The 67,462-nt window shown below is 43.1% G+C and overlaps 1 protein-coding gene across 1 annotated transcript; it reads right to left on the bottom strand.

Moving 5' to 3' along the window:
* Nucleotides 1-9,364: 9,364 nt before the first annotated feature.
* On the bottom strand, nt 9,365-33,019 carry LOC147432958 (kinesin-like protein KIN-7L). The gene is made up of 20 exons (XM_086492704.1): nt 32,572-33,019; nt 31,713-31,802; nt 31,467-31,585; nt 31,207-31,320; nt 31,027-31,108; nt 30,877-30,944; nt 30,566-30,640; nt 30,236-30,381; nt 30,039-30,141; nt 29,870-29,950; nt 14,003-14,071; nt 13,753-13,812; nt 13,514-13,666; nt 12,413-12,727; nt 12,213-12,302; nt 11,498-11,656; nt 11,097-11,384; nt 10,888-10,978; nt 10,429-10,508; nt 9,365-10,339 (listed from the first exon to the last, which is right to left on the bottom strand). The coding sequence occupies exons 1-20, from the start codon at nt 32,717-32,719 to the stop codon at nt 9,902-9,904; spliced, it is 2,769 nt and encodes a 922-aa protein (XP_086348830.1). The 5' UTR covers nt 32,720-33,019; the 3' UTR covers nt 9,365-9,901.
* Between the last annotated feature and the right edge of the window lie 34,443 nt (nt 33,020-67,462).

Raw genomic sequence — 67,462 nt, 5'->3', positions numbered from 1 at the left:
TACGTAAATGTGGGTGCCGACCTCCTGACCCATTGTGGTGTGGTGTTGAACACCATAACCTTGGTTTTTCCCAGGCTGACAGACTATCCACTGTCACGAGCAAATGTATGTAGAGCATGCAAATGACACTGCATCCCCTCTGGAGAGTCTAAAATCAGCACAATATCATCAGCATATGGTAACAACGGAATCCATTGCCCGGCTAGCTAACCCCCCCTGTCTTCCTGACGCTCTACATAGTCTGAAAACTCATCCACATACATCCCAAAAAGAGTCGGGGATAGGAGGCATCCTTGCTTTACTCCAATAGTGGAGTGGACCATGTCAGACATTCCCTCAGTGGTGCATAGCCGCCCCATCATTGTCCTGTATAGAGCCAGCATACCCCATAGCAGCTCTGTAGGCACACCCATGTCTTGTAGTGTGCGTATAAGTCTAGCTCTCGGCACTGTCAAAAGCTTTGTGGAAATACACAAAGCTACAATAGATACTTTTTCCATGGTGTCTACCCTCCTCAATAATAGCTCTGAGTGTCAAAATTTGGTCGAGAGTGGAGAAACCTCTCCTGAAACCTGCTTGCCCTGGTGCTCTTACGCCCTCTCGCTCTACCCATCTGCTCAGCTCATGTCTCAGTGGAGGTGACTGTTGGTGGTGGTGAATGCTCGTGAATAACCTCCATGCTTCGCCAGAGTCCTAACTTATAAATATCTGATACAAATCCCGCTCTAGGATAGATGAGCCCTTTTCTTTCGTTGCACTAGGCAGCAAAAGATCATTTGTGATTGTCTATGTGTGGTAATTCCCATGAGCACTTCCCTCTGTAATTTGATCCTCGTCTCTCTTCACTCCTCATCATACCAGCTGTTTTGGGGCATGCTCCCAGATCGTCTCTGTGTAGGCTGGCTGTGGGGGTATGCCTCTAATGCTGCATCATGGAGCATCTCTGTTAGTATCTGAGTGAGTTCATCTGGTGGCCATCTCGGCTCCTGGGTGCATAGCTGCCTGTATACCTCATCCATATACATAGAATCTGTCTCCCTCATGAAGGTATACCGAGTGTGTGTAGGGACCTCTTCTAATGGAGCTGTGTTGAATTGAAACGTTAGGGTGAAAGACAAGATAGCATGATCAATTGCTACTCCAACTGGCCTAGTGCCCACCATGAAATCCTGAAAGAATGGAATGAGACCTGGCTTGGGCCATAACATAGTCCACTGCGCTGGTACCATGTCAGTGTGGAAAGCAAGTAAAACCTCCAGCTGTCGAAAATCTTTGTAGGCCATTCAAAATGGCCAATCTATGTGCGGTTCCCATATCTATTAAGTATCTGTCGTAACCAGTGTATTCCTCATCTTGTGATAGTCTGGATAGACCCATCTCTGTAACGTCCAGCTCCCTAAGCATCTCCTCGGAAGTATCATAAAATATTGTCTAGTGGTAGGCAATAGTAGAAAAGGGGGATTGTCCTCTAGGTGATGCATATACTGACATACTCGGAGGAAAGTAACAAATAGCAATGTAGAGGTATATGCCCGTCTCTGCCCTGAGCCTCACCCACATGTACCTAGCCTATTCATCTTTACGCATTATATGTATCAATGGATGTAGCTCCTCCCAGAATAGAATTGTCACTCCCCCTGAGGCCCATCCTCGAGTTCCGATCTGGTCTCCTATCTGCAAGTTGTCTCCCATCTATATCCGCTCACCTATGGCATGGATTGCCCAAGGGCTTGATGCATCTCAAAGTAGAAAATGATGTCTCTCCCTGTGAAGCTATCCTCAAAGGCCCCTACATCAAGACGGAGTGACCCATTACAATTCCAGGTTGCCATCTTTAGTGTGGTCCCATAGGTCTCGCACCGTCATGCGGGGCATCGCTCCAATATCACCACCTTTCCATCCATGTAAAATGCAATCTTCCCCTTTTCCCTTGCTGCTGTAATTTCCGGCATTACTTCTTGCATATGAGCAATCTGCGAGAGGGTGAGGTCATCTCCAAGAAAGATTCCACTCGGTCTCTTCTTCAAGAAGTCCTTCTTCGCTTCCATGGAGAGGAAGCCGAGAATGAGTGCCCTTTTCTTTAAGATTTCTCCATTGCTCCCACTTTTCTTAATGCCCACTCTCCAAGCCCTCGTATGTGTCTGCTCGTTGACCCCCACCAGAGTCGAGAGTTCTTTCACCTCTTCATCCACATGATCTTGGTCTTTGAGGCCACATATCTTACGTGTAAGGCTCGCACACGTCTCCTTTGCTCATGTCCTAGTGTCAAGTTGATGATGGTTGGTGTGGGGGTGAGGGTTATTTCCTTGCCTTTTCCTTTCTTGACAATGTCGATAGATTTTTCGGCCTTTTCTGCTTTTTGTTGGGTCTTTGTGATGACATCTACCCACGAGGTCGTCATTTCTTTTTGTTGCTCCCCACCTTCTTTAATGGTCCGCACTTGTTCCTTAATCGTGTTAAGCTCTTCAATTACCGAGGGTTGGAGCTCTCCCTCTTCGAGGACATTCTGCGATCGCATCTCTGCAAGCTCTTTCTTGAGTAGTGCGATTTTCTCATCTTGGGCCTTCACGCGATCCTGGAGTGTATGTATCGTGCTTTCCTATGATGCACGCGCGCCTCGAGTACGTTAATAGTATCGAGGAGGTGGCAGTTGATCTTGTTGATGGACTCGCTCAATTCTTCTTTGCATTGTTGGATGGCATTCTCCACCAGGTCACCCTTGCTATTCTGCTTTCTCATGATTGAAGGGCCGCAGCAAGAGAGGGAGAGGGGTAGAGAAGTGAAGGTTCTCTCTCTCTCTCTCTCTCTCTCTCTCTCTCTCTCTCTCTCTCTCTCTCTCTCTCTCTCTCTCTCTCTCTCTCTCTCTCTCTCTCTCTCTCTCTAATTTTCCCTCCCTCTTTCTCTCTCTACGCAGGTTCCCCCCCCCCTCTATCTCTCTCTACATAATTTTTCTCTTTCGCTAAGTTGGGGAGTTGCGAGGAGAGCGTGATGGAGCGAGGGCAGGGGCACAACAACGCGAGCAGCAGAAAGCAGCTGGGAGGCAAGAAGCGCGTGCGGGCGAAGCAGGAGGGGGAGGGGGTGTGAGCGGGAGCAACAGGGGAGCGAGAGAGAGAGAGAGAGAGAGAGAGAGAGAGAGAGAGAGAGAGAGAGAGAGAGAGAGAGAGAGAGAGAGAGAGAGAGAGAGAGAGAGAGAGAGAGAGAGAGAGAGAGAGAGAGAGAGAGAGAGAGAGAAATGAAATGAAATGTTATATTAACGTCTTCAAACGGCCAAAGTGACCTATGAGACCAGAAAGTTACAATGTGGTGGATTTGATACAAAGTCATAATAACAAAAATGAAAAATGACAAATGACAAAGTAAATACTATGGAATCCTAAACTGCTAGGTGTGAGCTAAGCAGCTAGGTGGGATACTGGAGGATCTCATCAATCTCCTCCATGGTCAATAGCCTGACCGAGTGTCGTGCTTGTCGGGCCAAAGTGATCCGAATTCTCTAATGTAGTCTCCGGCGATGTTGTGTAGTCCTCCGCAGTCGTGGGCGTCTGGATCTCCCTAGCTCGGTCGCTCAGTCGATCAGTGTGCCTCTGGTGTGAGGCAACGAGCTCTCCTGTTGTAGTAGCTCCTCCGGGTGCCCAGTGTCTGCTCTGAAGAAGTCTGTGATCCATCTCTGAGACTGGCTAGCCTCTCCCCTCATCAGGCTCTCTTTGTGTCTACGCAACTCAAGCAAAAACAGACCCAAGCATCTCTGATTCTCGTACCGCATGACTCTGGAGAGTGGTCCGAAGCCCTCTCTGAACAAGCAGTGGAAGCGGCCACGTATCTCGTAGTAGACGGGGCAATGGCATGTGTAGTGCAATTCTGTCTCAGGCTTCATGTCACACGGGAGGCATGTCCTGGCCTCTGCCGGTACTCCACTGTATCTCCCATTCTCGATCCGCAGCTGCTGTGAAGATGTGTGTATCTAGCCAATAGCACATCGTATCCCATGAGACAAGTGGGTGTCCATGTATCTAGGCCTCGTCACAAAACCGTCCTCCGTAAGTTGCAGAAGATGCTCTTTGTAGAAAGCCATCTTCGTGCCGAACTCCTATGCTGGCTATATCCATGTCCTCCTAGTGTCTAGCTGAGTCAGGTCCTGGCGGATGAGCCTGGTGATCTCGGACTGTGTAAGAGTCAGAGAGGGTGAGTACTGGAAGTGGGGCAATCTGTTTATGCTCAACCCATGCGCCTGAAACCATGATGTCATCTCCCCATACCAGCATGTTGTACCTCCTTGCATGGCTAACTGTCGAGAGGACTCAAGTGCAAGGCGGGCATATATGTCTCTGGGAAGTTCCCACATGCAGTGTATGAAGGAGACAGATCTGGTGAGCACCTCCACCACTAGCGAGGGATAGCTAGCTCTGCCCGGATAATGGCACGTGGTACTGAAGCCTTGGCTCTAATGAGCCGCGAGATCATAGAGGCTAGTGGCTTCTCCATGTCCCCCCATCTATCAGTGCGATCTGTCCTCCCGTGATAATCTAATGAAGGTCCCCAAATCTCAAATCCATAGAGCAATGCAGAAGCCACCAAAGTGTCAAAGAGCAAGAGCTTCGTTCAGGGCTCCTGAAACTAAACATGTGAACACATCCTCTCCAATCTACCCAATGCTGCGTGGGCTCTGGTCAGTCTATTCTCTGCTGCTCTCTTCAATGAAAATGCTGGTCCACTGAAAACCACTCCAAGGTAAGTGTAAGCATCTGTATACTCCACTGTCTCCTAGCCGTATGTGAATGCGGGAGATGACCTCCTGATCCACTGTGGGGTGGTATTGAATACCATGACCTTGGTTTTACCAAGGTTGACAGACAAACCACTTTCATGGGTGAACATATGCAAAGCATCCAAGTGACGTTGCATCCCCTCCGGTGAGTCAGAGATCAACACAATATCATCAGCATATAACAATAGTGGAATCCATGTCCCTGCCAGTTGTGCACCTCTATCACCATCTCTCTCAATGTAGTCAGAAACCTCATCCACATACATACCAAATAGAGTAGGAGAGAGCAGGTAACCCTGCTTCACCCCAATAGTGGAGTGAATCGTTGTAGATAGGCCCTCTGAGGTGCGTACATGCCCCACTACTGACTTGTATAATGTCATGACTCTCCAAATGGGCTCTGTGGGTACTCCCATCTCCTGTAATATGCGCATCAATCTAGCTCTGGATACTGTGTCAAATGCTTTGCGGAATTCCACAAAGCTACAATAGATCCATCTTCGATGTGATCTGCCCTTCTCAATGATGGCTCTGAGTATCAAGATATGGTCAAGAGTAGAAAAACCTCTCCTGAACCCTGCTTGCCCGACTGCACGTATCCTTTCTCTTTGCCCATTTGCTTAGCTGCTACTCAAGAGAGAGAGCAGGGGGAGCGGGGACAGAGGTGCGAGAGAGAGAGAGAGAGAGAGAGAGAGAGAGAGAGAGAGAGAGAGAGAGAGAGAGAGAGAGAGAGAGAGAGAGAGAAAGAGAGAGAGAGCAACAAGGAGCGGGGACAGGGACGCGAGCGGGAGAGGGCGGGGCAGGGGCAGGGGCAGGCGCAACAGCGCGAGTGAGGGCAATAAGGGGGGTAGGAGGGTAGTGCGAGCGGGAGCGGGAGCAACATGGGAGGGGGGGAGGGAGAGAGAGAGAGAGAGAGAGAGAGAGAGAGAGAGAGAGAGAGAGAGAGAGAGAGAGAGAGAGAAATGAAATGAAATGAAATGTTATATTAACGTCTTCAAAAGGCCATAATGACCTATGAGACCAGAAAGTTACAAGGTGGTGGATCTGATACAAAGTCAGAGTAACAAAATAACCTAACAACAATACAAAACAAAGATATATACTATGGGATCTTAGATTGGTCAATGTGATCTTAAGCAAAAATGGGCGGCTTGTTGGGATAGCTGAATCACAAAAGATCTAGCATCGGTCGTTGGCAAATCTTGTCAATTTCCTCCATGGTTAGTAGTCTAACAGGGCGTCGTGCATGCCTGGCCAGCGTGTTCCGAATCTTTTGTCGTAGCCTCCGTCGATGCTGTGTAGTCTTTCGCAGTCGTGGGCGCCTGGATTTCCCCAGTTCAATCTCTCGGTCGATCAGTGTGCCTCTGGTGTGAGACGAGCGGGAGCTCTGCTATGGGAGTGGCTCTTGCGGCTGTCCCGTGTCTACTCTGAAGAAGTTTGTGATCCGTCTTTGAGACTGGCTAGCCTCGCCATTCAGCAAGCTCTCTCTGTGTCTGCGCAGCTCGAGCAAGAACAAACCCAGGCATCTCTGATCTTCGTATCCCATTATTCTTGAGAGTGGTCCAAAACCCTCTCTGAACAAGCAATGGAAGCGGCCTCGTATCTCATAGTAGACGGGGCAGCGGCATGTATAGTGTTGCTCTGTCTCAGGTTCCAAGTCACACAAGGGGCATGTCTTGGCCTCTACAGGTACTCCGCTGTATCTCCCAGTTTCAATCCGCAGCTGGTGAGACGATGTGCGTAACTGGCCAATAGCACATCGTATCCCATGAGACAAGTGGGTATCCGTGTATCTTGGTCTCGTCACAAAACCATCTTCCGTGAGCTGGAGAAGGTGGTCTCTGTAGAAAGCCATCTTCGTGCCCAATTCTTGTGTTGGTTGTATCCATGTCCACCTAGTGTCTAGTTGGGTCAGGTCTTGGCGGATGAGCTTGGTGATCTCCGACTGTGTAAGATTGAGAGATGGTGCATCCAATGAGTACTGGAATGGTGGCAGCCTGTCTATGCTGAACCCATGCGCCTGAAACCATGATGTCATCTCCCCATACCAGCATGTTGTATCTCCTTGTATGGATAACTGTCGAGAGGACGCAAGTGCTATGCGAGCATATCTGTCTCTGGGAAGTTCCCATGTGCGGTTTATGAAGGAGACTGATCTGGTGAGCGCCTCCACCACCAGTGGAGGGGCCGCTAGCTCTGCTCGGATAATGGCTCGTGGTATTGATGCCTTGGCTATAATGAGCCGCGAGATCATAGAGACCAGAGGTTTCTCCATGTTCCCCCATCCGTCTTTGCGACCCGGCCTCCCGTGGTGATCCAATGAAGGTCCCCATATCTCAGCCCCATAGAGCAATGCTGAAGCCACCAAGGTGTCAAAGAGCCAGAGCTTCGTTCGGGGCTCCTGAAACTGAACCTGCGAACACATCCTCTCCAATCTACCCAATGCTGCGTGGGCTCTAGTCAGTCTGGTCTCTGCTGCTCTTCTGAGTGACAATGTGGGTCCGCTAAAAACCACTCCAAGGTAAGTGTAAGCGTCTGTGTACTCCACAGTCTCCTGGCCGTATGAGAATGTAGGTGTTGATCTCCTGATCCACTATGGGGTGGTATTAAACACCATAACCTTGGTTTTACCAAGGTTGACAGACAAACCACTTTCGTGGGCAAACGTATGCAAAGCATCCAATTGACGTTGCATTCCCTCTGGGGATTCGGAGATCAACACAATATCGTCAGCATATAACAAAAGTGGAATCCATGTCCCTGCCAACTGTGCACCTTTATCCCCATCGCTGTCAATGTAGTCAGAAACCTCATCCACATACATACCGAAAAGAGTAGGAGAGAGCGGGCAGCCCTGCTTCACCCCAATAGTGGAGTGAACCGGTGTAGAAAGTCCCTCCGGGGTGCGTACATGCCGTACTAATGATCTATACAATGCCATGATCCCCCAAATGAGCTCTGTGGGTACTCCTATTTCCTGTAATCTACGCATCAATCTAGCTCTGGGTACTGTGTCAAAAGCTTTGAGGAAGTCGACAAAGCTACAATAGATCTGTCTCCCACGAGATCTGCCTTCCTCGATGATGGCCCTGAGTGTCAAGATATGGTCAAGAGTAGAGAAGCCTCTCCTGAACCCTAACAGCCCAGTTGCACGCATTCCTTCCTTCTCTGCCCATCTACTTAGCTGTTGCTCAAGAATGGACGCATACAACCGTGCCAGTGTGTGCCCAATCATAATAGTGCGATAATTCCCAGGCTCCATGGGGTCTCCTGACTTGAAGATAGGTACGATCGTAGATAGGCTCCAAGTGTCCGATAGGCCCTCACACATGGCACGGTTAAACATAACTGCTAGAAGCTCTGCAAGTAGGTCTTTGGCATGCATGAAATGCTCAACGACTAAACCATCATGATCATATGCTCTCCCAGTCCTCATCCTGTCAATAGCTTTCTTCACCATCTCAACGGTGAAAAAAGCACATGTGTGGGGGCATGGGTCGGGGGGGGGGGGGGGGGGGGGGGGGGGGGGGGGGGGGGGTTGGGGAGGGGCGACTGTCCAGGTACCGTGTACAAAGATTATGCATACTGACCCCAGGTCTCTGTAGAGGAAATAGCAAAGGGGGGGGGACTGCTCATGAAAGAGCCGCCACGCCTCACGCGAGTCCTGACTCAAGAATAGCTGAGAGAGAGAGAGAGAGAGAGAGAGAGAGAGAGAGAGAGAGAGAGAGAGAGGAAACAGGCTGGAGGGATTATGAGGGAGAGAGGGGAGGGGCGAGGGGGTTTGATTATTAAAAAATCCTAAGGTACTAACAAAATCGCTAATGCCTCGGGGGTTTTAGAGAGAGAGAGAGAAAAGAAGAAGAGAATTTTAATAACGTAGGAAACTATCCACAAAGAGAGAGAGAGAGAGAGAGAGAGAGAGAGAGAGGTCCTTGGTTATTTCACTGGAGGGAGGAGTGACAATAGGCGGTGGTGGTAGGAATAGGGGTGGCACACGGTGGTAGTAAGCTAGCACCACTAACCACCAATGGTCGGCTAGGGTGGTGGTGGTAATGGATGCTAAGGGCCGACAATGGGAGGTATGGTGATGGGGGAGGGGAAAAAAGCTCGCTCCGTAACCATCCCCCCTATACTTTGTGCCAACTCTCATTCACCGCATCACTACCAAGGGAGATTTGTTACCATATACATGTGGTAGTGATGTGTGTTAACACACTTAGGACCGTCGGGACATTTTCTCCCTCACTAGGAGAAATTTTCCCTTGTGCATTTTATATACGCCCATCACTCTGGGGCTATCTTATCTTTCCATTGCACACCAAGTAATTCATTCCAAGTTGTGTTTCCCTACAACCCTATCTCCAACATGATTCCACCACATCCTTTAACAAGAAGAGGGTGCTGTCCTATTCTAATTCTAAAGAAATTACATAATCATTAGTGTTCTCTTGTGCTTTAAATGGAAAGAGCACGCACTCCTCATGGTTCCATAGTGATAGAGCATCCAGAGTGGTCCTGATTACTGTTTGTGGTAGTGTTCTCTTGTGCGTCAATATGATGTTGGCAGTATGATAAAGACACTCATCCATACAATAGATGCAATTTCGCCACAGATAACACATTAAGGTAAACTTCAGAACTCATTTATTATTAGCAACCAATGATTATATAATCATTGTCACTTTGAATGAATCACTTTTGAGGTATACTGCTCCACATGGGTACATAAACAAGCCTTCAATCTACTCTACTACCAGCATCCCATTTCTGACCATACTACATGTAGCCACATGGAGGCGAAAGCTTTGCAAGATGCAAAACTTCTATTAATGTGAACTCTAGAACAAGCCTTTTACCAGCAGATATGCCACATTTCCATCAATTGTGTGTGCAAACAAGCTCTCTGACCATCCAGCAAGAACCTTTTAGCCATGAGGATGGAGAGCAATGCGCACATTACTCTAATTACGCCGCTGTGAAAGTAGTGATGAACCATTGCTGTACCTATGAGCACCATAGGTAATAGACTCATGTAGAACCTTTAACTTTTCACCTTCAAGCAGTCTTCTTCTGCAATTGGGCTCCAAGGTTCTACAATGGTATCTGCCGGAGGGCACTTGGGCATTCGAAGTTACTTCACTTGTCAAATCCCTGTATTCCATGGCATATGGAAGTGACAAAGTTATCCTGAAGGGCAATAGTTTCCATTATACTCTTCAGCTCCTCAGCAAATTGCCTTTTCTGGAGCTTCATCGCAACCACACTCTTCTCATGCATGTCCAGCTGCTGCAGCAGAATTGCTTTGGTCCTCTCAGTCTCAAGGTTTGCAAGCAAGACCTGCTTTTCCAATTCTTTGATATGTCCTTTGGACATCAAAAGCATTTGCGTCATGTTTTCAAGATTATCTGAGGCAAAATCGATGCCTGTTGTCAAATCCCTCGAATTGCTGCAAATATTATTAGGCAATACAGCCTTACTCTGTCTTCCTGATATAGTCACATCCTCACTTATACAATCACCCTTGTTTCCCTTTCGCTTGAGCCAACCATCATCTGATACACATATGCTGAGATCCTGTTGCAAATTCATCAGAAGCTACAAATTTTTGACCTTCCATTTTGTCTTAATTCAAGAAGAATGTACATCACACAACCGATCCTTACTTTCTGTACGCTCTGGGTGTCAACACCCAACCTAGGTACTTGGGCGGCCATTCTAGGCCGAGAATGGAGATGCTCCTCATCTGTCAGGACATGCACCACAACAGACAATCAAATCTCCAAAAATAGGTGTATAAAGAGGTCCCATCCTTCTTCCAAATCCTCCTTTTCCGACTTGTGCATGTGAAAGCTTAAGAGTCTACCATAGCAATGCATCTCAAACACGCAAGCATTCTGGCAACAACTCTAACAAAACCAATAACTTGTTCACAATAAAAAAACCATAATCAAAATCCAGATCTACTCTATTTTTCATTGGAAAGTATGTAACCAGGATAGTCTACCTAAGAAAAATCAGGATCTAAACCTACACTAGTGTTCAGAGAAGTGCTTGTCTTGAATGATCTCTCCAATGGCTCTCCAATTAACTATAAAGAGCAAAAGATAGCACTACCATAGTACCGTTAGACACATGCCCATGAGGCAGACAATTCTCCTCACAGTTCATGCCACAATCACGATCAAGTGGGGCCTCACAAGAAATATCAGGCTCCTGCACACCAAATCAAAGCACCCACTTCACATAAGCCAGTAAATAGAAAATGTGTATGAAGCTGTTGTTGAGCTGATGTTTCCCAGGCAGACATAAACATCAATTTCTCATTGAGAACCTGATTATCGTAGTGCAGTTTCGTTGGGGACTGAGAAGTAGCTTTTATACAATTTGCTCCTTCAGGACTTTCTCCTCCATCTTTTGTGATATTTGCTGTAAGGCACTGGAATTGCTCAGCATAAGACCGGCACTGTGTCTGCAGTTCCGCCTTCTCAGCTCTACATGCTGAAAGTTCTGCTTCCAGCTTGACAACAGTGTTGGTCAAGCTCTCTAGCTTCATATTTCTCTCATCACCAGATTTTGTAAATGCTGACCCAAGGTAATCCTTCTCCCTAATCAGAAAATCCTGCAATTCAAATAAAACAATGGGAGAGATCTGAGTGAAAATTTCTGTAACATTAAATGTTCATGATGGTTCAAGACCGTGCACGCAATGAACAAGCTTTATAGAAACCTTACACGAATAGTCACTGAAAATGATGATTTTGTCTCCTTCATAGCATCCCAGAACTCCTCCAATACGTACTTCGTGCTCTTTATCAGAGAAAACTCTTCTTTAAGCTTCACTAACTCACTTTGGAGCTCAGCTTGAAAAGTGCAGTGATCTTGAAGTTGAGCCTGACATTAGAACATTTTCATTTCATGAGCGATAGATTATTGACATCTTGCATATGTGAGTCACGCTGTTAGCGATTGAGTCAAGTGCCCCTGGTCAAATGGAATAGTATAGAAAATTTCTTGCTAGAATTTCATAAACATTTTCAAACGCTGTGATAACTAAAGGTATGAAGGTTAAGCTGGTTCTTCGAGAATGATCCCCATCAATACTTTGGGATTAGAACCAATCAAATCTGTTTTAGAGTGGTTATGTCTTCATTTATTGCAGTCTCACATAGGGGCCAGAAATTTGGAAGTTCCAAGTCAAATATACAAAAAGCAGCAGCTCTGTCTATGAAGGACCTGATGGTGAAGCTTCCTGCTAGACCATTGAAATTCTTGTGCTTTGATACTTGGAGCCTCATGATGTTAACGCAAAGCACTCAACTAAGCATTGAAAGATAGTCGGTTGATAAACTTAATCAGAACTTTCAACCAAGAAAGCAGGAAATTTCCAAAACCTTTGGTCTATAGTCTAGACTAAGACTACTTGAAGTTTGAGCATTAGAAGGCTTACCCTGAGTTCAGAATTTTCTTTCCAGGCCTCTTCCAACTGACATTTATACCGCTCCATTTTGACTTTTGAGCTCATCAATGCCCCAACCACCTGTCATGTATGGATAGTGTTATGCCAATGAAGAAAGCCCATCACTATCTTTCTTTTTTATAAGGAATCTTGGCAAATACAGAGATGCAGCTATAGGGTTAAAAGGTTACTGATGAAGACCCTCCCCCCTTGGTGCTACCAACTGAGGATGTCCATCTGCTAGGGGTTGAAAACAAGAAGTCGGGCTCTGTTGCTGCTTGCCCATCATTCATGGTGGCCCACAGATCTTCATTGGCAACATTCTCAAAAGTTGAAAGTCCTTCAAAATCAAGTTCTCTCCCTGAACGCTTGATATATTTTTCAGCACTTCTGTTAGCAAGCAGTTCAAAATTTAGAGGACTCAATTGCCTCTCTCTTCTGACCGTGATAAGGCCATTTGGGTGACCACTTTGCACCATCCTGTTTTCCAAATGCTTTCCATTCTCCTGTGCGTGGCAAATAGTTCAAATGTGAGAGCTCCATTCATGGAACAGATTAGGTTTGCAGCATGCTTCTGCATTTCACTATTTTAGCCCACCAACTGTCCACAACCAATGCAATTTGGCCGGGCCAATGCTAAGCTTTATGAGTTACCCATAAAGCTGGAGGAGGCTTGAAAAGGCTTATAGGGTAACCCCCGTAAGTCAAAAAGAAGAGGGCACCATGCAATAAGGCATGAGTTAAGTTCTCTGAGAAACTATAAAAGAGCATAGCTACATCAATTTCCCAAAGTTCTTACAGTATGTGTTTTGGGAAGTTCTCAGCATAAGCGTTTTCTTATTCAACTTCTCTATGTGTTTGAAATAAAAACCATGAAAGCATGGGGTCACAGATGGAGAACAGAACAATGTGATTTCTATGTCCATGAAAAAAGCGACAATTGACTGTTCTATTGCTACAATCCAAGGTTGGTACAGGTATTTGTTTGGAAGTAAGATGATGTACTCAGGTCCATCAAAGACATCCAATACCAGCACCAAGACCCACTTATCTCATAATATCTTTAAAGATTTCACCCAGGAATGGCACTGACAAGCATGAAGAGTGAATAGAGCTGTAGAGCTCAGTTAGACCGTCTGACCTATAGTGAGCAATGGTGATTTCATATCTGCCTTATCTCCATAAGAACTTGATGCACAGCAACGAAGCATAATTTCTTGTTCAGTTTCACACACTATAAAAACCTCCTCATGAGATGGAGGAACTCACTCGGATGCACAACTACGACTAACCTTGTTTAGCGCATCATCAAACGTTGATGAGATAACCAAAGAGCTAAGATTCTCAATCTTCAATTCTTGTTCCCTGATACGCTGTTCTCTCTCCATCTGGGCCTTCCTCTCTTCTTGCAACTCTAGCTCCAATTTCTCCTTTTCCAGCTCATACTGCAGTCAAAAAGCCTTCCATTTGAAAAGACAAAGGTGACAGAGAGCTCAACACTTAGCCAGCTTTGGAGGTATCAGTTGCTAACCTTAAGTAAATCATTTCGTAGACGAAGTATCTCTTGCTCTGAAACCTCTGATTGGAAACCCTGAGTAAGCAAAAAAAATTACTAATGTTTACAGAATCCGCCTAAAATAACATGAAAGAGTAACTCATGCTAATTCCTCCAATCAATGCTGACTCCTTCATAAATACGTGAAAAGAGAGACGTCTTTTTGGAAAATGAACAAGTGGATGGTTAACTACATGTCTATACAATTGAAAAGACTCGCAGCTACCTTCAGCTTCTTTCTTAAATCCTCAATCTCCCGCTGTTGCCTCTTCAGGAGGGCTGCATCTGTTATGATCTGTTATACCAGAATCCAACAAAAGTAAGGGAGTACTCAAAACACAAACTTTCAATGACAGTTGAAAACCTCATGACTGGTGTCCAAATAGATTCTTGTGTGCATGCGCGCACGAAGCGGGCACACATTCACATGTGTAGGAGGAGTTAATCGAAAGGGCCAAATTAAGCTCAGATTGCTGGACAAATATAAACCAGTGCTTGCATTTGTGACTGATTACAAGAAATTTGAAGCTTCAGACATGCCTATTGCTAATGTCATCCAGGCTCGAAGATTGTTGAATCTCTGGGATTCCATCTGCCTAAATCAAACAAAAATTTCTGCAATTCAAGTGAAAGGAGGATTTAGTGCATGTGCATCCTCAAAAAGAAAGAATAGAATGCACTTATTTGAGACGGATCATGGCTTAGTAGTTTCAATTTGGGAATTTGCTAGAAGATCCTATACTAGAGCCTATAATGATGAGTGAAGCATGGTTGTCTAAGACTATCCAAAATCTTGCATGCAAGGCTTGATCAAGGCCTTTCAAATAAACTCACAATTAAGCTTTGCAAATTGGATGCCCAATGACTCTGATGCATGTTATTACAAACCCATGGCAAGGATTTACAATTTTTGGAGTACTTCGGCAATGTACATGCCAAATGGATTCAACAAAATTGCTTTATCATGCGAGTAGAAGTCATTTAATATGGTGCTATGGATGATGATACTACATTGCACCAAGATGTTGGATCTAGAATGCATAGCATAGTACACTTGTGTGATTATCATGGCCAGTCTTCTGACATCGTAAATAGGGAAGCCACACTCTATTGGACTCTATCGCTTCGTAAGACAAGGCTGCCCTTTGGGAGCATGAAAATTATACAGCCAAAGCGCAGGCAATAACTATGTTTCTTTTCAATGCACAGCATTGCTTCAGTAGTGGTTGTCAAAGTGGAGATTGAAGCATAAGACTTGAATGTATTTGCTGCCGGCTTATAGTAAAGTAGTGCATTCCATTCCAACATTTGTTCCTACAGGTTGACTTTAGCCTGAAAAGGAAACTAATAGAATCTTTCCTTCTTTCTACTTGACCATTACATGTTCAGTTGCATTTCCTGCAATTGGCTAGACAAGAAGATTTATGCACTCAAGTATGTGTCACAAGCCAGTGACGTGGCTGCCCATACACACCCACCCTCTGGCAAGAAAAGGCGACGTGGCTGGCTGGCTGCAGTGATGACGTGGCTGCACAGTACGGTCAGGCCCGCAAATCGCGGTGCAGATTGCGGAGGTCCGTACTGCTGACATGGCAGCATTGTACGGCAGCTTCTCTGCTTTTGGCTACGCAGTCTCAAAGATGAGAGCGAGAGCTCTTGCTTTTGCTTTTTCTACGCAAAACAGCATGGGAGAGAGAGAGAAAGAGCTTCAATTTTAAAAGATGCTTTAAATTGCAAGCCTATTATTGGGGCAGCTTTTTATGGGAAGCTTTTGGGGCTTTTGATTTTCAGCTTTTGGAGCTATGCTTTCGGCACCCCTTGTACTCTTTAAATAAGCAGGCAAAGCCTCATAACTCAGAGCATCTCGACGCAGAGTCTGAGTGTGAGCGCCTGCCCGCACTCTTGTACTTTGAACTCGGATTAATACAAAAAGAAATACCGAAAGGGGCGCCAGTCTTTGGGGCCAATAACTCTAGGCATGGAACTCTGACGAGCCATTGTCGAATCAATTGCGAACTGCGAACTGTGAACTGTTTTGAAGTGGTTATTTGTGCTGTCGCGGTAGATTCTCGACTTGGAGTGTCCAAGTCTGTTACAGTGGTATCAGAGCACGGTCGATCTCTCTTCTATAGAAAATCCGATCGTTAATTTTTTTCAGCGGCACCTATGGCTTCAGGCAAAGATCAGTCGACTCCCTCTACATCCGGAGATGCGGGAAGGGATAACAATGAAGATTCAGGCAAGGAGTATGGCCCGCCTCGGCCTACCTCGGCGGAGCGTCGTGAGATGGAGCGTCAACGATTGATCGGCGACGCAACAAAGATGATGCTCAATTTTGCGAAGGATCCAAAATTTGCAAAATATATGAGCAAGACCTCTTTCAGGGAGGTGCACGTGTAGAGGCGGCGGATCACAGAACCAGCCAAGAAACCTCCTACTCCCAGGATATACACAAAGAAAGAATTAGAAGAGGTGGTTGATGCACGAATTGCTCAGCTTTTTGACGCGCACAACAAAGATAAAAAGCACGACAAAAGCCAGAAGAAAGGCACTAACTTCCCCGGCTATTTGGGTCGTTGGTCTACTTTTGAAAAGGCAAGAAAGCAGAAGAAGCGTGTTCGATTTGAAGCAGTACCCAGTTCTTCTTCTTCTTCTTCTGACGGTTCTTCTAGTTCATCTGACTCGAGCGAAGAAGACCGAAAAGGCAAAAAGCGAAGCAAAAAGCGACGCTTCGGAAAGGGCAAGAAAAAGGCAAAGAAGTCTAAATCTCGCCTCGTGAGTGACAGTTCTACAGAGGACTCGTCTACAGACAGTTCGGACTCTGATGACAACAACTTTTATGCAAAGAAGAAGAATTTTTACAAAGCCAACCAGTATGACTTTCTGGAAGACAAAAGCAAGAAAGTCCGAGAGTTTAAGAAAGGTGGACAATCAATTAAATTTGACACGTTTTCTGGATATAAAGATGCTTCGAAGGCTGTCTTTTGTACAGCAGTTTGACATCGCTTTCGTAGGAGAGCGTTACTAAGAGCACTCTAAGATTCGAGAGTTGCCTCTTAGTTTAAGGGGAATGCTCGAACTTGGTGGTCCACACTTCTATTGAACAAGACAATGCCAGTTAAATGGCTGAAATTTAAAAAGGCTTTTTATTTCTTCTTGGGTGACTCGAGAGTATGAACGATATATGAACTGCTTGGAACTATCTTCGGATGACCAAGAAGGATACAGTGGATGCTTATTGCGAGAGATTCTTGAGCTCTTTTCTACCCGCCTCTTCATTTAAGAAGATCTTGTTCAAGGAACAGATTGAGCGGTTTACCTTGGGTCTTCCTACAGAGATCCGAGATCACTACTTGGAACAAAAGTCAGCTTCTATTCAGGAGTTGATGAGTCATGCGAAATGGGGTTTCGCCATTCACTTAGGCAGTTTGACCTACCCCACCGATGAGATCGTGACACAAAGAGCCGAACAGACTTCGACAAATGAAAGTAAAAAGAGGAAGAGCAACCCAGAAAAGAAAGATGCATGAACCAAGCTTACTCCTCAGGAGAGAGCTCGCTTCATCAGGGAAGGGAAGTGCTTTAGATGCGGGGAAACTGGACATATCTCCGCGAAGTGCCCTAAAAAGGCACAGAAAGAACAGAATGACAAGGACGACGAAAGGCCTAAGAGTTCCAAAGCAGCTCAGAGACATGGCAGAAAAAGTAGATAAAAAGCAAAACTGGTACCACATTTCGTGGGGCCTGAACCGAATCAAATGAATGAAAGTACAAACTTTGCCACTTTTAGGGCAAAGTAAAAGATCAAGAAGCGCTTTTGAAGGAGCCAAGGCAAACTTCTTTTCACTTGGAATTGGCGGCTCGATTTGGAATTACGCCCGATAGGCTAAGGCCACAAGCGGAGGTAGTTCAAGTGGCACCCCGGACGGGATGTTGCCATTACACCGAGCATTGGCAAATTTCATTCGCAATGACAAGAGTGTTTAGGGCACGAGGAGTTTTACGTATTTGCCTTGGAAGGTTGTGACCTTCTACTAGAAATCCCTTGGTACCACAACAACAACGCCGTGGTTGACTACTGGGCTAAGAAAGCGACTTTGACAAATGAAGGGCTTAGAGATTGTACTTGATGAACTTCAGTTTCTTTACTCACTTTTCTTTTGGGAGAGAACTGAACGATGGATGAAGATCGAATATGTTTTGACCTGAACAAGAGAACGCCAAGATTTTCTCCACACTCATGCCAATTGCTTTCCTGAGGGCCTGCTAGACGAGTTACCATATGCTCGTCTTGAAGATCATACTATTGATCTGATACCTGGAAGCACACCACCGAACCAGCCACCTTACCGTGTGAGCCGAGCCCAAAACGAAGAGATTATGAACCAAGTGAAAGACCTCTTGGAAAAGGGTCTTGTCCAGCCTAGTACGTCACCGTAATGCTCTCCAATGCTGTTGGTTTTGAAGAAAGACGTATCTTGGAGAATGTGCATCGATTATAGAGCTCTCACAAAATCACCGTCAAGAACAGATTTCCGATTCCTAGGATCGATGATATACTCTACAAATTACAAGGATCCTCGTATTTTAGCATGATTGATTTGAAGAGTGGATATCATCATATCCGAATCGCGCCGAGAGACGTCTTCAAGACAACCGGATGACTTTTGGGTTATTTGAGTTTTCGGTGATGCCTTTTGGCTTAACCAATATTCCTGCGACATTTAACCAAATGATGGACATGATTTTTTGAGAGTACAGACTATTTGTTGGCACTTTCTTTGACGATATCATTGTTTTCTCCAAGAATGAGGCAGAACATAGAGATCGTCTGCTTCAGGTCTTTCAAGCATTACGAGATCACAAGTTAGTGATTGATGCGAAGAAAAGTGAATTTTTCCTACCAAAGATGCACTTTTTGGGACACTTTGTGTCAGCGGCAAGAGTGCAAATGGATCCGGCCAAGATAGAGACTATCCGTGATTGGCCCGATTTGAAGAATGTCCATGAAGTTAGAAGCTTCTTGGGATTGTGTTCGTACTACACGCGGCTCATTCGAAAGTTTGCAGAGGTTGCTTCCCCTTTGCATATCTTGACACAGAAAGGAGTCCCTTTCTCGTGGGGACCAACACAAGTGACTGCCTTTCAAGAATAAACAAAATTTGACTACAGAACCAGTTTTTGACAGACTTGCAGAAGTCGTTTGAAGTATATTGTGATACTTGTGGTCGTAGTCTGGATGCGGTCTTAATGCAAGAAGGCCAATGTCATTGCCTACGAGAGCTGATTGTTCTCAAGGCCAGAATTGACAGTACAAATTTGTGAGAAAGAGCTTTTGGCGGCTATCCATGCTCTTATTCAATGGCGACATTACCTACTCGGAGCCGATTTTATGGTTTACACAAATGATGGGAGTTTACGCTACTTCTTGTCACGGAAGCAGCTATCGGAAAAAGCAGATGCGGTGGACAAACATCTTGTCACGATTTACTTCCGGATTGTCCATGTGCAGGGACAGAAGAAATTGGTGGCAAATACTTTGTTCCGAAAGTCGTTGGTTCTGGCTATTTCCGCGATACATCATAGGAACTTCGAAGATATGGTCGCTCAGTACGCCACAGTACAGACTTTGCAGATGTATTCAGTTGAATACAAAAAGGGGAGAGAGTAGCGGATTATTCCATTCAGGATGGCTACTTGATGAAGAAAACCATGTTGTACGTTACACAGCCGTTGAGGGAAAAGGTTCTAACCGAATGCCAATGTCCGTCTTTTACAGGTCATTGCGGCATTGCTACCACCTTGAAAGGGGTAGAGGGATACTTCTTTCGGTCAAGACTCAAGAAGAATGTGGACGAGTTTGTGCGCAATTGCTTGGTATGCCCGAAGGTCAAGATTGACAGACATAAAGCACAGGGTTTGTTACAGTCTTTTACCCATACCCACCCGCCCTGGGAAAGTATTGCAATGGATTTCATCTCCTGAGAACACAGCGTGGACACGATTGTTTATTGCCCAGGTCATCAGATTACATGGCATGCCTGAGACAATTGTCTCTGACAGGGACCCCAAGTTCACGAGTTTGTTTCGGACGGCTATTTGGGAGAACATAAGCACGTGGTTGCAGTTCTTGTCATCGTTCCACCCATAGACTGATGGGAAATCAGAAATTGCTAATTCACTGGTACTGGAACTGTTGAAGTCTTCTTTGTTGGATCAGAAATGTCACGTGACACATCCCAACCCTATGTGTCCGTGGACAAGCTACACCACAACAGGTTCAGTCAAGTCTAGATTAGCAATGATCTAGCACTTTTGTGAGTCTATTCGTAGACCGTGCATGCCCAGTCACTTAGCATAGATGCATATCCTCCGGTTGCACACAGCATGATCATCGGAATTCCCATCAGAATCCATTAGCATCAGTTAGGGAAATTTTCCAATGCATTTAGCCTATTTTCCTACTTATTGGTATTTTCACTTATTATTTTTAAGTGACTTTCCAACAAAAGTAGGTAGGGCAATTTTGCTAAGTTAATATATAAGCAAACCCAAGTTAGCACTTTCTGGCAAAAGAGGAGCAAGAGTTTCCTGCTCAACAGGCAACTTCTCAGTAGTACCCCCCTCAGCATCAAGATCCATCGCCATCCATCTCCCATCTCTGGCGTTTCCCCCACAGCATTCAACCTCGCCGTCAATTTGCATTGCCTAGCGACTTCCCACAGGCCATTCAGCCCAGCGTTTTCATTGTCAAAACGTGTAACATTTAATGGCCTAATAACTTGTGTGTAGCGGAAATGAGCATGAACATAGTGGGCATTTCATTAGAATAGATTCCTAATGATAATTACAAGAGTGCTTGGGTCGAGAGAGCAACAAAAAGCATAACACCTAGTTAGATAGCATCCACAATACTTTCAAAAGAGAGAGAAATTAAGCTATTGACAACAGTTGAGGACCGGATTTGCATGGAGCCGGTCCCTCCTCCAACAGGCTTTGTATTATGGTTTCTCCCATCAAGAGAGACATTGTACAATACAATTCTTTGTGTTCCTTCAAGACTAGCTAGTGCAATGAAGATGGAAACTTCATGCACTAAGCAAAACACTTAACAAACACAACTTGAATTATCCCCGTTCTCAGACCCAAGACCTCACACACCTTCGAAGATGGTGAGAGCTAGCAGGGTATGAGAGTAGATTGAGAGGAAGAAGGAGTATCTTACGAGAAAGATGTACATCTCCTCACATAATCACTCATATTAGCATAGCTTAGCTTAGTAATTAGCTTGGTAGAGGAGATGAGCATGCATTGAAGCTTGGCTCTTGGTTGGATTTGCATCCACATGCCAAGAGAGTGTTGATGTAAGCTTCTATCTCACAAGCTTGGAGTAGGTGATGAGTTCTCCATTAAAGCTTGGGAAGAGATAGTCTTCTCTTTCTTCACACATGAGCTTGTGTGAGTGTGTGTGTGTGATAATGTCTTGCAAAAATCAGCCCCCTCTCTCTCTTGGGCGAGCCCTCTTGCTAAATGCTCTTGTTGAAGCCTCATTGGCCCTCCCCAAGTCAAGCCAATTACAATTAAGCAGCATAAGTGATAGCCTTCTAACATGTGTCCCCCTTTCCCCTATTGTGAGAGCTTTAGGTAATTAAATAATTAAACTAAACTCTCATTAGACCCCTTTGCCTCCTGGCCAATAGGAATCAGGCAAGCCATGGGGCTCCTGAATGCTCATTGGACCCCTTGGGAGACTGCCCAATAGTCTTCTAGGAGACTTAATTCTCATTGGTTTCTTTTATTAAATGTTTTTAAATTAATTAAACTAGATTTACTCTAGCTTAATTCTCATTGGTCCACTTCAAGGGTCATCCAATAGAAATTGGGCACACCTTGTGGGCATCTGGCCTAGGGAGCTAACATGTGTCCCTCATTCCCTTTGTGTAAAGGGAGCCTCTGTGTGTGTGTGTGTGTGTGGCTTTCTCTCTCATCCCCTACCTTTAGGGCTCGCCCCCTCCCATGTAGGGATGTGCAAAGACTTTTAAGGCACACACAAAGCATCCAATTTTCCCTAGGGTTGACCTTTGGACACAACCTTTGAATTTTGAAACCTTAGCATTTTGGAAGTCTTAATGGGCTGAACCTTGGGGTCTTTTTAGCCCATTGTTGCACATGGCTCTTTTGCAGATGGCCCCCCCTTTGGATCCCTATTTTCCCTCCTTTGGATCCCTACTGTGGCCGGTCTGCTAGCTTAACCAATATTCTAGCTTTTTCTCCCCTGGCACTTTCCCACATTAAATGATCAGTTTAATATGAGAAAATCATTTATGAGAATTAGATATTGATTATTATGACAAAACGCCCACTTTCAACCAGCGTTTTTCATGCAAAAACGCCAGCAAGACCTCAGCCTTTGTTCAACGTTTTCAGCCTTGTCAAAAGCGCCAGCTCAGCAATAGTAAAAACGCAGAATTCAGCAGTTGGATTCTCGCAGTTTCTAGCCTATGACACAGTAGCAGATCAGCCCCAAGTTGGTTGCAAATTTTCCCCCCGTTTTCAGCCAAGAAAACACAGCCAAAACAGTCATTTTCAGCCACCAAAACAGTCCCCGAATACAGCAATTAGAAGACCTCAGATTTCAGCCACCAAGTCGTAGTCGTCACCACCGTCGTCATCATCGGTATAGTCCCATTGCATCAGTCCATTGCATACGCATTGTACACCTTGTGCAATCAAAGTAGACCACTCTCGCCGATGAGAGTGGGGCCTTCGGAGGAGGGTTTTACAACCTCTCGAGTATCGTATCTCTTCTCTCTCCTTCTCTCAGACTCATTCACTTGCACGCACAATATCCACTCACTTTGTTCGTGATCATAGCACTCTCCATAAGACGGAAAGCTCTCTCTTTCCCTAAGAACTAAAAGGAACCTTGAGCAATAAAGATCACTAATCTTCAGAAAATACAACATTCATTCCGCTACACCTAACATTGGTATCAGAGCTTTGGAAGTGTTTTGCATTACTCAAGGAAAGAACCACAAGAATTTTGTTTTGCTTGTTGCGATCGCACGAACCCAAGTTTACTTGGGCGTGGCGATTCCTAATCGTGTTTTGTTGAAGAGTGACACGAATCCCAAGAAAGAAGGGCTTGTCCAGCCTCCCCTTGTGTCTCTTTTCACTCATTGAGAGCGGACCGTGCACTTAGCGGCCGGCCAATCGACGTGAGGTGGGAAAAAGCAACCTTGGTGTGAGCGCAAGGCCGCCAAGGGGTGCGCCCGCAAAAAAGGGTAGAACTCGGGTGAAGAGAAGATCCTTCTCAACGCGGTTTGCAAGCGAAAGAAAACCTCAAGAACCTCAAGAACCTCAAGACCCCAAGAACCCAAGAACCCAAGACCCGCAAGAAACCAAGTTCCTCGTGAACTTAAGAACCCAAGACCCGCAAGAAACCAAGTTCCTCGTGAACTTAAGAACCCAAGACCCCCAAGAACCCAAGTTCCTCGTGAACTTAAGAACCCACTAGAACCTATAAGAACCAACGACTTCAGAATGATCATCACTCGAAGCGGAATGGATACTTCGCTTGGAGGTGATGAGCATGAGAGGCAAAGAAGAATTTCCCCACCAGGAGGTTTTTCCGACCCTTCCCCATCTACGACAACTATTGCACTAACTCCAATGGAGGAATTGAAGTTGTTGTTTATGGAACAGAATTTACAACGCAAAGCAAGAAATGCCGCAAGAATGGCAGCCATAGCGCATGAGTACGAGCAAGCACGCTTAGACAGCCAAAGAACGACAAGCCAAATTTGATCATGAATTCAAAGAAATGGAACGCAGACACGCAGAAGCCGAAGCAGAAAGACAAGCAGCGAACAAAGCAAGACAAGAAGAATTTGATCGCGAGATCAAAGCAAGAAGGGAAGAGCGCTTGCGACTCTTTTCTCCAGCTCAAGCACGGATGCAACAGAATCGGGAAAAGGAGACTCTCTCAGTCTCTTCTTCTCCAAAGCATGACACACAGGATTTGCATGATTGTGTGAAGCATGATGATGATTTGATTGACCATGATAAGCATGATGATTTGAATGATATTGCTAAGCATGATGAATGCCAATGACAAGCATGATGATTTGATAACCAAGATGTGATTTCTCACAAGTATGATGAGTTACATGAAGATGAGGTGATTGTTCACAAGGATGATGTGTTAGTGGATGCTTTTTCTAGCAAAGCTAACCTCGTTGTAGATTCGATCAATCACGAAGGATCGATCTTGGCTCTCGAGCCTAGGTCAACAGAACCCCCTCAAAAAGAACCCACTCAAGAAGAACCCCGTCAGGAAGAACAGATCTTGGCTCTCATGCCTAGGTCTCAAGAACCATCACAGGAAGTATTATGTGTTCGCATGATTGATACGTACGCATGGTTCGAGTGTTTCATTCGTGAAGGTTTCCTGTATTTTAGTCAGCATCGTTATGTGATCCCTTTTACTAGGCATGACATATTGTATGTTGAGCACGTTTCTCTCATGGATGAGCACGAATATATGCAGTTTTTTCATGCAAATCTGAAAGATATGCATTCAAGGAAGTCACATTTCATGTCCCTTCCTTGGCACGACACAGTTACAGAAAGAGCACATGATTGTATGAGCACCAAGCATGGGCATTTCCATTGGGATTTGCCACAGTTGATTGATTTTGCTCAAACAAAAAAGATTAGATCGCATTGTTTGCATGTGTTTGATGAACGGGTTGTCACTCCGTCTCTATGTTCATCTACATTGCATACACAGTCTTTAAGGAAGCCAAGATTTTTTTCCTTCACTTTACATGGACTAGGTATGTTCATGGTTTTGTGTTGGAAGTTGTGTCAGGAATTTTCAGCCATGGAGATTCTTGAAGACGAAAGAAGCAGGACTCTAGACGAAGTTGAAGCATCGAAGGAGCCACAGAAGACTTCGAGTCGCTTTCGGCGCAGCCCAAAGAAGCAAGCATTGCAGACCTTTATGAAGTTCAAGTACCGCACAACCCACACATCAGAGTGGGCCGGCGAAGAGTCCCTTCCAGGATTTCGGATGCTGTTGGCAATCTCCCTCTATGCCATACAGTTCGGTACCAATACCTCGCTTTGAAAAGGAGGGGATGTCAAGTGACACATCCCAGCCCTATGTGTCCGTGGACAAGCTACACCACAGCAGGGTTCAGTCAAGTCTAGAGTAGCAGTGATCTGGCACTTTTGTGAGTCTATTCGTAGACCGTGCGGCGTGCATGCCCAGTCACTTAGCATAGATGCATATCCTCCGGTTGCACACAGCATGATCATCGGAATTCCCATCAGAATCCATTAGCATCAATTAGGGGAATTTTCCAATGCATTTAGCCTATTTTCCTACTTATTGGTATTTTCACTTATTATTTTTAAGTGACTTTCCAACAAAAGTAGGTAGGGCAATTTTGCTAAGTTAATATATAAGCAAACCCAAGTTAGCAATTTCTGGCAGAAGAGGCAGCAGGAGTTTCCCGCTCAACAGGCAACTTCTCAGCAGTATCCCCCTCAGCATCAAGAGCTATCGCCATCCATCTCCCATCTATGGCGTTTCCCCCACAGAATTCAACCTCGCCGTCAATTTGCATTGCCTGGCGACTTCCCACAGGCCATTCAGCCCAGTGTTTTCATTGTCAAAACGCCCCACTTTCAGCCAGCGTTTTTCATGCAAAAACGCCAGCAAGACCTCAACCTTTGTTCAGCGTTTTCAGCCTTGTCAAAAACGCCAGCTCAGCAATAGTAAAAACGCAGAATTCAGCAATTGGATTCCCGCAGTTTCCAGCCTATGACACAGTAGCGGATCAGCCCCAAGTTGGTTGCAGATGTTCCCCCCATTTTCAGCCAAGAAAACGCAGCCAAAACAGTCATTTTCAGCCACCGAAACAGTCCCCGAATTCAGCGATTAGAAGACCTCAGATTTCAGCCACCAAGTCGTCGTTGTCACCACCGTCGTCGTCATCGGTATAGTCCCATTGCATCAATCCATTGCATACGCATTGTACACCTTGTGCAATCAAAGTAGACCACTCTCGCCGACAAGAGTGGGGCCTTCGGAGGAGGGTTTTACAACCTCTCGGGTGTCGTATCTCTTCTCTCTCCTTCTATCAGACTCATTCACTTGCACACACAATATCCACTCACTTTGTTCGTGATCATAGCACTCTCCATAAGACGGAAAGCTCTCTCTTTCCCTAAGAACTAAAAGGAACCTTGAGCAATAAAGATCACTAATCTTCAGAAAATACAACATTCATTCTACTGCACTTTACAAGAAAACTACTTGGGAAAGGTTTTACCCTTGGTGGAATATGCCTACAGAAACACAATTAACTCTTTGATGGGGAAGGTGCCATTTGAGATTCTTGAATTTGCTACAAAGGTTCCACCCTTCCTTAGCGCGAAAGATAAGATTTTTCTTTGAAGCCGACCAGTTCACGAGGGACTTAATCCGGAAGGCTTTGCAGAAATTTTAGGAAAGACAGAAAAAGACAGCAGATCGCCATTGTCGTGATTTGAAATTGAAGGAGAAGGATAAGGATGGGGTGCTCTTACATTATGGGAAGACACGCTCTAGAAAGAAAAAAAGGGAAAAGAGCGGCTTCTTTAGAAGCTTAGCATGAGATAGTGTGGACCTTTTCAGATTTTCCGAAAAGATAAATGTCATCTCCTTTGGACTGAAGCTGCGAGAATACTTGGAGAATTCACAAATATTTTTTTTCATGTGAGTCTCTTGAAGCCTTTTGAAGGCAATGTGCCTGATGATGAATAACCTGAAATGGACGAAAACGAGCAGATACTCGTTCCGATGTATGAGTCTTGTGATCTCTGTCCGCGTGAGAGACAAGGAGGGTTCATCCAAGGAGTATTGAAGCGGAGGTAATCTATCCATGTTGAGACCATGTTGACATTTGTCCATACCAACATGCTGTATCGCCTTGTAGAGCTAGTTGTCTAGATGACTCCAAGGCAAGCCGAGCGTATCTGTCCCTGGGGAGATCCCATAGACCGTGCATAAAGGAAACTCATCTCGTCAATGACTCCACCACGAGGGGGGGCGGCTAGCTCGGCTCGAATAATCTCATGTGGTATTGAGGCCTTAGCCGGAATCATGCGAGCGATCATAGAGACCAGAGGCCTCTCCATACATCTCCATCCATCTGTGTTGCCAAATCTCCCATGGTGGTCTACTGAGGGTCCCCATAGCTGAACTCCATAGAGCATAGCTAGAGTCACTATGGGATCCTAAATTGGTAGGTATGAACTAAGCAGCTAGCTGGGATAGCTAAATCACAAGTCACAAGAGATCCAGCATCTGTCACTGGCGGATCTCATCAATCTCCTCCATGATCAGCAGTCTGATCGGGCGTCGTGTATGTCGGGCCAAAGTGATCCGAATCCGCTGATGTAACCTCCATCGATGCTGTGTAGTCCTCCGCAATCGTGGGCATTTGGATCTCCCCAGCTTAGTCGCTCGATCTATCAGTGTGCCTTTGGTGTGAGGCGACAAGATCTGTTGTGGTAGTAGCTCCTCCGGGTGTCCAGTGTCTGCTCTAAAGAAGTAGGTGATGTGTCTTTGAGACTGGCTAGCCTCTCCTCTCATCAAGCTCTCTCTGTGTCTGCACAGCTCGAGCAAAAACAAACCCAGGTATCTCTGATCCTCATACCTCATGACTTTGGAGAGTGGTCCAAAGCCCTCTCTGAACAAGCAGTGGAAGCGGCCTCGTATCTCGTCGAAGACGGGGCAGTGGCATGTGTAGTGTAACTCTGTCTCAAGCTCCATGTCACACAAGGGACATGTCCTGGCCTCTGCTGTATCTCCAAGTCTCTATCCGCAGCTGGTGTGAAGATGTGCGTATCTGGCCAATAGCACGCCATATCCCATGAGACAAGTGGGTGTCCATGTATCTGGGACTTATCACAAAACCGTCCGCCGTAAGCTGGAGAAGATGCTCTTTGTAGAAAGCCATCTTCGTGCCCAGTTCATGTGCTGGCTGTATCCATGTCCTCCGGTGTCTAGCTGAGTCAGGTCCTGGCGGATGAGCTTGGTGGTCTCGGACTATGTAAGAGTCAAAGAGGGTGCATCCAGTGAGTACTAGAAGGGGGACAATCTGTCTATACTGAACCCATGTGCCTGGAACTATGATGTCATCTCCCTATACCAACATGTTGTGTCTCCTTGCATGGCCAACTATCGAGAGGACTCAAGTGCAAGGTGGGCGTATCTGTCTCTGGGAAGTTCTCACATACAGTGTATAAAGGAGACAGATCTGGTGAGCGCCTCAACTACTAGTGGGGGGGCAGCTAGCTCTGCTCGGATAATGGCACGTGGTATTGAAGCCTTGGCTCTAATGAGCCGCGAGATCATAGAGACCAGAGGCTTCTCCATGTCCCCCATCCATGAGTGCGACATGTCCTCCCGTGATGATCCAATGAAGGCCCCCATATCTCAGCTCCACAGAGCAATGCAGAAGCCACGAGAGTGTCAAAGAGCAAGAGCTTCGTCCAAGGCTCCTAAAACTGAACCTGTGAACACATCCACTCCAATCTCCCCAATGCCGAATGGGCTCTGGTCAATCTAGTCTTTGCTGCTCTCCTCAAAGAAAATATTGGTCAACTAAAAACCACTCCAAGGTAAGTGTAAGCATCTGTATACTCCACTGTCTCCCGGCCATATGTGAATGCGGGCGCTGACCTCCTGATCCATTGTGGGGTGGTATTAAATACCATGACCTTGGTTTTACCAAGGTTGACAAACAAGCCACTTTCATGGGCAAACCTATGCAAAGCATCCAAGTGACGTTGCATCCCCTCCGGAGACTCAGAGATCAATACAATATCAATATCATCAGTATATAATAATAGCGGAATCCGTGTCCCCGCCCTCTATCACCATCTCTCTCAATGTACTCAGAAACCTCATCCAGATTCCACGTACATACCAAATAGAGTAGGAGAGAGCGGGTAACCCTGCTTCACTCCAATAGTGGAGTGAACCAGTGTAGATAGACCCTCTGAAGTGCGTACATGCCCTACTACTGATCTAAGCACTTCCATGATCCCCCCAATGAGCTCTGTGGGTACTCCCATCTCCTGTATTCTATGCATCAATCTAGCTCCGGGTACTGTGTCAAATGCTTTGCGGAAGTCCACAAAGCTACAATAGAACCTTTTGTGAAGTGTTACTCCTTTTGTGAAGCTCCTCTTCACTGGCGGTGAAGCCCTTCTTCACAATTGGAAGCTTGAGCTCTGGTGATGAAGGCCTTTTGAAGCTATTTGAATGCTTAATGTGAAAGCTTTCTTCAAATGCTTGTTGGATGGCCTCCTTTGAAGTCCCTTGTTGAAACCTTTTGAGTAGCCTTGAAGTTTTTTTTTATTTCTTGGTTTTGCTGCAACTTCAATGGTATGAACAGGTTCTTAAAGGGGTTGGGATGCTCTTGGAGATCCCCGTGGGAAGGCTGCCCTAGTAGGCTTGGAGCTTAAGGCCTTGGGCTTATAAGCTCTGCTCGCGGGAATTGGAGCTCGGGAAGGCCCAGCGGGTGGTAACGGTAGCGTGGGAAGGCCGGTTATGCAAAGGTGGGCAGCCGTGCAATCTTCGGCCAGTTGGGTCAGGTTTCCGGGCAGCAGGGTCAAGGCGGGCAGGCGACAGAGGCGTCGGGCAAGCGGGCAGCTCTTCAGGCAGCGGGTACCAAAGAGGGAAAAAAAGTTTTCTTATGTGCGCGTGCTCAGCCACTTGCGGACCCGACCAAGAGATTAAGGCTATAATTCGCCGAATGGTTGAAATCCATCCACGAGCCCACAATGGGTGCTTGACCCCACGACCCTTGAAGGGTCAAAGCTCTATACTCGGTGAGCTAGCCAAGAGATCTTATGGCTTTGTTTGGGAGTAATCCAAAGAAAAATTGTCTTATGCTTACTTTCTGCAGAGAGCATTCATGCACACACCACTCCACACACAGAGAGAAGAAGAAGAAGAAGATGTAAAATTTATTGCCAAGAAGAATGCTGTAAAACTAGCAAGAACAATAATAACAAAGAACCATAACAATACCTCGTTAACTTGTGCACAAGTAGTGACTCTCTTAGCTCGGCTAGCAAATAGCAAAGTGCCTCGTGTCTCATCAATGTGAATCTGCAGTAACCGTATCTTTGGGCTTCAGCAAAAGGAACATCGTCACAAATTAAGAGAGCAAGCAATCATTCTGTTATGGAAATCTTGCCTCGTCTGGCGCTATGGTACATATAATTGCGGTCTTTGCATTACCCCCAAGAGCTGGCTGTAGAATGCGAGTCAACTTACTATCTCGATACGGTACATGTCCACTGCAAAATTGGTCACTTCATCCACATTTGCAGGTAGAATGTTTTTGATGCACTTAAAAAGTTCAAGAATCAAATCAAGATGGTCAGAAGGTACCCTTGTTTTGCAGCACCATCACTTAGTTTCTTTATCACGTTCCCAAGGGTCATCAAACTCTTGTTGATATGGGTACCCTCTCTTAATCGGACACCTCCAGCTCCTGTCTTTGCAACCCGTTCTGATCCCGCCAAATCAACGAGGTTCTGTACCCAGAAACAAAATCGATGTTTTAAAGAAATAAATTCAATGCAGCTCATCAGACACGTCAGAAAACCAGCCCGAACATGCAAAATATTGATTAAACAACAACCAGACTTGCATTGCAAACAGCATGTAAAAGGGCCTAAGAAAACTGTGCATGAGAATGCTGTGAATGGTAGTAGTTACCAGAACTGATACGCGAACTGCATCTGAGGAGCAAGTGCCAGCCAGCACAGCATTCTTGTCTTTACTCTCTATAACCTGTAAATGAGCATTATCATTGATTTGCAGGAGTGCTGGGGGAGCAGAGCATTTTTCCACAAAGACGTTAACTCGGTCAACACATCATATTCTTTCATCAGTAACCAGACTTGTGTTGATGGTCTGACCATTTGCCGGTTTCTGGCAATGCAAGATGATTCCTTTTGCCGTTGGCAATATTTGCTGCCAGGACGTAGCAAAGTTGTTCAATTTCTTACAAGAAAAAAGGCACTTACCATTCGGAAAATTGTATGAGATCTGCTACTATATACATTCATGTTTGTTTGCCCAACATGGCGGTGAGCTGAAAGCATGGTCAGAGCACAATTAAGAAAAACCAACAGCCTCATTGTCCTCTGATTCTAAGGGAAGTGCCAAAATTTTACCCTCTCCAAACTCGAGTAGTTCAAAGACCTGACGTGGGCTGCTCACTATCTCCTCCCTCAGCCCTGCAACAAAGATGCCTTTCTGGAAACAGGCAGGAAAAAACTAACAGGCTTAACTGCAATGGAGGATCCTAACTCCTAATCCAAATTGCATGGCCATAGAGGTGCACAAATACTTGCCTCGAGATTTTCATGAACTTGCAATTTTCTGTTTTCTGGTGCAATAAGATCATTGATGTCCTCGTTGTAGATTTCCATGTAAGAAACTCGTATTAAAAACTCTCTATCTGTCATCTGATGACAAAGGCCATCAAAATGATTAGAGCACATGTGGAGGAGGCCTATGGGAAGCCACCACATAAATTCTTAAACCTCCAAGTTATAAATCATGAGCTAGATGATGAACTAAACTAATAATACTGTTGTACTGCAATATTTGCCTGTTGAATGTGGCTGAAAACTTCATGAACTGCCAAACCAATTAAGCCAAGGTCCATTTTTGAGCCTCGCATGGTATAAGTTTTACCACTGCTTGTTTGTCCATAAGCAAACACAGTACCTGGTCAACCACAAGCAGGCAACTCAAAAACCCAGAATTGGGGACCACATCTGCTCACATTGTACGTATCAATAGGCAATAATCCCAATAAAAGATATGAATCTGAAAAGCCTAAAATATGCAATACCATTGAATCCATGCAATGCCGATGAAATCACTCCTCTAGTGTGCCACTCATAAATAGCTTGAGTTCCAACTTCGGGACCAAACACATAATCTGCAAACTTGCAAGCAATTAGTTGCAATCAAGAAAAATTGCCCTATACAACATCATGGTTTCTATCCGCTGATTTCAAAGAACGTACTTTTTTTCAGTTCATAATAATCAGAGCTACTCAAGTTTCATAAAGGACAGACATAATTCACCTCATACATATTTGGACACGTTTGACAAAAGACAAATGTGGCTGTTAGAAAATAAAATAATGTAGAAAAACTGATGCTCTACCCAAAACATGGATTGTGACTTTCAAACACAACATTGGGATGACCTCGTTCGCTTGACTGGTTAAATTCCTAGAGTTAGGAAAGCGAAGCATCCTTACAGGTGCGACATGCAGGTAGCTGAGCTTTTGTTGACAAAGATAAGACAAAGTTTTAAGAATCAGCTTTTTCTGGCCAGCACACATTACATACTTGGCATTGAGAAGCTCTAATGTAAGATAGGCCACATTATATGAGCTGCTGTCTTCACATGGTAAACAACGATATCCTGCTATTGTCTTCCCCTGTTGTAGATTGTTTTGACATCGCAAATTTTGATAATAATGCAAACCCTTCCCTGAGAGCTTCCTTATAACCCGCAAACTTCAGCTTCAGGCTAGCCATAGGCTTCAAAATCTCTAGTCTAAAGGCTATCAGCATACAGACTAGAAGTTGAGAGTCAGTTGTAATGAATGGTACAATTGATGAGCAACTCAATTTCAATTATCGAATCAATTCATGAATCAATTCACAATTTCAAAGAGAAAGGCTAGAACGCTCACCAAATGTAAAAGCTTGGCCAGAAACAGGAGTGCCCAGTGGGCTGCATAATGAGATAGTGTTGTCAACGATTTTCCAGTAATTTGCTTTTGTGGTAGCATCAGAGCTGGAAAATGGTCGCACTCGCACTGCCACACCAATCTTCTCCATGGCTTCAAGAGGGTTTTCTACTTGTACAGCTCTGACGAGTAAATGTCCTGAATGCGTCGAATTGCCGTTTAGGCGAGCAGACCTGAAATCTAGGTTCTTGATTGGGTTGCTACTTTCTGCTTTCTAATGGAGAGCTGTGCAGAAACGCCATAGCTCTGTTTGAAGACTGTGGATCTCGAGAGCTTGCGCATCTTCCTGCTCCCTAGTCTCGCCGCTGCTGATGAGTTTGGAGGGAGTACACTGAATTCAAAATTTTGTCGACAAAAAACGGTCTCGATCCTAGCGAGTGGTTAAACGAGGTCAAGTAACAATCTTGTGAGCTCATTCAATGAAGCACCACATCATGGGTGGACACTCGAGAGATGGGTAAGGGTCCAAGGGAGTTCGTAGCTATTTTGGCAACCACTCAGAGTTGCTATAGCCTATAGTGTGGGCCGCTTCCCAAGATGGGCATCACCCACCCAACTTCCAAGCCTCTCTCCCCGTGGTTGATTGACTCCTCGAGCAAAATTTTTGCTAATGGTCGTTTGTTGTGTGTAACTTGCTTCCTTTGATGGTCGAAAGTATGAAAGGAAGTGCCCCACATAGTGAATACCAGGTCACACATGGTCAGTCTCGCCAGTCATGTGTGACAGGCCCCAAGCGCTCAAATGGCCAGGAGGCCCCTTAGATGTGAGTTGAGGTGGATTGTTTACACACAAGCTATTTTGGCAACCGAGTGGCTTCTGAGAATTGCTATAGCCTGTAGTATGGGCCGCTTCCCAAGTTGCATCACTCACCCAAGCCTCTTACCCCCTGGTTGATTGAACTATGAGCAAAATTTCTTCTGATGATTGTTTGTCGTTGTGAGTAACTTGCCTCCTTTGATGGTGAGGGGTTTGAAAGGAAGTGCCGACACACTTCCAGGTCACAAAACTGTATCAAGGAGAGTCCCTCACAGTATTATTGTGAGTGTGGGAACCCCCACTTCCTCTCGAGAAAAAGGTTTTTTGAATTTATTTGTATGGTTCAAGCCTAATAGCTACCCATAGAAGAATTGGGCATAGGCACAACCCCCGACAAGACTGATCACCACCACCCACTAGCAGCACCAATAGTGCCAATGGCACCAATGACAATGCCTAGCAGTGCCACAACGGAGTCCAATAGCAACCACCACCACCACCCACTAGCAGTGCCACAACGGAGTCCAATAGCAACCATGTGCGCAAGAGGAGTGCACACTATGCAACCAAGACAACAACCATTGTAGCCAAGCATGGGGGGGTCTCTCTAAGAGGGGGCTCATGTCTTGTGATACCTATAAGACCCTCTTAATTATATGTATTCCTTACCACTCATGCTCCCACTTTGCATTTGGGTTTATACCCTCCATGTGTGGTATCACACTTGCTCCCCTTGAAACTTTAACAAGACGAGTTTTTTTTTGTTTCAGCCTGCAACTCCTTTTCCAAACCCTGTAAAGCACACACTATAGAGCACCATCGTGACTATAATTCTTGGTACTCCACTTGCAATTATTTAAGCTTTATAAGGCTTTGCACCCATGAGGGTAAAGAACACCTTTTTTTTTTCAAAAACAATATGTTTTGCATCCGAACTTCAGAAAGCAGTAACTCGTTGCTCACTTGATCAATTGACAAGTCCGAAAGCACACCTCAAAGAGCATGCCCAATCCTACAAATTCAAAGTTTATAACCAGTCTTTAGGGCTTCGCAACCACCAATTCTGCTTTAGTCCTTTCTGGATGTTGACATGCTTTGGGTGCATAATCATTTTCCACCCCCTCGTTGAAAATTGATGCTCCATCCTCCTTAGTTTTTGTGCCTTTAATTGACAATTATCTTTAACTTGTATCCTATGCTCTACATTCTAGCACCCCATAGATCAGTATACTCTATTGCAAACAACTTAGCATACTTTGCACGTAGTGTAACATTTAATGGCCTAATAACTTATGTGTAGCGGAAATTAGCATGAACATAGTGGGCATTTCATTAGAATAGATTCCTAATGAGAATTACAAGAGTGCTTGGGTGGAGAGAGCAACAAAAAGCATAACACCTAGTTAGATAGCATCGACAATACTTTCAAAAGAGAGAGAGAGATTAAGCTATTGACAACAGTTGAGGACCGGATTTGCATGGAGCCGGTCCCCCCTCCAAAAGGCTTTGCATTATGGTTTCTCCCATCAAGAGAGACATTGTACAATACAATTCTTTGTGTTCCTTCAAAACTAGCTAGTGCAATGAAGATGGAAACTTCATGCACTAAGCAAAACACTTAACAAACACAACTTGAATTATCCCCGTTCTCAGACCCAAGACCTCACACACCTTCGAAGATGGTGAGAGCTAGCAGGGTATGAGAGTAGATTGAGAGGAAGAAGGAGTATCTTACGAGAAAGATGTACATCTCCTCACATAATCACTCATATGTAGCATAGCTTAGCTTAGTAATTAGCTTGGTAGAGGAGATGAGCATGCATTGAAGCTTGGCTCTTGGTTGGATTTGCATCCACATGCCAAGAGAGTGTTGATGTAGGCTTCTATCTCACAAGCTTAGAGTAGGTGATGAGTTCTCCATTAAAGCTTGGGAAGAGATAGTCTTCTCTTTCTTCACACATAGACTTGTGTGAGTGTGTGTGTGTGATAATGCCCTGCAAAAATCAGCCCCCTCTCTCTCTTGGGCGAGCCCTCTTGCTATTTGCTCTTGCTGAAGCCTTATTGGCCCTCCCCAAGTCAAGCCAATCACAATTAAGCAGCATAAGTGATAGCCTTTTGACATGTGTCCCCCTTTCCCCTTTTGTGAGAGCTTTAGGTAATTAAATAATTAAACTAAACTCTCATTGGACCCCTTTGCCTCCTGGCCAATAGGAATCAAGCAAGCCATGAGGCTCCTGAATGCTCATTGGACCCCTTGGGAGACTGCCCAATAGTCTTCTAGGAGACTTAATTCTCATTGGTTTCTTTTATTAAATATTTTTAAATTAATTAAACTAGATTTACTCTAGTCTAAATCTCATTGGTCCACTTCAAGGGTCATCCAATAGAAATTGGGCGCACCTTGTGGGCACCTGGCCTAGGGAGCTGACATGTGTCCCTCATTCCCTTTGTGTAAAGGGAGCCTGTGTGTGTGTGTGTGTGTGTGTGTGGCTTTCTCTCTCATCCCCTACCTTTAGGGCTCGCCCCCTCCCATGTAGGGATTGCAAAGACTTTTTTAGTCACACACAAAGCATCCAATTTCCCCTAGGTTTGACCTTTGGACACAACCTTTGAATTTTGGAACCTTAGCATTTTGGAAGTCTTAATGGGCTGAACCTTAGGGTCTTTTTAGCCCATTGTTTGCACATGGTTCTTTTGCAGATGGCCCCCCCTTTGGATCCCTATTTTCCCTCCTTTGGATCCCTACTGTGGCCGGTCTGCTAACTTAACCAATATTCTAGCTTTTTCTCCCCTGGCACTTCCCCACATTAAATGATCAGTTTAATATGAGAAAATCATTTAGGAGAATTGGATATTGATTATTATGACATTACCTCTCTCTTGAAATCATAGTCGTCCTCGACTATGGTGTAGAGAAGATAAAGCATATTCATGAGTCCTTTTCTTAGCGGGTAGAGGATCCCTATGTTACCCTACGACATCATTCCACAATGGATGACTAGTCCATTTGGCGCTTGAGAGCCTGAGGCTGCCGCAAGCATGTCTGCACATTAGTCCTATGAGTCTTCCATAGTAGAGTGACAAGTTCTACTTGGTGTTTGGGAGACGTAGTCTCCGCAAAATTGATCTAAACATGCATACTACTTCATTTTTGTGCACAAATAAAGAAAAAGAGAGTCTTATAAGACAAAAACTTTGTTCATTTTTAACATTTTGTACATTTGCTTACTCTTGGGAAGCATTGTAAGCATTGACAAGGTTTAGGTTATCCTTTAATTGTATGCCTTGCATCCATCTAGCATCTTCAAAAGGATAATTCTTAAACTTAATAAGATATCGTCGGATAGTCTTACCGCCTCTTAGTACCTTGTCTTCATGTCGGAGAATGGACTCGGGCTGTAGCACCTCTTCTTGGTCCTCGATCTCCGGTGGGTCTTCAATAGTTGGTTCTTGAGGTGGCTCTCCTTTGTAAGGCTTTAATAGGCTCACATGAAAAGCATTGTGTATGAGCCAATGATTGGGCAACTTGAGTTGATAGGCCATCTCATTAATTGGCCTAAGAATCTGAAAGGGACCATAGTACCTTTTTGCTAGTTTAGCATAGTACTTTTGGTGGCCCGTAGGATTCTTGCCCGTCGTGTGCCTTAATCGAGACTTGGGAAACTTTAACAAGACCCAATCGTTTTCTTTAAAGGCTTGGGCTCTTCTGTGCTTGTCAGCAGCAGCCTTTTGCCTTTGCTGTGAGATAGAGATAGCATCCTTAATCTTTTGAAAAGATTCTTGTAGGTCTCGGCTATACTCATCTGCAGCGAAGATCTTCCCATGTACCTTAAGTAGCAAGGGACTTTTTGATCTTCCCTCAATTACCTCGAAAGGTGCTTTTCTCGTGGAAGTATGTACAATGTTATTGTAAGCATACTCCACTAAGGGTAAGTACTTCTCCCATTGGGATCTTTGATCTACTTCCGTTACATAGGCTTTTAGTAGATCGAGAATGGCTAGGTTAGCTATTTCACTTTGGCCATCAGTTTGTGGATGATAGGCCGAAGAGAAGTTTAGCCTTGTTCCTAAATTCTCAAAGAGACCCTTCCAGAAATTACTGGTCATTCTAGGATCTCTATCCGACACTATGGACATTGGCAAGCCATGGTACTTGAAAATTTGTGAAATAAAGAGGGTTGCCATTTGATGGGCTTTGATAGTCTTTTTGACAGGTATAAAATGAGCTTGTTTACTAAACCTGTCTACTATCGTCCATATTCCCGTATTCCCATGGATAGACTTAGGCAATCCAAAGATAAAATCCATGGATATGCTCTCCCATGGTGAATTAGGGATTGGCAAGGGTTGAAGCAATCCAAGTTGCTTCCCTCTATTAAATTTTGTCTTTTGGCATACCACACATTTAGAAACATACTCTTGTATGTTCACTTTCATGGTAGGCCAATAGAAATATGTTTCAATTCCCTTTAAGGTAGACTGAATCCCTCTATGCTCCGCATAAGGTGGAGCATGAGATTCATACATTACTTTCTCACGCAGTGAGTTAGTAACGCATAGTCTATTGCCATAGAGAAGATAACCATCTTGTAAAGTAAATGGTTCTTCTTTCTTCCCTAATGCAAGGGCTGAAATCACATCTCTAAAATCGGGATCAATAGCGTACTCATCTATCATTGAAGATAGATCATTGTGAGTTGCTATGGAAACCGCATTCACTCTCGGCCGTCTTGAGAGTGCATCAGCTACTTGATTATGCTTGCCAGCAATGTGAGCAATATGAAAATGAAATTGCGAAAGGAAATTTGCCCACCTCATTTGTTTGTCGGAGAGCTTGGTCTGCGTCATGAAGTACTCAAGACTTTGGTGATCCGTTCGCAGAATGAAAGGAGTCCCCAATAAATAGTGCTTCCATGAGTCTAAGGCATGTAGAACTGCAAGGAGTTCCTTTTCATATATGCCTAGAGCTTGCTCAATAGGGTCGAGCCTTCGACTCTCATAGCCTATGGCGTGCCCTTCTTGGAGCAAAACAGCTCCAAGGCAATCACCACAAGCATCACATTGGACCTCAAATGGTTTTGAGAGATCCGGTAGTGTAAGCACAGGTTGAGGGATAAGATTTTCGAAAGCATTGTTCTCCTTAACAGACCATGTATACCTAACGCTTTTCTTTGTTAGGTCATGTAATGGTCCCGCAATTTGTGAGAACTTTTCTATGAAGCGTCTATAGTATGCACACATACCTATAAAGCTTCTTAGTTCATGAAGATTCCTTGGTTTAGGCCATCCTTTTATTACCTCTAACTTGGATGGATCCATTTGGATGCCATCTTGAGAGATAATGTGACCTAAATACTGAATCTCTTGCAAGAAAAATTCACTTTTCTTTCGATTAACATAAAGTTTATTCTCTCTTAAAACTTGAAATATTACCTGGAGGTGTTGCTTGTGTTCCTCCAATGAATTAGAGTAGATGATAATATCATCAAAGAACACTCCAGTGAAGGTTTGATGAGGCTTGAACAGCTTCTCCATCAAGCGGTTGAATGTGGCTGGTGCATTGGTCAAGCCAAAAGGCATGACAATGTATTCGTAAAGACCAAATGTAGTACGAAATGCGGTCTTTACAATGTCTTGATCAACTATCCTTATTTGATGATAGCCACTTTTTAGGTCAATCCTACTGAAGTAGGTCGATCCTTGTAGCTTATCAAATAGGTCTTCTACCCGTGGAACGGGAAACCTATTCTTGATAGTGATCCTATTTAGTGCTCTATAGTCGACACACATACGATATGTGCCGTCTTTCTTTTGCACTAATAGCACAGGTGAGCAAAATGGAGATGAGCTTGGCCTAACCATACCCTTCTCAACTAACTCATGCACTTGCCGCATAATCTCCTCTTGTTGAGCTTGAGAAACTCTATAAGGAGGTTTATTAGGCGGTGAACTTCCTGGAAGAAGTTCAATTGCATGGTCATCATTACTTCGTTTAGGAGGTAGCTCACAAGGGATGTCGTCAATAAAAACATCTTGAAACCCCTTGAGAAAATTGGATAACTCTAATTCCTTTTGGTTGCTTTTATTTTCTTTTGTTAAAGCATTAGGTTCATTTTGAGAATCTTTAACAAAAATCATGTACACGGAAATAGAGCTCTTTATTGACTTGTTGAAAGCTGGTGTATGTACAATGGGGATGGTGTTACCCATTTCCTTAGCATTTATATACATGTCTTTTTCCCTGAACTTAAAGGAGATTCTCCTTTCAGGAAATTTAACATCGGCAGCCAGGCGGTCAAACCATGGTGCCCCTAGGATTACATCCTCATGCTTGAGAGGAGAGATAAAGAAGTCCTCTTTGTCCACATAGCCTTGGACATGAAGCCTCAATTTCCCGATTAAGGGAGTGACTGAAGCTTCTTGCCCCTTGAAGGCACTGTCTGCGGGTAGGACATCTCCCATCTCGTAGGATTGTATGCCTAGCTTGGTGGCTAACTCCATAGATATAAAATTGTGAGTAGAACCAGGGTCAAAGAGAATAAAAGCATCATGTTCTCTTACCTTTCCCCAAGCATGGCATAGAGGAGATCCTTTGTGGTGAGTTTGGTGAGTCTCCTCCTCTTGGTTTCTATTGGCCAGGAGGCAAAGGGGCCCAATGAGAGTTTAGTTTAATTATTTAATTACCTAAAGCTCTCACAAAAGGGGAAAGGGGGACACATGTCAAAAGGCTATCACTTATGCTGCTTAATTGTGATTGGCTTGACTTGGGGAGGGCCAATAAGGCTTCAACAAGAGCAAATAGCAAGAGGGCTCGCCCAAGAGAGAGAGGGGGCTGATTTTTGCAGGGCATTATCACACACACACTCACACAAGTCTATGTGTGAAGAAAGAGAAGACTATCTCTTCCCAAGCTTTAATGGAGAACTCATCACCTACTCCAAGCTTGTGAGATAGAAGCCTACATCAACACTCTCTTGGCATGTGGATGCAAATCCAACCAAGAGCCAAGCTTCAATGCATGCTCATCTCCTCTATCAAGCTAATTACTAAGCTAAGCTATGCTACATATGAGTGAGGAGATGTACATCTTTCTCGTAAGATACTCCTTCTTCCTCTCAATCTACTCTCATACCCTGCTAGCTCTCACCATCTTCGAAGGTGTGTGAGGTCTTGGGTCTGAGAACGGGGATAATTCAAGTTGTGTTTGTTAAGTGTTTTGCTTAGTGCATGAAGTTTCCATCTTCATTGCACTAGCTAGTCTTGAAGGAACACAAAGAATTGTATTGTACAATGTCTCTCTTGATGGGAGAAACCATAATACAAAGCCTTTTGGAGGGGGGACCGGCTCCATGCAAATCCGGTCCTCAACTGTTGTCAATAGCTTAATCTCTCTCTCTTTTGAAAGTATTGTCGATGCTATCTAACTAGGTGTTATGCTTTTTGTTGCTCTCTCCACCCAAGCACTCTTGTAATTCTCATTAGGAATCTATTCTAATGAAATGCCCACTATGTTCATGCTAATTTCCACTACACATAAGTTATTAGGGCATTAAATGTTACATTGGTATCAGAGCTCAAGGTTTCTCTTTTCTTGCTCAAGAAGGGAGGTCCTCAAGCTAGCTCCAAATGGTTGGTATTATTAATTGCCTGTGAGTAAGTAGAATAGGGAATTTTCAGCCTTGCAGTGCGCCTGCCTTTGTGCAATTAACGGGGCATCACCATCGAGAGCTATGGTCTTAATAGTGGAGTCCTACGGGGCTTGCCTACGGCTTAACCACTATTGAGCTAGTAGAAGCTTGACAGGAGCCAGTGCTGTTTTGGTGTTGAAAGACCCTCTCTTCTATTCCTTGCAATTAATGGTATTCGAGCCGCGGGTACAGTAGCTTGAGTGCTTTTTCTAAAGGGGTAAAGAGGAGTAGCAACTAGGGCTTGAAGTGCCAAAGTACACCTAAAAAGTTATTAGAATAGCTGACAATAGTAAAGAGAGTGAAATTAATGTTGATAACTTTGATTTTGCTCATGAGCAAGCCACTAATGATGCTTCAATGCTTGTTAACTATCTTGTTACTAGGCTTCAACAAGCCATGGGCAATCCATCTCTCCAAAGTGAAGTGCAACGGCAGCTCCGTGCTCACGGGATTCTCCAAACTCATCACCATGACGAGAGAACACCTAGGAAGCCTCCTTGTGAGACTCCCAAAAGAGGTCTCTCTCCGATTCGGGAAGAAGAAGAGAATCCTTATGAAGGGATCAAGAATTTACTTCTTGATGATGCATCTCCTTCCCAAAGGAGAACTCAAGAGCCTCCACCGAAGGAACGAGAAAGAAGCGAGTCTCCCGCCACCTCGGCGGAGATGGCTCCACGAAGACGGCGGGCTAAACGCTCTCCATCACCACCAAAGCGGAGAAGACCATCGTATTCTTATCCTCACCACAATTCAAAGAGGGATGATAAAAAGTAAGAGAAGAAAAAGGCGAGAAAGAGGACACCCTCTTCTCCATCTTCTTCATCCTCTTCCTCTTATGAAAGCTATGGTGAAGACGACAAAGATCAAGACAAGAAAAAGGCGAGAAAGAGGTCACCCTCTTCTCCACCTTCTTCAAATTCTTCACCTTATGAAGAAAGTGATGGTGCAACCTTTGAACCATCAAAAAGAAGAGGCCATAGGAAATCCTATGCCGCATGGAAGAGGTCGTCCAAGCTGAAGAAATTCAAAGAGGGAGGAAAGAGCATCTCTTTCCTTACCTATGATGGTACCTTTGGTGCTACGGACAAAGTCTTGGCCTTTATCCAACAATTCGATGCGACGTTTGGAGATGAGGGCTTCACGGAGTCCTCTAAGCTACGCCATGTAGCTATGCACTTTCAAAAGCCCGCCATACAATGGTGGTCTAGCCTACGAGCCAACGGTGAAGCTCCACGAACATGGAAGGCTTTAAGAGCCTCCATTATGAAGCAGTTTTTGGCCACCGATGCCAAAGACAAAGTACTCACCGAATGGCGAAGCTTAAAGCTCTCTCCCAATGAATCCATCCACAAATATGTAGACAAGTTTTGGGACTTACAACTCAAAGCCACTGTCTTCAAAAAGTTGGATTTTGGAGAGCAAAAGCAACAGTTTTGTGCGGGCTTAACCGAAGAAATAGCGGAGAATGTCAACTCCCAAAGGCCACGTACCATATCGGTGGTAATACACCATACTATGGTGGCCTCTCGAATCAATTTCCAAACGGGGGTTAAAAGAAATAATAAGCCCCCGGAAAACAAGGGTTCCAATGAGCCTAAGGGGAAGGACAATGTCCAAAAGTCTCCTAAGGGCAACTCCAACAAAGCTAAAGAGAAGGGAGTTTACAAAGGTAAGAATAAACTCTCTCCTGAAGAGCTTGAGCGTTATCGTAAGGATAACCGGTGTTTCAAGTGCGGCGAACAAGGGCATGCGTACCGCGCTTGTCCCCAAAAGAACAACCGCCAAGATCCTCCTAGAGCTTTTTAGGAATCAGGCAAGCCATGAGGCTCCTGAATGCTCATTGGACCCCTTGGGAGATTGCCCAATAGTCTTCTAGGAGACTTAATTCTCATTGGTTTCTTTTATTAAATGTTTTTAAATTAATTAAACTAGATTTACTCTAGTCTAAATCTCATTGGTCCACTTCAAGGGTCATCCAATAGAAATTGGTCGCACCTTGTGGGCACCTGGCCTAGGGAGCTGACATGTGTCCCTCATTCCCTTTGTGTAAAGGGAGCCTGTGTGTGTGTGTGTGTGTGTGTGTGGCTTTCTCTCTCATCCCCTACCTTTAGGGCTCGTCCCCTCCCATGTAGGGATTGCAAAGACTTTTTTAGTCACACACAAAGCATCCAATTTCCCCTAGGTTTGACCTTTGGACACAACCTTTGAATTTTGGAACACTAGCATTTTGGAAGTCTTAATGGGCTGAACCTTAGGGTCTTTTTAGCCCATTGTTTGCACATGGTTCTTTTGCAGATGGCCCCCCCTTTGGATCCCTATTTTCCCTCCTTTGGATCCCTACTGTGGCCGGTCTGCTAACTTAACCAATATTCTAGTTTTTTCTCCCCTGGCACTTCCCCACATTAAATGATCAGTTTAATATGAGAAAATCATTTAGGAGAATTAGATATTGATTATTATGACACGTAGCTTCACATACTCCTCTTTCTCTAGCTCTGTTAAGTCTTCACCCCTGACATCTTCATTAGATGGCATACCTTTCTTCCATGAGGCCTTGTCTATGGTAACCCCAAATAGATGAGCATTTGTATGCGGCAAGTCTTCATCAACACTATCTTTAAATATAATGATTCATCTTCGTGTTGTACTCCACGTGTGGTTGTATCTTCTTCCTCTTTAGACAGGGTAAAAGTGGCTTTCGTACATCTTCTAATCAAGGATCACCTGCCCGCCTCTCATTTTCCTTGTTCGAAAAGAAAAACATGCACATTTCCCAATCCTATTTTGCACATGTGGAAAAAAGCCACGGCCTTCCCAATATGATGGGATATGCATTGTCACCTACCTTCATCAGGAAAAATGAATAAGGCATTCAACTACCAAAAATTGTACCTTTACGTCTTGTGCTATCCACAAACACTTGGCTTTGGTGTGGTTGGCCATTCTCATGCGTATAAATGAATTTGTTACCACCTTTGTACCCATGGCAGACTTTGTCATTATTACACATACTTGAGTACCACTATCAACGTATGCCTACACCTATAATTTATTCTCTATAACTGCACCAACTAGTGATACCACATCAACAACACTTCTTACTCCAAAGCCATATTATGAACAACATTCATGTTAATTGTAAGCTCTAAAAGGAACTGTAGTACTTACACTTGTTAACCATTGTATTCTTAGCTTTGGATTTAATGCTGGTAATTGCTCTTTGGGACTTCTATAAGGCCTAGGGTAACTGAACATAGGATCCTCCTCCCTACCGTCCCTTATATAGGCTAGCTTGCCCTAAGCGGATCCCCAGTCCGCATTGGTCCAGTCCAGGCCCTTGGCCTAGGTACCTGACCCCTAGGTTGGGCCTTGCCCCGCAGGACCCTTGTCTTGACATTACTCTCCCCTTAAGGAAGAGTTTTTGTCCTCGAAAACACAAGTAGTAATATCTTCTTAAGAATACTGATGTTTTCTTTACTGACGTCCCATAAGTGAGCCAGTTGTCTGTATGACCGATAATTGGTGCAGTGAAGAGGTTCAATGAAACCAAGAGAAACATCTTGATTTTCAACATTGTTGTCCGTTTGCAACCACTTGGGTCTAAATGGTAAGTCCATTTATGACTCACTTGAGTGTTGTAAAGGAGTAACCACAACTAAGAGTCACTTGGGTCTAAATGGTAACTCCATTTATAACTCACTTGAGTACTATAAAGGAGTAACCACAACTAAGAGTTGTCCAAAGGCATAACTAGTTTTCAGATCTTCTGAAGGTACTGGAATAATGCAAGGAAACCTTGGCGTAACTTTCCATGCAGTTGTGAGCCAGGTTTCCTACTCGCCTGAGTATCTTGAAAAGTTCATAGATAGGGAGTGTCCTCGTGTTAGAATTCTGAATAGTTTGGACCACAAAGAACTACATGTTCATCCCTAATGAAGGTTACTTGCAAACATACTTTGTCAGTACACCTGGTAAGTCCTTGACGGATGAAAGTATTGACACAATCTCCAACCCCACCACAACAGGTGTTCAAAGTCGAAAACCGTACTTAAGCAAATTCTAGAATAGGGAGAAAATCATCTATTCAGAAATGCGTTGTGCTAATGTATGCTCTTAGCAGATCCTTTAGCACAAGATTACTCTTTGTAATCTTCCTATCCCCTTGGATAACTGACAGTACTGAGGTGTGTTTTCCTCACGGTTTACAGACAGTCGTCCCAGATGACTGGTAAACGGGGAATCACAGTAGTGTTTAACATTGGTGAGGAATCAAAAATGTCTGAAATAACCATGGTGGTTAACTTGAAAAAATCCACAAACGCCCAAACCAAGCCATGACCTCTATTAGTGATTAGTAGACCCAAAAGTAATCTCATAGAGATAGTGCACATAGAGTGCAAAATGCTTCATAAGTAATAACCTGAGGAATATGCATGCCGTTCCAAATCAGCCTTTGCTAAACACTAGGGCGCATAACACCTAGTGTGCATGCATTTAGCAAAAACTAACCCGAACCTATATATCCATAATGATCCTTGCCAGTACTTATGGCAAATGTGATGCGCCTAGCACCCATTAAAAGGAATGTAAATAGTTCTGAAAAGAAACTAAATACTTTTAGTTGCAATCTTTTGCAAGCCTTGCTGAAACGTCTGAATCACAATAGAAGGTGAAACATTGATCACTTCTACGTACAGACAATGAAACTTTTTCATTAACAACTTATAGCCTTGCTACATGTATAAACAACCATCTGTAATGTTGTTTAGCAGTACTTGTACCTTAACAAGTAATTCTAAGTATCCAACAATTTCTGGCCACGAAATTGCTCCTGATACATCGTGCTAAAAATGGTCTAGAAAACAGATGTGACCAGCACCTAGGGACTTTGTCGTGACACATAATGGAAATAATGGCGCCAATGTCAGCCTAGAGACTCATATTCTCCACATGTGGAATATGTCTCATGTAAGGATGTGTAAAAAAAAACATCCTTCAAGTACAAGATGTACTTGTGTGTGGAGGTAACTGCAAACACTCTACGACGGGAGTGAGAGGGACCCTCATTAGCCTTGCTCCACACTGGCTAAACTGAACTCCTCGAGTGCCGAGACCATGTTGTATCCCATGTGACAACATGTGCCAAATTGAACCCTACAAGTAGGTTCGTAACAACATAAAGTAGAAAGATAGATTGGACACTTGGCCCAAAATACTTTGTGCCGACTTGCCCTTGGCATGGCTCTGTAACATTCAAGCGTACTTATACCTCTTGAAAAACCGAGCAAAGCATACTAAGAATGGAATAACATCAAATCAATGGACGCTTACCTAGAGATTTGAATGTAATGTACACTTACCTGGATTCAAATGGAGAGGAGCACATCCCCTTAGCTGAAGAAACAAACAACATTGCACTGGGAACCCTGGGTGTTGCCTTTGCAATCCAAGCCCTTGGATTAGAATGTACGTCGTGAAACCCCTTGGTAAGGCTCTTTGTAGAAACTGCTCAACTAGCAGATAACGGTAACCAACATAGTCAACCGTGTACAGAATCATTGGAATCAACGTGAAAAGTGTGTTCGTCTGCTACCGCGTGGTAGATTGCGGAATTCTTTCCATGAAAGTATAACTAGGAGAGATCAATTGTGATCCTCAATGCAGATCAAATTGTGATCCTTAATGCCTATGGGGTGATGTAGCAATCACCCGCCGGGTCTTACCCCAAAACAGTATGTCCATAGACAATCCGTAGTGCTATAAAGGGAGCAGGAGACCCACGCGAGGGAACTGCCGAGCTCTTATTGACAGTCATGCTGTCGCAATTGATTGTTGCATCTATACTTGCTTGTAGAGATCAGCTCTGCTAGGAGTCGAAGATTATCAAAAACTGAACTTGAGTGTCGCACTGAAAACATGTAGTGCAAACATGACACCCTAAACGTCCGTAATGGCAAGACTTTTGCTTATCCATTAACGTCGATGTGTACTTCCTTGGGTAGATCTATTCGATCATAAGAACAATCACCCAAGGAATGCCAATAGTTGGGTCCTACCCAAAATCTGACAATGGCTCTTAGCCAGCCTGTGTGTGGCTCCTAGCTCTTACGGGAATTAGTGTTCAATCGATAAACCGATGAAAACTAATGTGAATGGAATCTTGGCCCATTTCTAGATGAGAGTTAGAGCACCTTGGCTCATGCTAACTCCCAAACAAAACATGTATCAAAAGCTTCTTAGAAAGTTTTCATTATTCTTGAGAGAAATAAGAAAAAGAGAGAGAAGAAGAGCATGGTGGGTTGAGGAACTTTCCTTAAGTTTGTAGAGTGTGTGCCCAGAATGTGTGCTCTTAGGCATCTTATGCATGATTTGCAGCTTATCCTATAAGCATACAACAATCTGTCTGTATGACGCTCTCCTCGAGAGAGGCAACAGAAAACACAAGTCAAATCTTGACCATCTACCGTGTATGGGCCGTGACTATATGAGGATGACTTGAATAGTTGCCGGTGAATCTAGTCAAAATTTTAGGTTCTTTTTAGTGTTGTTGTGTGGTGATAGCAACCAACAATCATATTAAACAATCCATCCTGAGTCTGTCCTTGACAGAGTTACGAGTGTGTTAGCGGAAGCGTAATGCATGAAGCGGAAGAATTGAATTCACGTCACTAGCATGCCTTGCATAAAGAATGGTAAGCCCTTGCGCAGAGTGATGGCCTCAACCGTGAGAACCAAAATTGTAAGTACCTTGCACAATTTAGAATGGTAGGGATTCTATGAGCTGATATCCTCTATTTTGCTAGTTCCCTGAAGCCGGGCTTCCTATAAAATTGCCAAGTAAAGTGTAAACAGGAAGAAACAGGAAAAACTTAAACTTGGCTAACCTGGTCGTTGTTGCTGTAACAAGTTGTCATGAAATTTGGAAGGAAAAACTCGTTCCAAAACGGCTCATAGCCATGTCTGCACAGATGTCGTCGTATGTCCTATACACCCATCTTGTACATAATGAAATAACCTGCAGTAGGAAATAACCTGCAAACACAATGCCTATCTCGTCCTAATTTTGTATGGTCATACCATATGCCAAATGTGACTAGCTTCAATGCAAGATGTAGAAATTGAAGCCTTGCGTCATAGAACTATGTCTGGCCTCATTGTGAACAAATGCTATTGACGACATATGTCATAGCAAAGAGAGTCGACCTTGTCATTCATGAACAAAAAATCGACCGTGTCGAATTGGAAATGTAAGTGAAATTTAGGAGAACACGCACAAGTGATGCAGCTCATACCTGCCTGGGTCGATGAATGATAGCCGTGATCATCCATTCCATTGCATACGAGAGTTTATCAAGTACATGCTCAATAACTACTCTACTTCATGTTGTGAAGGGCCTTGCCGAAAGACATGATATTGAGAATCGTAACATTGCTCGATGCTCATCTACCGTTGAGCTATCAAATGTCAGCTATTATCAAATACTGCTTTATCAAAGCAACAAGTGAACATACCTATTGATTTCCCTTGGAAGTGAAAGGGCATGGCCTTAGTCCGAATTGTGGTAACGACCCACTAAATCGGACGGAATGAACTGACCATGGTAGTCGCTTAGGGACCATGGCCAAGATTAAAACAATTACAGGCTCCTGCAATACCATCATATGCACAAAGCTATGAAAAGACAAGAAGGTGAAACTCAAACCTCATACTCCATCCGTGTGTGGATGTCGTGCCTTCGAATTTTTGCATGATGCATGAGCATGTATGCTAAACTTTTCATCTTCGTGCCGATGTTCCCTGCCGAGTCTCAAGCGGTGCTAAAGGATATCATTGTGTCGAGGTTGTGAAAGTGGAGGAAGATGCCGCCAAAAACCCCAAAAAATAGGTCGAGTTTGCATGTAGACCCGTTTGTATTGTCTTGCCGATGGCGTAGCGAAGCGTGTACGCGGTGCATGCATTTATTTCCTCCCCCATGGCGGTCAACCCGGGCATGCTTACGTGAGGCGGCCCCCTTGGATGAGACAGCCCTCTTATGCTGACTAAATGAAATTTAAAAATAAAAATAAAAATCCTACCTTGGCTATGGCAGCAGCAGCTGCTGCGCAGGGAGCAAAGTCCCTCATCATCAGTGCTACGCCGAGTTTCATGACCTGCTCTAAAAGCGTAAAACGCTATTCGCTGCCCGACGCATCCATCAAGCCCAAGATGGTGCAGAAATTCGCATGTCGAAATCCGCTTCGCTGTGTGCAAGGGTCGCTTCCCACGGCCTGCTTGTCGGCGGCCCTCGACTGCTAAGGGCTCTTGCCCACGGCCTGGTTCGGCTTCTTGAGCCCGCCATGGAAGTCCCCATATAAGGGGTCCCTCCTGCGGTTCTGCCCTCAATTCACCCCTCCATGGAAGCTCTCAACGCCAAGGAGAGAGAGGGTTGCTTCGGATAGAGGAAGGCCATGCCTTACGCTTCGATTGAGAGAGAGAGAGAGAGAGAGAGAGAGAGAGAGAGAGAGAGAGAGAGAGAGAGAGAGAGAGAGAGAGAGAGAGAGAGAGAGAGAGAGAGAGAAACGTTGCATGAATCATGAAACCTTCCCCCCTCCTCCGTGGCTCCTTCTCCCCTAGCTCTGATACCAATATAAGACCTAGGGTAACTGAACATAGGATCCTCCTCCCTACCGCCCCTTATATAGGCTAGCTCCTAGCACTTGCCCTAAGCGGATCCCCAGTCTGCACTGGTCCAGTCCAAGCCCTTGGCCTAGGCCCCTGACCCCCTAGTTTGGGCCTTGCCCCGCAAGACCCTTGTCATGAAAACTTCACATCACTTACGAAAATCATATTCTTTACTTTTATCTTCTTTCTCCTTTCCCTTTCCATTTGCCTCCCATTCTATTTCCATCTCTTTATCATGGCATGCTCTCTTGTTTGTAATAACCTTCATTTCTTGTTTATCAACACCAATGATATTTATCAATCTAGTTTCAGCAGTACCTGGTAGCGGAGGAGGTGCTTCTTGATTTTACATTTGTTGCTCTGTCTTTGCTATATGATAAGCTTCACCTCTACTTCTTCCAAACAAGGATAGACATCCCCTTGCTCCTTTGGATGATGTGGACAATAGAAGCATAGTGCAACAATCGATCAATGGTTGACCTCTACCACCTCCACCTCTTCCTTGTTGCATAACTCTCTCTAAGACACTCAATCTCGACCCTTGCAGCTGATCAGAAAGATTTTGAACTTAGCATTGAACAGTGGTTTAATTGACAACCAGGACCAACAATTAGTATCAAAGCAATCTTGATTTTAGTGTTCATGTGATTGCTTGCACAACATTAAAGACTTATCAAGGTTTTGAACATTCAGAGGATGGTAATATATCAAGTTATTGCTTTTGATTGGAGTAGAAATGTCTCTCTATACACACGCAGGATAGAGACAAAACATCTAAGCTAAACAATCCAACCCTTTGGATGGTTATTGAAGGCTAGGCAATCCCTTATCAAGCTTTTATTTATGATGAAATGTCGTTATGAAGATGTCCATAACCCAAGAGCCTTTATTGAAACCCTCTACGTTTTTTTATGATTTCCTACCTCCCAAGAAATCCTAGCATTACATATTGCTAATCTAAGTCCTTGCAGCTCTAGACACACTACTCGTGTGAGTCACAATTAATTACTGAGGTTGTTTGTTGTTCAATGGCTCATGTTCATCAAAAACCTGAATGAAATGACGGGTTTAGTTCCTTGATTCAATTGCTCTAATTAAAATTACAGATGTTGCTATGACTACTCATGCTAAGAGACAATTATTGCTACCAATCACCAATGGGATCTAGATGCTTTCTTTTGATCCAAGGAAATTTCTCATGGATTGTATTAATTATCAATGCTATATGTTGGCTATGAAATTTGAACCAAGTGGATCCACAGAATTTAGGAAGTAAATTCATGATGATTGCATAGTATTGGACACATGCTATGGTTTTATGTTGTTTGACATATACAAGATACACTTGCTATGGTTTTTTTTTTAATAAATGTATACACTATACACTTGCTTTATGGTTATGTGATATAGTGTTGGGATTGCCCTAGCCATGGAGTGCTATGAGAACACCCCTCTCTCTCCATGACATGAAATCCATACACTTCCATGAGGCATACATGCATGCATACATCCATGACTCACTCCATTAAATGAAGTCCAAAGACTACATGAAAAAAAGTCCATGATTTTTATGCTTTTAGAAGCCTAGCCTTGGGCTATAAAAGCACTATGTACATTATGCATCAAATAAATTGTTGATATTAATTTGCACCATTGAGTCTACTTGTTAATTGAGTTAAGATTAGTGTACTTTATGCTTATGATAATTATCCATGAATGCAACTAACACTAATCCACCCTAGCACACTAGGTCTCATCAACGTGATATCAGAGAACCAACATGTAAGTAGTCTTGTTTCTCCCTACACTAGATCCATCATTAGGATTTCATTAATCCACGTACATATAGGATCAATCAATTGCATTTAGCATCTTATTAATATCACCTTGCATCGAAAAAGAAAAAAAGAAATTAAATCCTTTGCATTCAATTCATATAACGTTGTCCTCTAGATTAGCCTAAGATAGTTGTTTGCCCTGAATCATCTTTAGTGTGAGAGAGAGAGGAGGCGACTCAAGTCGCGGTAAGGCTAGCAATAATTGAGAGCCTAGTTTTTGGAAGGTAAAGACAAGGAGTAGTCCCTTTTTTCTTATAAGGTGCTTTGATAGGCTGATGAGTTGGATTTATCCGGTGAGGCACACACGTGGTTTTCTTGGCTACTACACCTTGCCATTGAACAAGAACCTTGACATCATCACATCACCTATGTGCACCTACTTCAGGCATTGAATATTGTGCCAAATCTATAAACAAACCTGTCCTAGCACACTCCCAGCCACTCAACTCCTAGCCAACCCATAAGTCCTCTCACATGATGTCCCCCATTATCATGAATTGGATTTTACACTCCATTCTTGCCAAAAGCCTGTAGAGCCGCCCAAGCTACCCAAGCAATCCGCAATCCACCCCACTACTTGTGCTCTTTAATACTTGGCTCGCCACCATAGTCATCCCGCAATGCTAACCCTTGCTAGGTAAGCCAATCCATAAAACCATATCCCATTTACAATTGTGATCTCTCCTGTGTGAGCTTCAAGTCGGCACCATCACTATATGCCAGAGCTCCACCTATGGGCAAATCTGCCACACCATAAAACACTGTTGAATGCTCCCTCATCCCATTTGGTCGTGCTCAACACCAAGCACATGTGGATTTCCTCTGTAGACATATTTCAAGAGAGCCAACACGACACATCTTCTTTCCTTTTTTTCCCCGTTACAAAAAAAAACTTTAGCTTCATTTTTAATAAGTGGTTTCTCCCACGTTGGAGTTTTCCTCAAAGGGAACTTGCCTCAAGCTCCTTCCTCAAGCTCTTGACTCAGCTCGAGTTTAGGGATTGCAAAATTTTGCAAGTATATTTCAAGCCAACCAATTTGGGTTAAAGATTGTATTCCCACTAAGGAGCTTTGCTCAAGGGGGAGAATTTTCTTGTGTTTTTTCATTTTATCGTATTGTATTTGGGCTAAACGGTGCCAAGAGGATACTATCCCTATCGGTAAGACCCCATTGCATACTAGCAGAAATTCTTTCACAATTTGCATCATTTTCACAATAAGCAAGAGCCTCATTCCATTTTATGAAGATAAACTGAACGAAGACATGAAAACCAATATCAATGACATAAATGAAGGGGAGCTAGGGAGACACAAAAAAAACTCAAAGACGGAGTCAAACATGAAGAAGGCGATTATGACACATGCAGAAACTTGAATTTCACCCCTTCTATGATTATGATGTACTCTAAAATTGAACCTAGGCATGATCAAATGGCCACATTTGTGACCATAGAGTGATGGATCAAATTGAACCACCTATGATGTATCAGTGGACCATTACAAAGCCTAGATGAATGACATTAGAGTATCCATGACTAGTTCAAGGGGGAGTTTGTTGGGATTGTTCTAGCCATGGAGTGCTATGGGAACACCCTCTCTCTCCATGATATGAAAGCCATACACTTCCATGAGGTATACATGAATGCATACATCCATAACCCATGAAGACTCCATTAAATGAAGTCCAAAGACTATATTAAAGAAAGTCCATGATTTCTATGATTTTAGAAGCCTAGCCTTGGGCTATAAAAGCACTATGTACATTATGAATCAAATGCATTGTTGATTTTATTTTGCACCATTGAGTCTACTTGTTGATTGAGTTGAGATTATTTCACCATCAAGTCTACTTGTTAATTGAGTTGAGATTATGTACTTTATGTTTACTGATAATTATCCATGAATGCAACTAATACTAATATGCCCTAGCACACTAGGTCTCATCATATAGTATATGCTAGAAGGGTATTATGCTGATTAAAATTTTGGGCACTTGATTTTTATGTCGTTTGATCTAGGAGGGTGCTAAGTATGGGGCCTGATTCACCCTTGTAATTTTTTACTTTATAAACACACATTTTTGAGGCCCTTGTCTCGAGGAGAAGCCATCATGCATGAGAAAAATCACTCGCCAAAAAACCAAAAATTCATACCCAGAATATTCCATTTTACCAAAATAAATTGGCCAAAAGTTGGCCAAAAAGTGATTGAAAAATGGCCAATCAGTGGCCGGTAGTCAATGGCTAGTGGCTGAAATTCAATCCCCAGTGACCAATGGCCGAGTTTCAAGTGGACTCGTCTACCCATGGGTGGCTACACATGGGTACATGGACAATTGCCTCTCATGAGAGAGGGAAGCCCATAGAGGCTCCTTTTCAACTGTAAAAGGAGACCTCTTTTACACATGAAGATGATGAATAAGTGCAATTTTGGGAGACAATCAAAGGCTATCATTAAGGGATTATGAGCTCTTTGTAAACAACTTCAAGTTTGAAGTGTAAAGCCATCGAGTGGCTACTTTCTTGTGGATGTAGCCTGCACTTGGGTGAACCACATATATTGTGTGATCTCTCTCTCTCTCTCTCTCTCTCTCTCTCTCTCTCGTGTATGATCTATATCTCTCCATTAAGTATACCACTCTAATCTCTGTTTAGCTACTCACATTAATTCCTAACAATTGGTATTAGAGCGAGGTATACTAGTAGCTAAAATATCTTACGGAAAGTATTCCTTAAATTGAGTGAGAGTGATGGAAGAGGAAGGTAAGTTAAGATTGAGAAGTTTATTGGGAAGGACTACCAACTTTGGAAGATGTTGATCAAAGACTATCTCTACTAAAAGGATCTCTATTTGCCATTAGGCAATCTTGCAAAGAAGCCCACAACAATGGCAGATGAAGCTTGATCAAAAGGCATTGAGAACAATCCGGATTTGTTTTGCGTCCACAATGGCATCCAACATTTCAAAGATGAAGATCACGGAGGACTTGATAAAGTTCCAAGACGGCCTCTACGAGAAACCATTTGCATCAATAACGTATTTCTCATAAAGCGATTGTTCAATTCAAAAATGGCATAGAGTGGTTTGATTGCAAGACACTTAATTGACTTCAACATCAACATAAGTCACCTTCAATTAGTGAAGGTCAACTTCGATGATGAAGTGCGAGCTCTCCTAATACTATCCTCTTTGCTGGATAGTTGGGATAGCCTTGTGATGGCCGCAAGTAATTCAATCTCTAGTAAAAATACTCTCAAGTTTGATGATGTTGTGGGTGTTCTCTTAAGTGAGGAAATGCAAAGGAGAAGCACAATAGAATCATCAAGAGTTGCTTTGTCAGTGGAAATCAGAGGAAGACCAAAGGAGAGGTTCAAGAACAAAAGGAATTATGATCGTTCAAGGTGTAGCAGGTCACAAACAAAGTTGGTTCTAGAGTGTTGGAACTACAACAAAAACGGCTACGTAGAAAAGGATTGTTGGTCCAAGAGGTTGCAAAGGGAGACAAGGTGAGCACACTCTCCTTGTGTACAATTAGTGCACAATTTCTCATGTGTGCAATATCTACAAAAGTTGATGGTGCGGTATGATACTCTTGGCTCGGGCACATGAGTGCTAAAAGATGAAAATCCTTTAATCAAAGAAGATTCTGCTAGGTTTGAAAGAAGTAGACTTGGACTTCTGTGAGTATTGTGTTTATAATAAGCAAAGGAGGGTCAAATTACTTAAAGTGAGAAATAAAAGAAAAAGAAAAAAGCTTGAATTGGTTCATTTTGATGTATGGGTTCCTGTTAGTACACCACCCCTCGGTGGCTAATTGTATTATGTGACATTCATAGATGATGCAACTAGGAAGACATGGGTTTATCCAACAAAAAGTAAATCCGGTGTACTTCTATATTTCAAAGGTGGAAAGCCTTTATGGAAAATGAAGCCCGAAGGTGAAATTTCTTAGATTTGACAATGGAGGTGAGTATTGCAGCTAAGATTTTGAAAGCTTTTGTGCTAGCAATGGTATTCAAAGGCAAAAGAAAACCCAAAGGACACCTCAACAAAATGGAGTTTTAGAAAGGATGAAAATAAAAAGCATGGAGCAAGCAAGAAGCATGAGGCTACATGTGGGTTTTCCACTCGAGCTATGGGCACAAGCAGTAAGTACATCCGTCTACTTGATAAACTGATTACACTCAGCAACACAAAATAAAGGAATTATAGAAGAGGCATGGACAGGAAATTGGTGAACTACCCTCAAAGTATTTGGATGTGAATCCTTCATGCACATAGATAAAATTATAAGGTCTATGCTAGATGCAAAGTCTGAGAAATGTTTCTTCATTGGCTACGGAGAAGCGAATTTGGGTATCACTTTTGGGATCCTAAATATGGTAAAATCTTTAGGAGTAGGGATGTTATTTTCAACAAACATAATATGTACAAAGATTACTTGGAAAGAAAACAAACAAAGAATGTAGGTGATGAGTACATGGAGCTTGAGGACGATGAACAATGCCAACAAGATGAGGAACCTCAACCTATACCCCAAAGATTTACAATAGTTAGTATACCTCTAGAGAGGTTCATGCCTTCCTTCAACCATCTCTTTGTCTAAAATTGTGGAGAACCAAAGTCATATGAAGAAGCAATGCAACACGAATCCAAAGAGCAGTGGACAAAGAGCTTGCAAGCAGAGATGGACTCATTGAATCAAAATCAAGCTTGGTAACTGGTTGATTTGACTAAAGATAAATGAACACTGCAAAACAAATGGATATATGAATTGAAGGAGAAAGAAGGCAGGAAAAAGAGGTACAAGTCTAGGCTTGTGGTAAAGGGGTTTTTTCAAAAAAGAAAGGTATTGATTTTAATGACATATTTTCTCCTCTTGTAGAATGAGTTTCACTAGACTTGTTTTAAGCCTTGTGGCTTGAATGTTGAACAAATGGATGTAAACATGACGTTTCCTGATGGTGACATAGAGGATGAAATTTACATGCTTCAACCAAAAGGGTATGAAGAAAAGGGTAAGGAGAAAATGGTACAAAGATTAAAAAAGAGCTTGTATGATTTAAAGAAAGCATCAGGATAGTGATACTTGAAGTTTGACCATTGATATTGGATCATGGATTCAAAAGATGCAACTTAGATCACTCTGTGTGCACGAAGAATGGAAAATTTATCATCCTAATGTTGTATATTGATTACATGCTAATTGCAAGTGCTAACATGTAGGATATAAGAGACCTACAATCAGAGTTATCTAAATCTTTTTCAATGAAAGATTATGTACTACAAAATGAATACTTGGTATGAGGGACGTGTTGAAGAAGACACTAACACTATCTCAAGAGGATTACATTAAGAAGGTGCTAGAAAGTTTTGCAATGCAAAATGCAAAACCAATTTTTTTACCTTTGACTAGTCACTTTAAACTAAACAAAGATATGTGTCTGAAGACATAAGAGGAGATAGTTTATATGTCTAAGTTCCATATGCCATAGCAGTAGGTTCTCTGATATATGCTATGATCTGGACAAGGCCAGATACTGCACATGCAGTGGGATTTGTGAGTAGATTCATAGAGAATCTACGTAAAGAACATTGGCAAGTTGTGAAATGGATACTTAGGTATCTAAAAGGGACAACCATAAATGTTTTATGTTTTGGAAGGACTGATATTCTCTTGCAAGGATGTGCTGATGCAGGTATGGCAGGTGACAAAGAAACTTGAAGAAGCAGTATAGGTTATGTCTTCACCATAAGAGGCACAACAGTAAGTTCGGGTTCAATGTTGTAGAAAGTGGTTTCACTTTCTAATATGTTGCACATACAGTGGGAGTTGTGAGTAGATTCATAAAGAATCTAGGGAAAGAACATTTGCACATACAATGAGAGTTGTGAGTAGATTCATAAAGAATCTAGGTAAAGAACATTGGCAAGTTGTGAAATGGATACTTAGGTATCTAAAGGGACAACCACAAATGCTTTATGTTTTGGAAGCACTGTTATTTTCCTGCAAGGATGTGATGATGTAGGTTTGGCAGCGACAAAGAAACTTGAAGAAGCAGTATAGGTATGTCTTCACCATAAGAGGCACAACAGTAAGTTGGGGTTCAAAGTTGTAGAAAGTGGTCTCACTTTCTACCACGGAAGTAGAATATGTAGCTCTATAGAGGCTAGCAATGAGATTTTTGTTGTTTCACAAAATTTTGGAGGAGCTTGGATACAAGCAAGACAATTATGTCTTGTACAATGACAAGCAAAGTGCCATTCACCTTGTGAAGAATTAAATGTTTCACTCAAGGACAAAGCATATAGAAGTGAGATATCACTTCATGTGTACTCTTTTGGAGGAGGGACAACTAAAGCTTAAAAAGGTGCACACAAACGAGAATCCTACAAACATGTTAACAAAAGTGGTTAACAAGGTGAAGTTGAGATTTTGCTAATCTTCAATTGATATTCAAGGATAAGAAGCTATAATGGAAAGTAGTCACAAGGGTTGAGCTTTTTCTCATTCAATTCATATGCAAGGATAAGAAGCTAGAATGGAAAGCATCATTCACAGGTTTTATGGAGATGATTCTCCAAGTGGGAGATGTGAGGGCACAATGCGGTGCGTGAGCGGAGAGGGAGAGAGAGAGAGAGAGAGAGAGAGAGAGAGAGAGAGAGAGAGAGAGAACATGGTGTGGGTGGAGCAACTTACCTCAATGTGTGTGCGAGAGAGCCCCTTATTCTTCTATCTAGTAAAGAATAAGGGGGGTACAAGTGATGGGCGGTTGGATGCCTCTTGTGCATCTGGTCCAGGTAAGAGGTACTCCACCTTTACCCCAACAATCTCCCACTTAAATGCAAATGTGTCGATAAGTGGTACTACTATAGGACCTAGTAGTATGTACAAGAGGTAAATAAAGGAAACTCGTCTCAACCTATACCCACTAGCTATCTCAAAGTCAACATGCATACCCTGCAGGTATCTTGTAATGACTTGAACTACTCCATGATGCATCATGCTAGTGTCAGCCATCGCACGACTAACAACACCAATTGCAAACGCTCCCACTGTAGAGCTACTATGTCACGTCTCGACACCGTCAAAACTACCCATTGTGTATGGATGTGTCATCATCGACATTGGGATGGCTACGTCCCTCTCACCCATAAACAAAATTGGTGTCGTGGGATCAACTCATCAGTCTCTAGCATGAGCATATCAAAGGACTCCATATTTATAATATCCATGGTAGGAGGCATCTCTATCCTAAGAGGATCAATCCATGGTGTCTCGCTAGAGCATGGACACTCTAACTCTACCTCTACAAACATGTCGGGCACAACACCCTGGAGCTCGTTCGTGAAAGATTTATGTCTAGTTTCTTGCTGACATGACTATATTGTAATTGAGACTATGCTATCTTGAACATATGACTCATTGCTCTACTCTCTGACTGGCAAAGCATCAAAATCTATCACCACCACCAAGATTGATCTAGTCATGCATGCAAAAATCTATCCTGCTCTATATGTCTATCCTCAAACTTTGCATGCACAATGAGCGAAGTGTCACGTTGCTCATCAGCAAAGTGTACTCGCCTAGACTGTGAACGTCTACATGGCAATGGACTCATAGAGAATATCGTGTTTCTGACACCAAGAACGCAGAGAAGAGTCAAACGAGCACTACGATGGCCTTGCGCTATCACAAGCAAACCTCTCCCCACAAGGAGTTGATGTATGTTATAGCAAGAAACACACTACCTTGGAAGCATTCATCCTGGATGTTATAGACTTGGGGAATAATTGTGCAAGTTTTAGCAAAGAGAGCATTGTAAAAGATACTCACAGCGAGTGAACTACATCTACTATGCTATCACAGATAGGACCCACTGTGGTAGCTCCTATGAATGCTATAGAGGACATGCTCAAATGAATGATTTGATAAGCAACATGTAAAGGATGCCAATGAGAGGGCCAAGGCAAGTTCCACCACAAGAGAAACCCATGAGACCAACAAGACCATCTAAATCGTGCAATATTAAAGGAAAATGGACAAACTATGAGACCAACGAGTGTTGGTACCAAACAAAGTATGACAAAAATGTCAAATACATGCCTATGAGACTATAGGGACAACCTACATATAGGTATCCACCTAACATGGGACAAATGCAAAATCCACCCATGGCTATGGAGAGACCACAACCAATGCTAGGTCAACAACCAACACTACCAGGAAACAACATAGTACTAGTCAACTATGTGCATCTTGAAAGACAAGTAAAAGAGCAGTCCATAGTATTGGTTATCCATAGTATTGGTTACTCCTTTTAACGAGGCTAGTTTATCAACTATGGTAGTAGAGGAAGATTGGTACAATCTACCCTCGTGCATGAGAGATTGGGGACTTGCACATGCACATTTCCACCCATTCATGCCTAATATAGGCCCTTGGATTGCTAAATATAGGTCCCTTGTAATGCATGTGTGTCTTGGCCCTTGGCCCCACTTGTCTTTCCCTAGGCTTGACATTACTCTCCCCTTGGAGAAGAGTTCTCATCTCTTAAAACAAAAGTGGTACTATCTTTGTAAGCACACTAATGTTTTCCACATTGTCATTCCTCACGGATCTAGTTGTCCATTTGACCAATACATGGTTCAATAGGAGGTGTTATCTTCGTAAGCACACTAATGTTTTTCACCGTTTCATCCCACACGGATCTAGCTATCCATTTGACCAATACACAGTTCAGTAGGAGGTTCAATGCAACTAAGAAAAACATCTTGATTTTCCACATTATTGTCCCTTTGCGACCGTTTGTAGTGTCTAGACTCAATTTATAACTCATTTAGTAATTGAAAAGATTTACCACAAATAAGAGGTGTCTAAAAGAATACCTCTTCTCAACCATGAAAGTGACATGCTAACATAACTAGTCAACAAAGATTAAGTCCTTGACTTTTTATCATTTTTCATTAGTAAACAACCCATCATAATTGGTGAGCGATGTTGAGAACTTGACTGTAACATGAAGGGACTAACCTAGTCACAACATGCTTTGCCTCATGGTAAGAAAATTCCAAACTAGAGAGATAACCTTTCCATTGGGGTTGCTTTGTGCTAATGTATGCACTCAACATATTATTTAGCACAAGATTAACACCTATAAATTGCCTATCCCCGTCTCTGGATGATTGACATTATTGAGTTGTGTTTCCCAGCCATTTACAAAAAGTCTTCCAAAAATGAATGATAAACTAGGGGCACAATTACTTGCAGCATTGGTGAGTTATCAAAAAATTTATGAACAACCAACTTGGTTTACTATAAGGGATTGAATAGTGGACTAAATAAATTTTACAAAGTTTAGTCACCTTATCTATAAGCACCCAAATCAAGCCATGACCTCTAATGGTGATTGATAGACCCACAACTAATCTCGTAGAGATACTACACATAAAGTGCGAAATGTTTCATAAGCTATCATTTTCATGAATTTGCATGCCACTCCAAATATGCCTTTGCTAAACACTAAGGACCATAACACCTAGTGTGATGCTCATAGCACATATGGAATAGAGGGTAAATAGCTCTATAAAATAAACTAAACACTGAAATCACTTGAAGGCCGTGCTAAAACGTTTGAACCATAATAGAATATGAAAAAGAAATCACATCAAGGTGCAAACAATGAAACAATTTTATTAACAATGCACAGCCTTGCTATATGCGCAAACAACCATCTGTGAATGTTGTTCAATAGTACTTGTGATCTTCACAATTCTTACGAGGTATCCAAAAAATTTTGGCCACTGAAATTGTTCTTTATACAACGTGCTTGAAATGGTCTAAACACGGATGTGACCAACACAAAGGGACTCTATTGTGACACATAATTGTAATATAGCAGGTGCTAGTGTCAGTCCCACAAACTCATAATCTCTACATGTGGAATATGTCTTATACAATGATATGTAAAAGTATGGCATCCCCATCAAGTATGTGATGTACTTGTGTGTGGAGATAACTGTAAACACTCGGCAACATGAGTGAGAGGGACCGTCATAAACCTTGATCCACATTGGCTAAATTGAAATCTATGAGTTCCTAGACCGTGTTGCACCCTTGTGACTAACAACATGTTCCAAACAAAACCCTACCATGTAGGTCTATAACTGAAGGGTGCATAAATGTATTTGGTACACTATTGTCACAATTTTTTTTGCTATGCATGACCTTGTCATGTGTTTGAAGAGCTAAATGGAAGAAAGCATTATAGAATATACATGCTACTTGGAAAACTCAATCAAAGCAATTCAAAGATGAAATGAAACCAAATCATATGCTACTTGGAGGTTGAAAATAACATCCACTTACTTAGATTCAAGTACACAATCCAAACCTGAAAGGTAAAATATGAAAGGTACATTACCAAAAAGCCAACCTCAAAAGACCTAGTGTGTCTTTGATCTATGAAACACTAAATAAAAGATTAGTGAAATTAAATGAATATATAACTGGTGACCCTAGGTGTTGCCTTGGCAATCCAAACCCTTTGGTGAGAGTTTGCAATTTCAAACCCATTGGTTATATTCTACATGAAAACTACTTAAAATAGCAGTTAACGACAACCAACACAATCTAGCGTGTCCAATAATGATTGTAATCAACTTGTAATCAACACAATCTAGCGTGTCCAATAATGATTGTAATCAACTTGTGAAGCTGGGCTTATCCACTACTCCTTGGTAGATTGAGGACTTTGCTCCTTGAAAGTTCAACTGTGAAGAGGCCGAACAGTGACCCTCAACACCTATGGAGTGATTTTGTATGAGTTGGGCCATACCCCTGAAAATACCACTCCTAGAGAAATAATTAGCACTCCAACTAAGCAATAGATCTTCTCAAGTTGGAATCTTATTCACAATTGGATCCTAAAGTAATCATTCCTCCCCATGAAAAAAGAGAAATATTCCCAACACTCCAAGGAAGGTAGTCATACTATATATTTTTTGGTGTTCAAACAAGAGATCACTTGATTTGAGGCTCTCTTAGTCTATTCATGTCATTCCATGAATTATGTGAGACAGAGGGGACTGGAGCATGCTCATCACCACCAAACCATGCCCTATATAGGACCTTGGCCTGCTAAACATAGGGACCCCCTTGACTACATGTACGTCCTGGTCCTTGGCCCTGTCTGGTCCTACCCTTGGCATGACATTACTCCCCCCTTGGAGAAGCGTTTTCGCCCTCGAAAATAAGAGTGGTGATACACTAATATTTTCCACGGTGGCAAACTTCATGGATCCAAGTGTTCGCTTGACCGGAACATGGTTCAATAGGAGGTTCAATAAAATGAAGAGTAACATCTAGATTTTTCACATTGTTGTCCATTTGCAACCGTCTTGTGTTACCGGCTCCTATCCAACATAGTGTGTAGACTCCATTTAGAACACATACAAGCATGCTAAATGAGTTATCACAACAAAGATGTACCCAAAAGAGTACCTCATTTCACTTTTCATGAAAGTAACTTGCTGACATAACTCTTCAGCCAAGTTTAAGTCCTTGACTTGTTATCTTCTTGATTCAGCAAACAACCCCACCATAACTAGTGTTCAAGGTTGAGAACCTGAATTATACATGAAGCTCCAACTAGAGCAATAAATGCTTAACTAATTGGATTTCTTGGTGCTAACGTATGCACTTTGCATATCCTTTAACACAAGATTACACTTTGTAATCTGCCTAATTTGTCTATCCCCTTGGATATTGACAATACTGAGGTGTGTTTTCCCACGGTTTACAGATAGTCTTCCAAAATGATTGGTAAATAGGGATCACAGTTCCTTACAACATTGTTGTTATGAATAACCATCTTGGTTAACTTGAAAGATCCACAAGCACCCAAACCAAGCCATGACCTCTATTGGTGATTGGTAGATGCAAAAGGAATATCATAGAAATATTGCACATAGAGTGCAAAATTCTTTATAAGCAACTACTGTGATGAATATGCATGCCGTTCCAAATTAGTCTTTGCTAAACACTAGGGCCCATAACACCTAGTGTGCATATGCATTTAGCAAAAATAGATCCGAACCTGCATATTCATGATCATACTTGCCAATACTTATGGCGAATGTGACGCTCCTAGCACACATTATAGAGGAGTGTAAATAATTTTTGAAAAGGAACTAAACACGTCCTACTACAATCATTTGCAAGCCTTGCTAAAATATTTGAACCATAATAGAAAGTGAAACATTAATCACTTCTAAGTACAAACAATGAAACCTTTTCATTAACAACTCATAGCCTTGCTATATGCATAAAAAACCATCCGTTAATGTTGTTTAGCAGCACTTGTACCTTAACAAGTCGTTCTAACTATCCAACAATTTTTTACCATTGAAATTGTTCCTGATAAGTCGTGCTAAAAATGGTCTAGAAAACGGATTGACCAACATCTAGGGACTTCATCGCAACACATAATTGATATGACAGGTGCCAGTGTCAGTCCCAGAGACTCATATTCTCCACATGTGGAATATGTCTCATGCAAGGATGTCTGACAAAGGAACATCCTTCAACTACAAGTGTACTTGTGTGTTGAGGTAACTGCAAACACTCCACGACATGAGTGAGAGGGACCCTTATTATCCTTACTCCACACTGGCTAAACCAAACTCCTCGAGTTCCTAGACCATGTTGTATCCCATGTGACAATATGTGCCAAACCAAACCCTACAAGTGGGTCTATAACTGCGCAATGCAAAAACTTATTTTGAAGACTACAACCCAAATTTCTTGGCTCTTACACGACCTTGTCATCTCTCTTAAGAGCAAAAGTGGATGAAAACACAAAAGTTTATGTATCATACGTGGAAAATTTCAAAACCAAAACCAAAAATTAGATGCGTACCTAGAGGTTGAACATAGTGTTCACTTATACGTAGTGAAAATCACTGCCCAAATTTCTCACCTGCAAAGGCCTAGGAACACTGATTGAAAATTAGTAAAATGCAAGTAGTATTGCACATGTAACCTTGGGTGTTGCCTTTGCAATCCAAACCCCTTGGTTAAAATTGACATTGTGAAACCCCTCGGTTAAAAGTTGCAGGAAAACTGCTCAACTAGCAGCCGATCCTTGGCCTGTGTCCGTGACCCCCCTTGGGTTTGCCTTTATTACTTTGGAATTTGAAATTGTCCACTACCCCTTGGCAGTTTGTGGACTTCTCTCCTTGAAAGCGCAAATGTGAAGGTTCCAAGAATTGACCACACTCAATAAGTAATTAGTAAAAACGAGCTGGGTCTTACCCCAAAACTGTACTCATATAGACACTCTTAGTGCTATAGATAAAATAAGAGATCCATTGAAGTTGGAATCATATTCACAATTGGATCTTTTCCAAACCCAAAAATCTATAATCTTGGGTTTTTGTGAACAGCCATACTGTCTGAAATGTTGGCTTCATCTATACAGCTTGGTAGAGATAAGCCCTTACGAGTTTAAGATGTTCAAAAACTCAACTTGATCTTCACACTTAAATTGTTTAGTGCTAAAATAATGCCCAAAAAATTGCTAATAGTAAAACTCTTGCTTGTCCATTAGAATTGATGGGTACTCAACTGAATAGAATTGTTCAATCTTGAAAGAAATCACTGATGGATTACAAATAGATGGCTCTTAGCCATTCCAAAATAGGTGGCAATAGATGGCTCGTAGCCCTTCCCGTTATCATGTTGACATAGAAAGATTTCAATAAAATCATGCCAAGTTTCACTTTTCCCGCAGAGAAGTTGGAAAGAGAGAGAGAGAGAGAGAAAGAGAGAATGTCGGGCTGAGGAAACCCCTTCTAATGTGTTGTATGCCCCCTGCGTATGCCTCTATGCAAACAATGGATGTGTGGTAGCTTATCCTATAAGCGTACAACAATGTACTTGTACCGCGCTCTCATAGAGAGGCACCATAAGTCACATCTTGATTCACTTATCTTGTATGTGATCATGACTGTAATAGGGTGCATATGTATGGCACTTTGCCTGTGAATAAACATAAACATAAACACAAAATCTTTTAAAACATCAATAGGTGAGCTCGTCCTTAACAGAGTAGCTAGTGTTATAGCAAAAGCGTATACAATGATGGAGTGTCATACGTCCATCCTACTAGTACGCCATGCATACATATTAAAAAATAGAATAATAAGCCCTTGGCTTTAATGATATTCTCAATCATGTGAGTCCTTGGTATACGTGCCTTGCATGATTACACTAGCATGGATACATCCAGTGCGTCATTGTATAAATTGTGAGCTTATATCCACGTAGTGCCAAAGATGTGTACCATTATTGTTGATCTGAAGTCAATCGATAATACCTTAGCACATAAGAGAAGCCTTGCTTCACATGAAGTCTGACAAAACGCTTTGCTTTGCACAGTCATATTTTTCAAAATAAAGGCTAAATTACAGAAGAAATAAGCAGAACTTGAAATTTACTGACCTTGTCGCCCACTTGGGGCAAGTTTTTGGTAATTTGCTCGAATCTGGCTCATAGCCATTGTTGGGAAGCAAGCAAACTAGAACACCTCTATAGTGATGTCACCCAAGAGCGTTGAAAGAGTAATACAAGAACACCAAAAGATTTGGAAAACCCCTTTGAAACACCACAAATCCAACAAGAGTAGTCCCCTTGGGAATTTAATGGCCGTAGCCCACCCAAGAGACTATGTCACATAGGAGCAAAACCCTGCCAAAGCATGGATTTACAGCACACGCCGACCGATGCATATGAAGATAAGTGCCTCCCCTTTCACCATTGAACATCACAAACCCACAACTTTAACACCAATTCCACAATTCATAGATACATGCCCTTCCAATCTGCCTGTACACAATTTGCCACTAGGCTGTCATAGCCATAACCCTGCAGAGAACTAGTCGTAACCTAAAGAGCACAACTCCAATTGGGGCACTTTAAAGCTTGAGAGAGAGCTTGAAAAATGATTGGCGAGAAAGATGATAATGACAAAATTTTAATCTACACGCCGCTACATGCAAAATTGACGCGAACAGAGAGATGTCTCGGTACGACTACACGTAGAGTAGGCAAGGCTAGGGCAAAACCTGCAAAAACAGAAACCATCAAGGAGGCACAACGAGTTTAAACCTGAAATTTTCTGGAGTTTTGCTGAACTTTTTAAAGTTTGTACATGAGTTTAAGTTATATACAAGTCTCCCTTCAAAAAACTCACTCACGGGCACTTACAACAGCCCGACAGCTGTCACTAGACTAGCGACTTGTAGTGCATGTACATGTGCTTGCTAAAGCAAGCTATAAAACCCACAAAAAGAAAGCCCACACACACTTTTGACATCGGGCATCATGTCCGTATGTACAAATTTACAGAAATTGGGGTGTCAAAAATGCGCCCAACATAGTTTGCTACACCCCAACCTGCTAGATCATTCATGATTAGCAGCAGAAAAGAGATCTTGTAAACCACATGAGGAAGTATTCACTTCATCTTCATCCTTAGCCACGTGATCAGAAAATTCTTCAAAAGAAGGCTCATCCTCAATTACAGTCATCAACCTTGCAATATACTTCTTCAACCTATAGCCATTCACACGTGCTTTATGTGGGGTACCATCCAAGTCAGCAAGCTGATATGTGCCATTTGGAAACCTGTTTAAGACCAAGAAAGGACCTTGCCACTTGATTTGAAATTTCTTTTGAAAAGTGCTATCAAGCTTACTATAGTAATGAAGCACCATATCACCCTTCTCGATGTCCTTGTCTTTCACCTTCTCATTTGCCTTTGCTTGATTCTTCTTCAAGACCTGCTTACAATACTCAAAAGCCAACAACCTTTCAGACTGTACACATTG

Source organism: Adiantum capillus-veneris, chromosome 20 (assembly GCF_014529385.1).
Source record: "Adiantum capillus-veneris isolate H3 chromosome 20, ASM1452938v2, whole genome shotgun sequence".
NCBI lineage: Eukaryota > Viridiplantae > Streptophyta > Polypodiopsida > Polypodiales > Pteridaceae > Adiantum > Adiantum capillus-veneris.
This window is presented reverse-complemented; position numbering and strand designations above follow the sequence as displayed.

Excerpts from the sequence above, each read along its gene's own strand:
- LOC147432958 (XM_086492704.1), bottom strand. The coding sequence starts at position 32,719 with ATGGAGAAGATTGGTGTGGCAGTGCGAGTGCGACCATTTTCCAGCTCT. Across the intron at positions 13,667-13,752 it reads TACGAAATGATTTACTTAAG|TATGAGCTGGAAAAGGAGAA; the intron begins GTTAGCAACTGA and ends TTTTGACTGCAG. Across the intron at positions 12,303-12,412 it reads AGGGGGGAGGGTCTTCATCA|GTGGTTGGGGCATTGATGAG; the intron begins GTAACCTTTTAA and ends CATACATGACAG.